General features: G+C 37.8%; 1 protein-coding gene across 4 annotated transcripts; it reads right to left on the bottom strand.

The window, feature by feature from the left end:
- Positions 1–8,835: 8,835 nt before the first annotated feature.
- On the bottom strand, positions 8,836–32,898 carry LOC115224364 (probable ethanolamine kinase). Of its 4 annotated transcripts, none has more exons than XM_029795241.2 (9): positions 32,340–32,896; positions 23,461–23,720; positions 18,372–18,539; positions 16,081–16,223; positions 12,449–12,532; positions 12,116–12,288; positions 11,060–11,133; positions 10,643–10,743; positions 8,836–8,877 (listed from the first exon to the last, which is right to left on the bottom strand). In XM_029795241.2, the coding sequence occupies exons 1-8, from the start codon at positions 32,454–32,456 to the stop codon at positions 10,659–10,661; spliced, it is 1,104 nt and encodes a 367-aa protein (XP_029651101.1). In that variant the 5' UTR covers positions 32,457–32,896; the 3' UTR covers positions 8,836–8,877; positions 10,643–10,658. The 4 variants fall into 4 exon arrangements, 2 of the variants coding, with proteins under 2 accessions (XP_029651101.1, XP_036369158.1); XM_036513265.1 differs by having other exon boundaries at positions 8,842–9,410; positions 32,340–32,895; XR_005003798.1 differs by lacking the exon at positions 11,060–11,133 and having other exon boundaries at positions 8,842–9,410; positions 32,340–32,897.
- Positions 32,899–50,910: the final 18,012 nt, after the last annotated feature.

Raw genomic sequence — 50,910 nt, forward strand, 5'->3', positions numbered from 1 at the left:
CGGGGGAGGGGGTGAAATTTCCGCGGGTTCCACCCCACTCCACCCCCTTTTCCTGACAAAAGTGTGTTTTGTGGCACATGAGGAGGTTGCCGTAATTCATTCAACGAAAAAATTCCAATAATTCTGTGGAGGGGGCGGTTGCCCACCACTCCCTATTTTCCGAAAAAAATAAGGGGTTTGCGGCACATTAGGCGGTCAGGGTAGTTGATTCCACGCGGAAAATCCGAGTTTTTTGGATTTTTTTTTTGTTTGTTTGTTTTTTTTTTCGTTTTTCATTGAAAAGCGTGGTGTGTTTGTAAAAATTTACCTCAAAATCAAACATTTAGATTAAGTGCCTGGCTCTTTCCACCTGATCAACTGTCATTGCATTTGTGCACGCTCATAAATTTAGAGGGCAGAAAAACTGCAAAATCGATTGAATCGACATGAAAATACATAACTAGCACTGATTTTATTGATCCCAGAAGGATAAAAATTTGAAGCTGAAACTTGCAGGATCTGAAATTAGAACACACACACACACTCAAAAAGATGGCCAAATAATGAAATATACTTTCTCCAAGATACTTTTTTTTTTTGCCATATCCCGGATCAGGCCCGTCACCAGATTTTGGTGCCTGGGGATGCTTCAGAATATTCTGGGTGGGCACTATTTTATAATAATGTTTCGAAATAAATGTATCACTGTAAATCTGTGGGTAGACCATTGAATAGCAAAGGGACAGTGCTGTCCAGTGCACCCCCTTAACAACGGGTATATCCCGGCTTCTTATATTTTAAAACTGCAAACCGTCTGTGGAACTCGAAGTGTATGCTCCGCTCGTCGATTGTGCTACGCTGGACTTTGCAAGGTCCCAGCTCAATAACGGTTTCTAACTTAGACACAAGGCCAGCAATTTTGAGACATGTTTATAGATACCATCGACCCTAGTACTTGATTGGTACTTTATTTTATCGACCACAAAAGGATGAAAGGCAAAGCTGATCTTGGCAGGATTTGAACTCAAATCATAAAGGGCCTTAAATTAAGATCGGAAGGCAGTATTTGTCTGACGTTCTAACAATTCTGTCAACAATTGTTTAGGCACAATGACAATAATTTTGACATCGATTTCAGTACTTGATTGATATTTCATTTAATCGACCTTGAACAGATGAGAGGCAAGTTAACCTCAATGGGAGTTGAACTCAGAATAAGAATGTAAAGAGCCGGAACAGATATCGCCAAGTATTTCCTTGACGTTCGAACAATTCTGCTAATAATAATAAGCGTTGAGGTATGACGTATTCTGCTGAATGATGTGCATTGAGAAATTCTCATTCAGTCAGGATTGTTGGTGGCAAATAAAATGAAATTATTATCATTATCATTATTATTATTATTATTATTATTATTATGATTATTATTATTATTATTGAGTGAATCAGTCAGATATCTTAAGAATCGGGGATTCAACAGGGAGGTTCATTAGTTCCGCACTTTTTACTTTAGCAATCAATTGTGCAGCTTAAAGAATGTCTAGTACGTTGACGATATTGATATTGGTGCTGATTCACTCCGGGTATAGAACTTTGTCGAACAACTTATTAAGGATCTGCGGCATTAACCATGATTTAGATGAGAAAGAAAAAAACCTAGCCGTCTATCAGCCGCCATCAATTCTCATCCTCACATTTGATTGCTCCTCAGAGTAACGTTTACTGATCCAGGCCTTCCAATGGCTACCTTGTCAAACATACAATGTTTCCATACTTTCCCAGACAATACTTATAATGTAGAATGATATGAAGCTTTTTTTTTATTCTTAAAAATTATATGTTGATATCAAAAATGATTTATCTGTAAAGAAGACGTCTTACTTTTAAATTTGTCAATCTTTTAACTGATTTCAATCTGGTCGTAAAACAAATGTTGATGATTGTTCTTATCTGAGTACAAACCTCTTTACTACTGAATGATGGTAGTTTTTTTGTATTCTTACAGCTGTAGAGATATTTATTTCATTACCTTGCTTCTAATCATCTTTCCATTCTTCTGTTTCACATGTAACAAAGAGCATCCTCTCCTGCATTAACAGAAATTCTCATTCCTTTAGAAAAGTGGAGATAGTTTTCACAAAGTAGACAAATCCGAACAAAGAGGCACCTTCAAATGGAACAAGCGTGGAACACTGTTTTGATATGATCAAAAGTTGATAGATGTATTAGACGTACATGGAAAACATTCGGGTGCGTGGATCATCGACCTTACTTACCCAGTGGCGGATGCAGAGGTGCTGCCTTAGTTGCCCGGGCAACACTCTTTCTAGCTGAACCGACACCAAAAAAAATCAAGACCAAAGATGTTCACATTACTTTTTCATACGTATATAGTCTGCTACAACAAGGTTAGAATACACAAAAGTGTCTCCATTTGTTAGGAATTGCGATTCCCACCTTATATAGTATATTTTAGGAAACTTTTGGGCACCCCCTCCAACAAAGTCATGGATCTCCCCTGCTTACCAATTATTAACACAGACGATTCATTAGCAACAATAGAAATACAAATCGCGACAACATTGAGAATGTTGCTATTATTTGTGTTCCAAGCAAATGTCATAGAGGAAAATGTATAAATTGCTTAGTATTTCCAGGGCTTCCCTGACCCTTAAACGCTGGCAGGTGGCATATCTGCAACAAGTGTCCCCCCCCCCACACACACACTCCGAATTTGTATCCTAATAACTTTCAGAAAAATGAATATCTTTCAATGAAATTTTTTACAAATACGCTTCAGATGGTGTAGATTTTGACTATAACGGAATTTGTTATAGGAAAATGGGAATTTTTTTCAATGAAATTCTGTACAAATGCCTTCCGGGGTGTGTAGATTACGATTTTATGAAGATTTAATATGGAAAAAAAAGTAATTGTTTGCCGTGCACACATACAAACTGATACACATAACATATATCTACAAAATGAAACTTGAAATTTCGATAAAAATTGTGATGTGTGTCAGTGTGTATGTGTGCGTGCCAACCATTTTTTTCTCCACATTAAATTCCAATATAATTGTAATCTACACACTCTGAAAGATAGTTGTAGAAAATCTCATTGAAAAATACCCATTTTCCCGAAAGCTATGAGGAGAAAAAGCCGACTCGTCTGAATTTTCTGAAACTCTTAACTTCGCAACAAATTTCGATTCTGAAGCGTATTTACAGATTAATTTCATAAACAAAACTCATTTTTCTGGAAGTTATAAAGAAACAAAGTCCGTGGGAAGGAGGACACTTGTGTAAGTATGTCCTCGTAGGTTTCCAAAAACTCAAAGATCAACAGGAATATGAAACAGCCATTTCCTTCAACTGGTATTCGGTCTCAAATTGATGGCAAAAAAAAAACCCCAAATGATGTGACTTTTATATCCATGGTGAATGGATGTAATACAAGGATTACATTATGATCTGTTGGAATACTACAATATATATGTAGTGAATACCATGTCTAGCAGACAGGTATTACCAGTACCGACGGAGGGTTATTCCCAGAAACCAGCTAGTCTCTTGGTTCCTATCAGCAGTAGATGGGAGTTGTTCAATCTTTTGTTTGCAATATAATGGACACAGATAGTGTGCCATTAACCAGCTGGAGGATATGTCTTCCTGGGGTTAAAAAGAGTAGTAACACTGTTCGGTATGGAACAATCTCGTTGAAGTGGTAACAACCATTACTTTTCCGTACAGTAACAACTTGCAGCTCGTACAGAGATTTTAGAACTAGCAACTTGACTGGATATATTAATACATGTATACAGGCACAGGTGTGTCTGTGTTGTAAGAGGCTTGACAGGAGCTGGCCAGGTAGAACCCTGCACCAGACTTCTGTCACTGTTTTGGCAGGGTTTCCATGGCTGGATGCCCTTCCTAACACCAACCATTCAGCAGAGTAGATTTAGTGCTTTTTTCGTGACTCTAGCACAAGTGAGGTCAGTTTTGGCCTGATTTTTACGGCTGGATACCCTTCCAAATGCCAACCACTTTACAGAGTGGACTGAGTGCTTTTTAAGTGGCACCTGCACTGACAGGGTCACCGAGTATCTTGCAAGACAAAGAACCTTTTGAGAGTGGAGGGAGCATTGGGGGAAGGAGATCTTGTGTCAGATGATGAAAGGTTAGAGTGAGACAGAGAGAGACAGAAACAGGTTTTCTTGCTGTAGAGGAGGTACAAGATTACCTGGCTGGGGAGAGATAGATCAAGAATGAAGACAGAAACAGGTGTGCTGCTGCAAAGAGATACATAGTTACTCTACCTGCAGTGATTCCTGATTGCCCAGGGGCTTTCCCAGTCTTCATGTCCTTAATTGCCTTATCTATTATGTTGCTATCAACTCTGATGGCTGCTCCTTCAATTGCTTTGATATTTGGTAGACTCTCCATCTCCCATTCATTTTCTACATGTAGTAACCTTTCATAGTGACCCTTCCATGCATCTTTCTTCTCTCAGTCACTAAATGCAAGCATACCATTATCCATTCACACACATTTCTCACCCACCACATCTCTATTCTCTTTGATACACTGCTTTGCAATCCTGAACACCTCACACCTCTGATCTTCATGCTGTAGAACATTTGCAAATCTCTTCCCTTCAGCTATTCCTTCTACTATGTAAACCTGATGCCAAGCTGCCCTTCTGGCTACCTGATATAATTCCCTGTTTCCACCATTTTCTCAGTCTTTCTAGGTCTGTCTTTTGGCTTTTATAGCACTGTCTACCTCCTTGTTCCACCACCATGTCACCCTTGGTCTAGCTGGGACTCGGCACCAACCACAGATTTCGTCTGTAGCTCTCAGTAGATTGTCCCACAGGAACTTCCAATTGTTCTCTATGCTTTATATCTCCAACTCTTCCTCTCTTTCGTCAGAAGCTTCCATTTGGAAATCTCTAAATTTTTGTGTTTCTTGGGTCTTGGAGCCTCCATAGTCTTCTTTTCCAGATTGGTTTATTTCTCCAATCTTTCTAGCTCTAAATACATACATATATATATATATATATATGTATATGTATGTATGGATATATATGTATATATATGAACATATACACATATATGTACATACATACATATATATATATATACATACACACTTAGCTACAATAGTGACAACATGGATATCTTCCATCTTCTTGCTCTGTTAAAGTATTTGAGAAAAAATATATATTAATGTGTCCAACTAGTTAAAATTCTATTCATTTGTGCAGCTGATGATAGCTCTGCATTTAAATTGATGTAAAAATTGCATTGTTCAGTTAAATAGAGCCACTTGAAACGGTTGTACTGCATCAATTCTTGATATCCTGTTGCTTATTTTGATTTTATACAAACATATATATATATATCTGTAAATATAATATGTGACAATTATTCGGTAGCCATGATAAAACTCCAAGTTTCGGATGTCAGGGCCATGGCTGGATAACTGAAGAGATGGCAGCATAGGTTTCTGCCCCAACATCCAAAACTCGGATTTTATCATGGCTACCGAATAATTGTCACATATTACATTTACAAATAAATTCCTCTATTTACATAATATCGAGGTCTCTTTCATTCTTTTGTTGTCTTATCATTTCTATCAATATATATGTATGTATATACACAAATTCACACACACAATGTGTGTGTGTGTTGCATATTTGCCACCAACTTAAAAAAAATATACTGTTGCCAAAACCAGTTGAATTTCCCATTAAAGTTGTGCCACACCATCAAAATTCATTGGTTTGATTCTCTGACACACTTGGCTTAATGGAAGAAAAAGTAAAACAATGTCAGAATGTGAACTGAATGTAAAAAAATAAAAAATCAGGTCAGAAGGGCAACAGCTTGTCAGCGAAGCTGGATTAAATTTAGGTTAAAACAACACCTGAGAACACACAGCTGTAATGTTATGGTTCACTTATTACATGGCATTCAAAATGCTTGCTGGTTACTTTCTAAACATTATTTTTTTAGTACATTAGAACCCTCATCAACCTTTTGTGTGTATTTAAAAATAAGACAATTTTTATTTGGTGAATTTTTCTTGAGCAAATGTGTTCTCAAGTTTTGTTTGCAGTAAACTTCTAAAGGTAATTGACACACCTGTGCAGCAGTTCCTCATCTACCTCACAGGTCTAGGAGCTTGGTTCTGATCTATGTATTTTGTGGCTTACCATCAATTGATCAATACTGTGCATTGAAATATCTTGGTGGGGGGGGGGGAGCTACCAATAATGTTGCTTAGACATTCCTGTCACCATCATCATCATCATCATCATTTAACATCTGCTACCCATGCTGCCATATGACGGACAGTTCTAAAGGTGATGAGGCAAAGGACTACACCAAGCTCCAGTGTTTGATTCAACATAGTTTCTACAGCTGGATGCCCTTCCTAACACCAACCACTTTACAGAGTGTGGACTAGGTTCTTTTTACGTGGCACCACCTCTAGTGGGGTTCCCAAGTAACTTGTGAGACAATATATGTATGTACATACATACATACACACACACACACAAAGCAGACTTCCATACTAAATAATTTACATATTACACACCGCAGGCTTCCACACAGTTTCCGTCTACGAAGGCATTGGTCAGCCAGAGGCTAAAGTAGATGACATTTGTCCAAGGTGCCACAAAGTGGGATTGAACCCAAAGCCATGTGACTGCAAAGTGAGCTTCTTAACCACACGGCCATGACTGCACATATCTTTATTCCAGCTGATATGGGGCCGTTCTTCAGAATATCCTGTGTTCAGCAAGAAATCTTCTCACTCTCTCATTCAGACTAATGGTCTGCCTGTTTCTTTAAGATTTCAATTCTTTGTTCCTGATTGAATGGAAATTGCCAACAAAGAATTTGGTCACATGTTGGAGCTAAGAATTATTTGACCCATTCATTACTTCTTCACATGGTTCCAATAAAGAATTTTGGTGACTGCTGCACAAACTACTGGGCTCTCAGCATAAGTTTACAGACAAGTCTCTGATTCCCAATCTCAATTATTTTCCATCATTGCTGAGCAGTGCTCAATTCCTTGCTGAGCCAAACAACATACTAAAAATGTTCACCACGGGGCCAGTGTCACAATAAAAGCACACAATACATTCTGCAAAGTTGTCAGAATTGGGAAGGGCATCCAGTTGTAGGAACCATGCCAAAGAAGGCATTGAAGCATGATGTAGTCCTGCAGCTCACTGAATCTTGCGAAGCCATCCGACTCAGGCCAGTCCGAAAGACAGGCATTAAATGGAGTTGACTAATCTTTTCTAACGAAATTAGAAGCCTTTAATACTTATAATGAAATCACGGCTTTGTTTCTCTGAAAGTTTCAGAAACAAGTTATACTGCTGCCTGACCAGCAATGTACCATGGCTTTTAAAGACCAGTGGAAAATCATACAATTTTAATTCCATTAAAGACACAATAACAAACATCCTAACAAATGAAGGAAAACCATATTTTGACACAATGGTTGTGTCAGTGAGATCCTGATATAATCAGCATCATCATCATCATCATTTAACGACCGTTCTCCATGCTAGCATGGGTTGGACAGTTCGGCCGGGGAAGCCAGAAGGCCGCACCAGGCTCCAGTCTGATCAGGCAGTGTTTCTACAGCTGGATGCCCTTCCTAATGCCAACCACTCCATGAGTGTAGTGGGTGCTTTTTATATGCCACCGGTACAGGTGCCAGGTGAGGGTGGCAACGGCCATGATCAGATTGGTGCTTTTTACGTGCCACTGGCATGGAAGCCAGTCAAGGCGGTGCTGGCATCGGCCACATTCGGATGGTGCTTTTCACGCACCACCAGCACAGGGATCACAACTACAATTTCCATTGATTTTTGATGTTGGTGTACTTGACTCAATAGGTCTCCTCAAGCACAGGGTCGAAACGATGTTACAATAAAATTACCATAAAAGTTTGTGCCTTGGGAGGGTCACTGCATCAATAATGATAATAAACACATGCACTGGTTCAATGTCACTTCCATATTGCTAGTCAGTTGGTTAGATATCTAACCAACTAACTAAATGATTGTTTAATTTGCTAAACAACGGATCAAGTTTGTCAAAGTCCTTTTGTTGCTGTTTGTGACCTCATCAACGACATTCCTTCTCTCTTCAATGTTTGCCTTGAGTTTGTTTATTATCATCAGCATAATGTTTCTCCCAAGACACAAGATTTCTTTCAAGGCACGAATTCACATCAAGAAGCTTGAAAACCAAATACAAAAATGAAATTACAATAAAAGAACTTTTACAGTTATAAAAAGTTAGAAAAATATTTATTTGCTAAATACAGTTTTGTTTTTATTATGTTTACAATGGACCATCTGTTTTTTTCAAAGCAATGGTTACAACTGTTTGTAAAGGTTAAAAAACAACATTCCAGTATATTTACAGATCGTTTGAAACAGTTTAATAGTTTTATAAGTCATACGTGTACAGAATGGTAGGGTTGACTTTTTTTTAAAAGCATTTATAAACCAATTTCACTGCAATTTATTCTCTTTTCATAAAATTCCTTTAAGATTAAAAAAAAATCCATCTGTTGATTTATTGATTTATATCTGACGTAAGCCAGGATATAAATCTAAGCACTTGAGACATTGGACTTGAAGAAGTACAACTGGATTAAGGACTATTTAAATGACTGTAAAAAGCTTTCAAAACATGGCAAGGTATACACACACACACACACAGAGACAAACACACACACACACACACACACAAACACACACACAAACATACACACACACACACACAAACACACACACACACACAAAAACATACACACACACACACACACACACGTAAGAAACAGTTCTCCAAGTAATCTGAAAGAAAAAAAAAGTAACGTGTGTAGAATGATTTTAAACATGTTATTTAAAAATGCATATTATATTTTATAAGAAATCTTTAATCATCAATAAATATATTATTTAGGATTATATAATTAATCTTTATCATGTGACTTGAGGTTGAGTAGCTCCCTGGATAGGTTGTCAACCTCTAGTAGCAAGTAGCTCCCCCTGAAGCAGGAATTAAAACTCAGCACTATAAACGTATAGAAAGATCAGGTGGAACGACCAAGACACCAACGATGAAGTTGTGGCTTGCATGCAAGCACCCAGTCTTGTCATCCTACTGCAATAACAACACCTCTGTTGGTTGGGTCATGAATGCCACCACATGCCAGGTGGGATGATACTAAAACACTTGTAATAAGATGAGCTGGCTTCTGTAAGAGGCTGCAAGTATGATTCCCATCTTTGTTTACAAAGACGTTTGAGTAAGATGAAGTTCGTTTATATGAATGCTGAAAGGTGAGACGACATTGTTGGTGATCAGCCCCTGCTGGAGTCTGGAACTAGACAAAAGTTGAAAAAGATGAGAGGTGAAACTGAGGATCACTGTGGAGGAACAGCAGGGCAAAACTAGTGGACAGGGCCTTCAAGTGTACTTATAACAGGTGAGGCTGCCACTCGACCCAACTTGCAGCCTCTTTCACTAACAGGTGCCTGCTACTGCTGCTGCCAACAATCAGAAGAAAATAAAATACAACACTCTGTGATCTTATAAGAGAAACACTGGCAACTTCCCGAACTGATATTATGAAATAATCAAGTCATTTCATTTACTTCACTTTATCTTACCTTTTATTTCAGGCTAACGAGACTGACTTTTCAAAGCGACTGAAACTGGTGGCTGTGTACATAGTTGAAAATGTACTTCCTTACTTTTGTCTATGATAAAATTCTCAAAGCATTTTCTTTTTCACATTTTCTCAATAGATGTATGCATTGGCGTTAGGAAGGGCATCCAGCTGTAGAAACTTTGCCAGATCAGATTGAGCCTGGTGCAGCCATCTGGCTCACCAGTCCTCTGTCAAACAGTCCAACACATGCCAGCATGGAAAGCGGATGTTAAACGACGATGATGATGATATGAAATATATGTCCCCATTATATAGCTTTAAATTGATAGCTGGAGATTGGCTGACAAAGGTCTTACTGAGTGACGCTAAGACACCCGCAGCCTTCTTGACAATCTTAGAGATGTGGTTCGTCCAACCCAGATTGCAGTTCACAATACTACCCAGGTCACATTCACTAGGAGACTTCATAAGATTGGTGTTGTTGAGGGAGTATGTAAAAGCTGGGTTTTGCCTCCCAAAGTGCCTGGGGATGCACTTGTCGTCCACAGCCAGCCTGAGTTGCCAGTCAGTAATCCATTGCTGCACTGTGTCCAGGTCTGATTGCAGGAAAGGTCTATAGTGTACAGAAGCTGTTATCTTTATTTCAAGGTACAACTTGGTGTCATCTGCGTATTTCAACACTGTCACATTATTTTCCATGTTGTCACTAATATATGCAACAAACAACAGGATCCCATCTCATAGGGTGAAGAATGCTGCCCTAGAACCTATGGTGTTGACGATGTAATTTTTTTAAAAAGTGGAGGGCATGATTATAGACTCAGTCAAATATTTTATATCGATTTATCCCTATAAAGGGCCAACTCTGAACCTCTGGCAGTCATACAGTCCTTCAGCTCATCCCAATGACGGCTTTCATTAGATAAGTTGTAAGAGTTACCTACCTTAGTCAATGTTTCGCTAAGAGGGATTGTTCGAATTAGGCAGCTGTACGTAGAGGAAGTGCTTACAGCGAAGATATTCATTGAGGCGGAGAATACCATAACTGAAACAAACAAAATACATTAGTATACCATTAGTATGTTCAGTGTCATTAGTTATCATTAATTGTATGACTAATCAATATTACTAATTAGTTAAAACCAAGGCAACAGATGGAGTGTTCTGCCACAAATACACTCCGAAATACTTGCAGCATAAAATGAATTTACAGCTGAAGGGTTGTTAATCTACGAAGCTATTTTGTATCTCTGAAGTTTCAACAACAAGGAACAAATGTTCAGATTTGGGTTGGATTTTAGGGTGGTGCAATTAAAAACAAGTTTGTAAATAATTGGTTGAGTGAACCAGGTGATACCGACCTGAGGAAATCGAATTCTATGACAGAATTATATGCTTGGATTAGAGACCAAATACCCCAGAAGAAATGGGAGGCCTGCAAAATAAATAGAAAAAATGAATACACACATACATATGTGTGTGTGTGTGTGTGTATACACACACATACATACATACATATATATACACACATATATATCACACACACATACACACTGAAAAAGAAAGAACCAGAGGAAGAGGAGAAGGAGTAGTTTGGGAAGAATTATATAAATGAGAAATTAGTTTTATTAAAATTTAAGGTAATAAATATTTTTTTGTTCCTAAAATTCATCGTTTTTGCTTCAACCCCAGAAAATTTGATAAAAGTTGAATTGTAATTTTTGTATGTCTGTCATTATAAACCCATTGTAATAAAAGTATATTTCCAAAGCTACCCATCATGTGATTAGCGACACCACAGTGTGTGTGTGTGTGTGTTGTGTGTGTGTGTGTAATTACTTTTACTCAGCATAAAATTACCAAAGTGAATCAAAGGCAAAAAGCTTATCACCCATGAACAGACATGTATAAATTACAAAAACTGTACAACACCCATGACTTTAGGCTACATTTCTTCATGCTTAGAATTGTTGAAACATAAGGTACCTGTGTTGGTTATTAGCTGTCCAGACACTGCATCCTTCAAAAATTCCAAACTTCTTCAAATTCACTGACACTACCCTTTTCTATCCATGACCCTTTTAACGTTCAGTTTTCTGTCTTCTATTTTATTCTGGGTGCTGCTCTTGTACTTCCTGCATTCATTATTCTCTTCCTTTACTGGACTTACACGTCTGCTTTCTGTCCCCTCTGTTCCCCTTTTTCTGGTGAGTTGTTGTACACCTGAGCACTGTTTACAATAAGTTCCTCATAATCATAATCAATATCTCAGACAAAAAAACCCTTTTTGGATTTGGGACCCATACCAGTAAAACATATAATCCAGCATAGCCTTATGGCCTTAATCTGGCTTCTTCACATTTGTCACTCACGCAGGATTTGATGAGATTAAGTCAGAAATAATGACGGATACTTACTGCAAAAAATTTGCTAACCCAGATATACATGTGTCTAACTTCTTCATCAGTGACAGCATGAGTTTTAGAACCTTGTGGAGAGGCCATTTTCTTGTAAAGTTCTAGATAGTTCTTTATCCATTTCAGTTGATATGCTTCATTGGGACAACGAGAGAAGTCAGCTTCATCAACTCCTACAAAATACAAGATGTTAATACTGATGATGCTGATGTAAAGAATAATGACAATATATGTTGATGACAGAACGTTAATTAAAATATACGTTGATGAGCATTAATTACAATATATGTTGATGAACGTTAATTACAATATATGTTGATGAGTGTTAATTACCAGCATATTCACAGAAATGGTTGGCAATGTCATAGGCAATGTAGTTCTCATAGGTATATTCAAAATCTATGAAGGAAATTGAATCTGAAAAATTAAAAGAAAATATAATGTAAGAATAACAACCAGAGACAGCTAATGAATAGGAACATCTCGTTAAGCAAAATCTGTATAATAAACACAGCTGTATAACTCTGTGTGTTTGTGTGTGTGTGTGTGTAGCGATTTATGTCTGTCATCATCATCATCATCATTTAACGTCCACTTTCCATGGGTTGGATTGTTTCACTGAAAACCAGTAAGCTGGAGGGCTGCACAAGGTTCCAGTCTGGCATGCCTTTCCTAATGCCAACCACTTTGAGAGTATAATGGGTGCATTTATGTGCCACCGGTGCCATTTGCATGACACCAGTACCGGCCATGACCACAACTACGATTTCAGTCTCCTCAGCACAGAATGGCACCAAGGGTCTCCCTTTCACTCGTCATCCCCTCCGTAAGGACCAACATTTGAAAAGTGGAGGCACATGGCCTAGTGGTTAGAGCAGCGGACTCGCGGTCGAGGGATCACAGGTTCGAATCTCAGACTGGGCGATGTGTGTGTTTATGAGCGAAACACCTAAGCTCCACGCAGCTCCGGCAGAAGGTAATGGCGAACTTCTGCTGATTCTTTCTCTCACTCTTTCCTCCTGCATCTTGCAGCTCACCTGCGACGGACCGGCGTCCCGTCCAGGTGGGGAACCTATACGTCAAGAAACCGGCCCTTATGAGCCAGTCGTGGCTCGAGAAGGAACAAACAATAACAACATTTGAAAGATCATGTGACCGGCAACGGCCAAAACTGTGATTTCACTCGACAAGTCTCCTCAAACACAGCATGGCACCAAAGGTCTTGGACTGTACTCTTACCAATATATGAGTATGTCTATAAAAGAGGATCTCTCAGGGTAAATACCACAGGAATATGGCATTCTAATAATACATCCATTTCAAGTAGGACAAGAAGATTGCCATATATATATATATATATATATATATTCTGTTGTGTCTGGGGAGAGTCATTCTCTTTTAGTGCCTTATAATATAACACACTCACTGGTAAAATTTCCACTTATTTCTTATTTTTATTTTCTAAAATTTTCGTTTTGTCTTGCAACCTTTTCAATAGTCTTGGAAAAATATCTGGGAAAAGGTGTGGCTGTGTAGTTAAGGAGCTTGCTTCCTAACCCCGTGGTTGAATCCCAGTGCATGGGACCTTGGGCAAGTGTTTTCTGCCATCGCCTCCAGTCAATAGGTCAATCAATGCCTTCTGATTGAATTTGGTGCACAGAAACTGAAAAACAGCCCATTGTGTGTGTGTGTGTGTGCACACATGTGTATACATATGTATGTACATAGATATACATATATACATACACATACATACAAACATATACACACACACACAAACTCATATATATATATATATATATATATATATATATATATATATATATATAAAATGAGGAAGTAATTTATTGAACCATGTGGCATCCACAGCACTATATTTATTTAACCATGTGGTATCCACAGTATTATGGCCATTTCACAATGTTCTCTCTGTTCTTGACGTATGGTTCTCAGAATCCGCATCTGATACAGCTGATATATATATATATATTTAAAAAAGGAGATGTGGAACACGAGTTGTGATATATAAAAAAGGAAATGAAGAAAATGCTGACAAAATAATTTAAATAATTTAATTAGGTGAAAGTTCTTTTTACCGGTTGCGCATTTGTTATGCTTATCAAAAGTTTTTCCTCTTATCAGATAAGAGGAAAAAACTTTTGATAAGCATAACAAATGCGCAACCGGTAAAAAGAACTTTCACCTAATTAAATTATTTAAATTATTTTGTCAGCATTTTCTTCATTTCCTTTTATATATATATATATATATATTATATATATATATATATATACACACCTATAAAAATGTTGTCAACTGTTTTGCAATTCTAGGTGCCCTTAGACCCACTACCAGTCTCTATGCATACAAACAGTAGAACCTCAGCTTTCAAGCAACTCTGATTACAAATAAATCGTGCTTTATCTCCCATCTTTCTCGTATTCATTTAATACAGTGGTACCTCGGTTTATGAACACCTCTGATCACGAATAAATTGTGCTTTATATATATATATATATATATATATACACACACATATATATATATATATATATATATATATATATATACATATATACCCATATCTATCTATATATATATCTATAATATAAATTGGACATGGGTGATCGTTGTATTCTTTCTTGTCTTGAGGGTCACAGTGAAAAGGCTGCGTGGATTCGCATGAAAAATGGCACCATGTGGAGACGGGTGCATAGATTGGGATGTGGTTTGTATTTTTTCCTAGCCACCCCCCACCCCCATAGTTACAGAGAAAATCGATTAAAACTTTTTCTAATGGAATTCCCTTGTTTGTTCCAGCATTAAAACAACCAGTTGCTCACACAGCCTGCATATACCTATTTCTTTATTACCCACAAGGGGCTAAACACAGAGGGGACAAACAAGGACAGACATAGGTATTAAGTTGATTACATCGACCCCAGTGCGTAACTGGTACTTAATTTATCGACCCCGAAAGGATGAAAGGCAAAGTCGACCTCGGCGGAATTTGAACTCACAACGTAACGCAGACGAAATACGGCTACGCATTTCGCCCGGCGTGCTAACGTTTCTGCCAGCTCCCCGCCTTGCATATACCATTTCGCTAGCAACAAGGGGAGGACAGGATGACAGTCAGCCAAAACTTTTCTATGCTGTCTCTCTTCTTTCACCTCTTTGTGGTGTTAATAATCTTAATCTTTACTTACAGTTTCTCATTCAAACTACATAATAGGCAGAATTGTCGGATTAAGACTAGGGTGTTTTGAGGGAGATTTGGCTGCTATTTCTACCAGGTATAGCTACTGTGTAGAGGTTTGAACTTAATTTTCATTCACATATTTGCATTTCAAAAATTTAACATAATCTTTTCCATAAATCAATTATTGTAACTCTATCTCACCCTCTTTCTCTCTCACATACACACACACAAGCAGGCACGCACACATGCACACACACACCACACACACACACACACACACAAAAACACACACACACACACACACAAACATCCATTTCGTATATTTTCTTTCTATTTCTACTCAGCAAATAAAATTTTTTACAGATACAACTGCTTACAAAAATATGTATTAATGTACAATTTCTTTTTATGTTCATAATTAAATCAATGATTAGACAGAGGTCCAAGAGAATAGCTCGCTGAAACAGTCTACATACAAATACGCCAATCATCACAACCACAACATCCAAATAGACCGGGTGAAACCGGGTTTAGCAGCTAGTATATATATATATATAAAGCACAATTTATTTGCGATCGGAGTTGTTTGAAAACAAAGGTACTACTGTATTTTTCTCTTTGGATACAACCAACCAACAATGTTATCCAGTATTTAGTTTCTGAGCTGATTTTCTCAAATCTAATGATTCATTAACACATATCAAACCACATCATAAACATAAAAACTAATTGCTTAATTAATTATGTCGGTGGCTGTACAAACCTGTTTTGGCATTGTAGATGATGTTGTTTAAGAGCAGATCATTATGGCAGATGGCTACGGGCACATCGCAATTCTCAAATACCTTGCAGAGGTCATTGAACTCATCCCACAGGTTTATTTTATCCAAAATCTCAGATGTGTACCTAAAAAAGGAGAATGCATAATATATGGTTTTATATAATTCATGGTAATCCCCCAAAAGCTTCCCTAGTTACAAACCACGTAGTAAACCGTTGAAAGGCTTGCTCTTCAGATCAACAGAATATCACAGTTACATCGATTTTTCAACCCTAGAAAACACACATCTGCATTTGTTATATATCTACATTGGTTTGTAAAATATACAATAGTACTGTAAGAAATATGAACGCACGTGGTCGCATTGTGTAGGGAATACGATCGCACGTGGTCATATTCTTAATGAATTATTACAAGCCATAAATACATGCAGTAACAATAGAACATAAGTGAATTGACGACAAGTCTTGCTGTTGAGATGGCTGTAACCTCAAACAAGATCATTTCTTGCCTTGCCTTTCAACAGTGACGATATTAGAAATCACTATAGTCATATTTCAAAATGGCTGAAACTGCCATGCTACAGTACTATGCAATTTATAGCATAAACACTAATAATTTATTACCCACTATAATAAATTACTTTTGCTTGATGTTGGCTGCAGAATGGCCATCATTTTATGGATATCAACTGGGGAAATAAATATATTCACCTCATACCTCCTCACTTTCTGTCTATGTATGTATATATGTGTGTGTGTGTGTGTGCGTATAAATATATATATATATATATTATATATATATATATACAGATCGCCATGTTGATTTGCTAGCTTCTGCAAGCATTTTTTTTCTCTCCTTGTTTCTTTTCTGTGTATCTTTCTGTCGAAGAGCGTAGGCTCGAAACGTAAAAGACTTGTTTTATTTATATTCTTGAGCGCCATACTAATACAATTGTTTGTTTGTATTCCACCTGCCTTCGTCTTTTGTTTATTTTCATAAAGCTTCCCGTTATATATATATACACATACATACATACCTATACACACACACATGTACATAATTCTTATACAAGAATGTTGTTGACAGTGACTTTGAAGCTTCAACTAGCTCAGCCATCATTGGACTGTGATGCCTTAGAGTTAGTCTTGCCTTTATATTGTCTCTGTCGAGTTAAAATCCTCTTTGGGTGTGTGGGGTTGAGTGGTGTGGTAATTAGGTTTTTATGGTTGGTTGTTATGGAAAGGTGTCTTGGAAAATTTTTTAATTGGTTAAATTTGGGGTTATGTCATTGTTTGGAATTCATTAATGCATGTAGAACTTTGTAAATAAGCCTGAAGGTGTTCTGCTTTTGTTGGGTAGGCAAGAGGTGTGAGGGTAATTTTGTTGCTTTTGGTATTATTGGATTAAATCTTTTTGCTTTGACAGTTTCAAGGTCAAAGGTACAAAGTCCTGTATTTAAACCCTTAGTAATTGGGTGTCAACTTTTTTCCACAAAAGAATGTAGATCAGAGGTAAGATTGAGCTGGTCATTTCTTTACTTCTTCTTCTTCTTCTTCATCTTATTTAAGGTACTTCTTCTTTCCATTTGTTATTAGTCAAGGCATGTCTTGGCTTTGTTAGTAAAGAAACTTGCTTCTTTTGTGTTTTGATGTTCACAAAAGTATTTGAGTAAAGGCTGTATCTTTATATGTTTCTCTCAGGGTGTTCATTGTTCTACTGCTTCTAAGGGTCCCTACCAGACATTTGAGGGAGTCTAACTTCTGTACATTCCTAGTGTTTCATGTACCTACACATCTGCCAACACACAGTGACTTGTCTATTTTCCTTCTAATGGGCCCTGCTAGCAGACCACATAGTAGTCAATACAGAGGAGAGTAATGCAGAGTCCCATGCAGCTGAAATTCAGAAGATCCCGGCAATGAAATCATTTCATGACAAGTATTTAAACTCTAAAATGTCAGGAGGTATGAGAAGTGAATATATCTTTTATTTAACCAATTGTTATCCTTAGGATTACGGCCATTTCACAGCCTTCGTCCCGTAATAATAATCTCAGCGTTAATAAATTATTCTACATCTCTGCACAAATGTGTGTGCCATGCATTGTACAAATACGTTTGTATATTTACACTTAATGGAATAAAGAAGTAAGGATGAAAGTAGGGAGTGACGAAGGAGGATGAAATATGGAAGAACTTGTTAAAGGGAAGCGGGGAAATTAATACTGGATAAAAGAGCATTTCTTAAAAGAATCTTTGAAAGTACCTTACCTTTGTTGTGTCTGGCTGTCTTCAAATTTATTTGGAATAATCTGTAGCATGCTCTTCATTTTCTTGAGCAGAATTGGTTCACCTTTGAAGAACACACTGTAAGTTTGCAAATCATCAACTTCACTAGCTTTGATGCTATGTAAGCGGACCATTTCTTGTGTAATCAGACTGATTATGAGAGAAGTCGATAAGAAATAAAATATTAGATAAATGCAAAATGATTAAAATGGTGGTGTAGGAATCTGGAAATAGATAAATATGGTGCATCCATTTAATACATATTTTTCCTATACACACACGTCTGGTAAAATCAGTACATTAATTATAAGTACACACACACACACACACATAGTACAATAGACTAAGAGGTGTGGTTCAATTAGTGACATAGGGACTTTATAATTAAATAGTTGGCAGCATGAGTGTTACTTACTTCTGCCATTTTCTACCTATGGCGCATCAACCACTTTTCTCTACAATTCTCAACTCTCTGTCATTCTCTGAAGGATGGTCTTCCTCTCCAAGCACTCCAAGTTTTTGTATTGTCATTGATGCTTCTGCAATTTTGTATTTTTCTAGCTAAGGGTGTTGGCCCTATGCAAACCCATTTTTACCTCTGGGAACAGGTGGTCCATATCTGTCTGACCTCCATCCTTTTCATTTGTCCAGCATGGGGAAGGGGGCTACCAGGAGCTTGTGCTCTGTTGGCATAGCTCTCAGGGTCATCAAGGCATACAAGTCACCACATCACAATAAGGACTGAAACATGTGATGGGGCAGAACGAGTGTAAAGTTAAACAAAAATGGGTAGTGAAGCCATATTATACAAAAGGATTCAATAAGGATTTGTTATTTTACCCAGCACCAGACATAGCAACAACCTACGTACATTTTTCTGTTTGGACAGACCAACCTCCACACAAAATCACTCAGTAAATGATTCCTTAAGAAAACCATTCCTCTCCTGCATCTATGCCCATCTGTGTTTATAATTTCACTTGTAAAAGAGCATTGAAATGCTCAATAGTCCACATCTGCAATGGAAATGTGTAGAATCTATTGAATTCCACAATATGGTTTCCTGTAAGTGTTCCAGCAGATATCTCCAATCCTCCATGAAGACAAACCAAAGGTGATGCTTCTGCTACATGTCATGCTTAACACGGTTGTTGCTGATGTTTGTTTGTTTGTTTTATTGTTTCAAGAAACAGGTGAAGAGGATTCTTTGATTTTATTGAGAGAGAAAAAATGGTGAGCCGACAGAACCATTAGCATGTGGGACAAAATGCTTAGCAGCATTTCTTGATGTTTTGAGTTCAAATTCTGCTGAGGTTCATTTTGCCTTTTATCCTTTCAGGGTCGATAAAATAAAAACCAGTTGAACAAAATTTCAGGTTGTGTACCTTTAGTGGAAAGAATTAGTAATGGGAGGAGGTAGAGGGGGAAGTTCATGAAGAATGCAGTTCCTCGCAACTTGTAAGATCAATGCGAACGGAATATTTCTTCTGTAGATGGATATCTGTCATTGAAACATGGCCTGGAAAGGTGGGCTACATGTTTGAAATTCTAAAAAGGACGAGCTACTTTCAACATGTCAGTACGTAAAAATGGGCTGAGTTTCAATATGTATTCATTTAATTTCAAGATGTGTCTTGTCCAAAGGTAGTTTTAGTCTAAAATACTATATCATTAACTGAAATTTAAAGTCAGCTGTCAAGAAAAGATGTTCAACTGAAAATAGATGAAACCCTTTCGTTTCTGTCTGTTTTATTCCTCACAAACCATTGCTACTTTTTATGTCAGTTTTATTGGTGGGGGAAAAGGTGAAAATCTATGAATAATGCAATGTTTTTATAGTAATTTAAAGCTAATGTTGGAACGATGCGCGTCTATCAGTATAAACCACTGATAAAACTGTATGTGCATAAATAAGTTGAGTAGAATGACACGAGTGAATTTATGGATAAGAGAAGGCTGTTGTATGGTGCCTGACCTAATAAGGTCAGAAGGGGGACAATATGGATACAATTTTGCCTATTCAGAAGAAAGTTTCGAGATTTCCAAAAAATTAACCCAAAATTACTAAAATCAATGACCAGTAGATCAATAGCTCATCAATTCAATAAAGAAATAGCAAAGAAAAGAATTTAAACTTATTTTTGGAAAAGTCAATAAGCTTATATTATAAAAGAGAAGAAGATCGCTGTCCGTCTGTCACAATATTTGATAAAAGGAGGGAAAGAAGGAGAGGAATCAAAACATGTCACGACATATTTTTAGAAGAAAGGGAGGAGAAAATGTTGTTGTTGAGAGAAAAATACAGTGAGAGAGAGTGTATGAAATAGATAGATAGATAGATAGATAGATAGATAGATAGATAGATAGATAGATAGATAGATAGATAGATAGATAGATAGATAGATAGATAGACAGACAGACAGACAGATAGACAGATAGACAGATAGACAGATAGATAGACAGATAGTGTTATCACCATAGTAACTAAATTTTGATTAAAAATACAGGAATTCTAAGTGCAAGTCTGTCAACACAATGCAATAGCTTCAAAAAAAGACTATATGTATATGTATATATTTTTTGTTGTTGTTTTTGTGTGTGTGTGCATGTATTTCTATGTCTTTCAACATATAGACAATGCAATACAGATTTCAAAAAAAGACTTTCACTTTGAACAATTTTTTGAAGCTATGTGCAGAATCAATAAATCATTTTTACCAGCAGTGTAATGACATCAATGACCTAGTTTATATAATTTCAACACCCATGAGATTCGAAAACATTTTTTTACGTTCAGATGTACTGAAGCTTCAGTAAAACACAAAAAAAAACAGAAAAGTTTCCTCTTTATGGCACTTTTCTACTTTTTTGTGTTTTATTCTGAATTTTGACCAAAACTATTTCAGTTGCAATCATACAATTAATGGAATTTTCTATGATTTTCCTGCCAAAATATGGTCATGAATATAGAAAGGTGAAACAATCAGTGCAGAGGATGGGAGAGGTTCCTGAAAATACAGACAAACACAGTATTCTTGGTTGCTGCTTGACCTTGGGTTAAAAGGATCATTTTATCTACAATGTATTGCTCCAAGAATAGGCACAGCACATTCTTAATTCTCACCTCTTGTCACACAAATTCATAACTAATGATTGGCAACCAGTGATACAATGTTTGGTAAGTGTTGTAGTCATCATAATGTTCATGTAAAAATACTCACATCAAAAATCCAAAAAGGATTTGGTTTTAATATGGGTAAAAACATGCAGCCAAAACCATCCAAATCAAATAACCAAAATATCGAGAGAATATCAAGCCAAGGTTCAACATGGTCGTTCCATACTTGACATATTCCTGCCTTCTGTCTTCTCTTTTACTCTTTTTCAACCAGTTGTAGTGCACCTAAGCACTACAGGTAATAGACATATCACTATTGGCAGAACCGTTAGCATGCTGGGCAAAATGCTTCGTGACATCTTGTCCATTTTTATGCTCAGAGTTCAAATACCACCAAGGTCAACTATTGTGGCAAGAGTCATTGACACCCCTAGGGGATTGGAAGAACGGACTTGCCAAACTCTTATAAAGAGTAACAACAAGAGGTGGGTAGAAGTTGTCATAAGAGTCAGTGTGTTAGTTCCGCATTGAACTCACACTGAACCCGTAAGTTGCCGTTAAGGGCAGTTGTTTGAATTACTGTGTGTTGGTCCCATCGCTAGAATGTGGTAAGGGTTTGATTCCCATGCTCACAATATATCAGATGCAGCTGTGTTAATCAGCAAGAGGAGATGTCTTCTTGGGGTTAAAAAATCGCAGTGAAGTCCTTTCGACTGAAAAACAAGAGAGCTAACAAGAGTGCTTAGTACAACAAGAAACAAGAATGCTGTGCGCAAAAAATGAACCATACTGCCTAAGAGTTGGGTAACAATTACATTACAACATCTGGCAATGAATTGGCAAGGATATAAAAGTGGCTACGACATATTTGAAGCTTGTGTTGGACGTTAAAATTTTTTTTGATACAAAATCAAAGAAAAAATCATTAACATGGAAGATTTATTGGCTTGCATGATGCAGCTGCAACAACAGCAGCAACAACAATACTAACAGTTACTGGAAGAAGTCTGAAAATACTTCAGGTTCATTCTTGTCAGACGGCGTAGCAAACTCAATTGGAGAATTTATTTATAACCCAGAAGAAAGTACTACTTTTTCTTCATATTTTAGAAGATACAAAGAAATCTTCAAAGAAGAATGTAAAAATTGGAATGACGTGAAGGTGCGACTACTTTTAAGAAAGTTATCCCCTGCCGAACACGAAAAATACTATAATTATATTCTGCTGAAAACCAGGTGAAATTTGTTTCAAAGAAACAATTAATTTGTTATCAAGAATTTTCAGGGAAAGAAGTTTGCTGTTCAATACTCGTTGGCAATGTTTAAATTTAATTAAAAAAGATGATGAAGATTTTGTCACCTATGCTGGGGTCGTTAACAGAGAGAGTGAAAAATTCAAATTAAATGAATTAATCCTGGATTTGTTCAGTACAAAATAAATAAGCATATTTTAGGGGAGGTCATAGGAAGATTGGACGTAGAGATTGGGAAGGGGGGAGAGGTGGAGGAGGAGAGACGTGTGTGATGGTGGTGGTGGTGGTGAGTGTGTGTGCGTGTGTGTGTGTATTTGCTTACATTTGTGCTTATCTGGAAATGGTTGAGCCACAAGCAGTGACTGTGCTGAAATTTCTTCAGACCCCAAATTGTCTGCTGGCTTTGCACCTTCAAAGACAGGTGAAATAAGAGATTGACTTACTTGAAAAACAAGAAAAGATCAGAGACAGGAAGGGCATACAGTTGCCTCGATAAATATGTCTAACCCATTCTGGTATGGAAAAACAGACGTAAAAACGACCAAACTGCATGAGGTGACAAGGGGAGGAGGGGGAAAAGCTTGCACTTGCACACACACACACACACCAATAGAGTGGAATGGTTGACCAATTCAAGAAGTAGGTTAAGAGACACTTTAAACTGATTTCTCACTTGATAAAAAGGGGTTTTTGTTCTTACCCGCTAATTTTTGGATCACACACTTCATGTACGTTGATGGGCCGTCCCTGTTGATAACCGTAACACATACCATTGCTGAAGCAGCAGTAAACGTCTGGAGCCATACCTTTTGAATTCAGGAGGGTCATGGATAAATACTCTAATTTGCGGTCAATAAGAAGCTCGGTGTTTTTCCCATAGAGGCGAACAAGGACCATGTCACTGTGTGAATCATTTTGGTAGCAACCCACCAACTGATTGGTAATTCCTTCACTGAAAACCTGCCAACACAACAAAAAAAAAAAATTAATTAATAATAATATACTAAAAACATACAATGCAATTCATAGATTAACATCACATGTGAGAGTCTGGTTAGGGAGTTTGCTTACCAACCACATGGTTTTGGGTTCAGTCCCATTGCATGGCACCTTGGGCAAATGTCTTCTACTACAGCTACAAGATGACCAAAGCTTAGTGAGTGGATTTGGTTGATGGAAACTGAAAGAAGCCTGTTGTATATGTGTGTGCATGCATGTGTGTGTGTGTGTGTGTGTGTATGTGTGTGTGTATGTGTGTGTGTATGTGTATTTGTGTTTCTTTGTCTTGACATTGCATGATTCTTGTAAACGAGTGTCATTAATGTCCAATCTTCCACAAAAACATGTCTGGCCATGAAGAAAACATAATGTGACAGGAAGGGGCATCGAGTCACAGAAAATCTGCCTAAGTAAGCTCCATCTAACCCATGCAAGCATGGAAAAGTGGATGTTAAAACAATGATGATGAAATGTCTAGCTGACATCAATGAGCAAGACCAAGGGTGAGCACATTTTTTGGCCGTGGACTGAATTGGAAATGCTTTTATGCCAGGCCGGGGTGAATAAAAATGAACAATAAACATGCACCAGCAGTTTATTTGGTTATTTATTTTTGTACTTTTTAACTGTCACCTGTTGTAATAAAGGAATCAATACAAATTTAGTGAGTTAACAAAAAACTAATGTCATATTTAACATGGCAAAGAGTTTATGGGTCAAGATGAATGATTGCAGTGATTGTGATATCAGACAGTGTGGGTTGCCTTCGTAGACATGTCGATATTTTCTGTCACCCTCTCCTTTCTTAGAATTGATTAAGCAATGCAAATCACATCACAACAACGTAAGAGACATACCTGGCGCTTTGTTGCTCTGTTTGTTTAGGAAGGTGAATGCGTTGACTACCTTATAAACATGAGAAAGTTTTACCAAGTCAAGGAACCTCATGCTTATATATTTTTGGTTTTTGCATAAAACATTGATTTATTTATAGACATTGCAAAAATAAAACTTGTTTGAATTTGTTTCATTGTTCACCGTTTCCTCTTTATAACTCTTTTATTGGTCACTTTTCTCTCTTTTCCAGTTTTGGTCTGTGAACTGCACATATATATATGCATATATATATAGGATCTTTTCGGTTTGAACGGCAGTTTTTAACATAATTTCTAGGTAACTAAAAAATTTTAAACTTCGTATACTGGTAGAAAGTGTTTATAAAACATCTTTTTCTCTTGGCTTTATTGAGAAAATTCTATAGTTTGTAAGATATTTGTTGTTTTTTGTCTTCATTTTCTGCAATTTCAACCAATCACTGACGTCTATTGAGGTAAAAAACATTCTGTGCCGTATGAATATGTCCCTCGTTTAAGAAACAGATTGGGTTTATTTACATTTGTGAAGAAAAAAAGATAACCCTTCCCCTAACCCTAACCCTAAAAGAGATTGAAATGCAATAGATCGATTCTAGGGTCATAATTATGGGTGACAATTTCATATGACACCGCTAGAAAAAACTGCTGTTCAAACCGAAAAGATCCAATATATATAATAATGAAGTTATTGTATACAGTGTTGAGGTGCAGCACAACTGATGAGCAAAAGTAACCAAAAGTGCATGAACAGAATAATTAGAATAATGCAGAGGAAGTGAGTCATTTAAGGAAATGACAAGAAAAGAAGCGGGCGGCAGGTGTTGGCAGATTTCAAGAAGCAAGGAAGTTTTGAAGGATGTAGTGTCTTGATGGCTAACAACTAATGCAGGTAGTTTGCTCCATGCTTCAGCAACTCTGAGTATCAAAGAATGTTTCTGAAAGTCATGGGTACTGTGTTGTTTTTGTTTTTTTTTGATTTTGTAAACATGTCTATGAGTGTTAAACATACAGAATATAAAAAAAGGGTCCAAGATTGTTGTTGGAAAGATGGTGGATAAAATAGTGGGTGTCATTAAAGTTCTGCCTAAATGGCAGAGCCTTAATGTGTCTCAGCCCAGGGAAGCAAGACATTTAAAGTATAGTTGATGGTGGATCTCCATTTGGTTGCATGTTTCTGAACAATTTGCAGGAGATTTGATATGCTGAGTAAGATAGGAGTTCCAGACTCTAAATGTAAACAGACTATCACCATATACAGCTTTAAATTAAAAATCTGGAAAGCAGCTGAGTGATGCCTTTTTGACAATCTTAGAGATGTGGTTTGTCCTATGTCCAGGTCACAAGATGTCATAAGAATGGTGTTGTTGAAGGTGTATGTAAAAGTAAGGTTTTCTCCCCTAAAAAATGCTTGGTGGTGCACTTGTCTCCAGCCAGCTTGAGTTGCCAGTCAGGAATCCATTGTGTCCAGGTGTGAGGAAAGGTATACAGCATATAGGATCAGTTCTTTTTATTTCAAGGTACAGTGTAATATCATCTGTGTATTTCAACACTGTAACATTCTTCTTCAAGTTGGCCTATATGGCATTAATATACGCAACAAACAACAGGAGTCTAAGAACAGATCCCTATCGTACACCAGATCTCATCTCATAGGGTGAAGAATGCCATCCTAGAACCTATCACATTAACAATGTAATTTTAAAAAAAGTGGAGGGCATGATTATAAAGTCAGAAAGTTAAATATTTTTTGCTGATTTATCCATATAAAGTTCTAACAAACTGTCATACTTTTGGGAGTCGATAAAATAAAAGACCAGCTGGGGACTAAAGTTGATGAAATTGACTACCCTGTCCCCTAAACAATTTCAGGCGTTGCACCTGTCACAGAAAGGATCATCATCATTATTTCAAGTCCCTTTTCCATGCTGGCAAAGGTTGAATAGGTTGACATGAACCAAGTCAGTTTCCGTTCAGATTTACTGCTCCCCCACACAAGTTACGACCATATTTGGTTTGTACGTTCCATTTTTAGTAGGTTTTTTTTATCACAGGATTTCCTTCTTATTCTTAAACATTTTACAGAATGTACTCAGTGCACACACAAAGATACACACACATGCATAAATATGATTACGATGATATATATATATATATCAAAATCAAAATCATTTCGATGACTGGCATCCGTGCAAGCAGGGTGCAGAAAGCACCATACGAGTGTGATCATAGACAGAGCGGCTATTCGAGTATGATCGTTACCAGTGTCGCCTTACTGGCACTTATGCCTGTGCTAGTAGGGTGCCAAGAGCAACATCCGAGTGTGATCATTGCCAGAGCAGCCAACTGGCTTCCGTACCCGTGGCATGTAAAAGAGCACCATTCAAACATGATTGTTACCAACGTCGCTTCACTGGCACCTGTGCCGGTGGCACGTTTAAAAAAATTCGAGCAAGGTCCATTGCCAGTACTGCCTGACTGGCCGCCGTGCAGGTGGCACGTAAAAAGCACCCACTACACTCTCGGAGTGGTTGGCGTTAGGAAGGGCATCCAGCTGTAGAAACTCTGCCAGATCAAGACTGGAGCCTGGTGCAGCCATCTGGTTTGCCAGCCCTCAGTCAAAATCGTCCAACCCATGCCAGCATGGAAAGCGGACGTTAAACGATGATGATGATGATGATGAGTGTTTGTGGAACCATACACACACACACACTCACGTAATACATACATACTCCCTCGGGCGTTCAAAATCTCCCCTTCTCACCAATGAACCCACCATGCATCGGGTTGTACTGACGTTCGTGTTACCTATAGCATTAACGAGCAACCTGACAACCTGTTAATGAGCAGATGGACTGAGGAGAGTCAATGACCCTCAAAGGTGTGACAGATGCATGTGCAAATATGCAGCCAAATGCATTTAAATGCACCGAGTTGAAGGTTTGCTCTTATTTCAAGACTTTGGTGTTTGGAGTTGCCAGCATTCTTGTTTTTCTTTATTATTTTTCTTTTGTGTCCGTTTCAGTCAACTGACTGTGGCCATGCTGGAGCATCACCTTTTAGTCAAAGAAATCGACCCCTGGACTTATTCTTTGTAAGCCTGGTGCTTATGCTATCAGTCTCTTCTGCCAAACTGCTAAGTTATGGAGACGTAAACACCAACATTGGTTGTCAAACAATGGCAAGGGGACAAACACATATATACACATAATTATATATATACGGCAGGCTTCTTTCAGTTTCCATCCACCAAATCCACTCACAAGGCTTTGGTTGGCCCAAAGCAATAGAAGATACTTGCCCAAGGTGCCACGCAGCAGGACTGAACTCAGAACCATGTGGTTGGGAAGCAAGCTTCTTACCACACAGCAACGCCTGTGCCTTGATTATTTTTCTTTTATTTTTTACTTGTTATCTGCTGCTTTTCAATTTAACGGTTCCAAACAGTCATGGACAAACTGCGGCCCATGGGACTCTCCGAATCGTACACCTAACAAAAAATGACCTTTTGTTAGTAATGTGGCTTGCCTGGTGAGGATCCATATCTCATGCAGCCTATGTCCGATGCAGAAAGTAGGACAGATTTCATCTGAATGTTTGATGCACCAGTAATTTTTGTGCAGCATAATTTTTCTTTCTCTTTCCGCTGTAAGTCAATACTTGAACTTCTTGGATTCCACTGTGACATTCGGAGCATCATGACCAAAGCAATATCCACCACTACCTTCGCAGTTTCCCTACTTGCAAGGACACACATAGACAGGAGCAGTCATGGTTCACCTGTCATCCTTCGTTGTCGTACAGTCACTGCATGGCATGCGCAGACTTGTTCTTGCTAAACTAGTGTCTTGTCTTCAGTGACATGATGACCCATGACAAGGGGGACTTCATGAAGAGGGAAAGAAGAAGGGAGATACGAAAGTGGTAATACTCCACAGTGAAACAACAGCCTCTGTACAGATGAGTGATGCATGCATTTATGCAGTCATACATGCATATCTATGCATAGGAGGGGGTGGGACTGAAAAGTTCCTGGCTTTGGGTAAAAGAAAATACAGGAGGGTCAGTTAATTATGATTTTATTCAACATGTTCCTCTCTCACTTATTGCAGCAGTCCTTCAGTTTTTCTAAGTCCTGTAAAAGAACTCAGAAGGTGGGGCCTCCAACCAGGCCTTTCGCGACACCCAGGAACTTTTCAGTACACCCTCATCTAAGTATGCATACACCTATGCTTATATGTATGTATGCAAGCATGAATACAAGTGTATGCGTGTTAAGGCCTCCCAGAGAAATTTTAGACTGGTTCCTAGCCTTTTGATACCAACCGGTCTGAGGTCGCACCTACTTCCATTAAACGAACATTCTGTTTTAAAGTAATTCAAATTTAAACCTTCCCTCAAACTTCACACTAACTTATGTTCCAAACGGCAGTTTAAGAACGACAAAGGTATTTTACTAAATAAATTCTTCAACATTTTAAGAATTAATTGAAACCAGGGTAGTATATATCAACAGCTGTTGTTTAACTCCAGGTCGCTGGCAGTATATCGAATGACACGATAGCTTCACAGTTAATAATGCTACATTAAACGCGTCACCACGGACATGTGCAACCAAGCACAAAATCATTAAAAAATTCTACACACGTCGAGCCTATGAGGAAGCTTCTAGGCAGTTAATCAATTTGCTAGAAATAGCAGTCGAATGTCCTTCAAATCACACGCTCTGCTATCTGTAAGAAACGCCATTCACACGAAAAATACAATTCACGTTTAATGTAGCAGCATAAGAACAATAATTATACAATTAAGAAATAAATGAAGGCACTCATTAATATAAGTCGTTGATTACTTTTGATTTCGAGTGACTGCCTGATTATTTCTCAACATGTGACATTTAAACGTTCATTGTGAATTGGGTCGCTGGCTGCAACCACGAGATGGTGGTGAAGGCCGTCAAAGGCCTCAAATTCGCCATCAATAGCCGTAATTTGGGTTGCCTCTGAAACTTTCTGAGGACGAAACACCAGTGTTCCCTGGTGCGATGTGTAAGAGAGGGGGTGATGCAGATTTATTACTCTAACTACTTGGCGGCGAGCTGTCAGAATCGTTAGTGCGTCGGACAAAAGGCTAAGCAGCTCTTTACGTTCTGTTGTTCAAAAGCTGCTGAGGTCAGCTTTGCCTGTCATCTTCTCGGGGTTAATAAAATAAAATACCAGTAATTGTTAGGGTCAATCTAGCGAAGATTCGGATCAGGACACCGGCAAAAGTTGGATTTTGACAGGGCCGTTTCCAACAGCTAAAAATCTACCTTAAATCACACGCCTTTTCATCTGAAAATATTTTCGCTTTTATTTTATTTTATTTATTTTTACCGAAAAAGCTTCTCCCATCCTTTTTATTAAATACATATTGCAAAAAAAAAAAAATAATAATATTGGCCAAAATCAGTAGGTTATGAATTTTCAAAAATTGTTTTTCATAAGGAGCTTCCCCCATTCATTCGAGGTGAAGAAAAAAATTTGGAAAATCCTCGTCAGATCGGAAGGAATCCAACTTCTGTTGATGTCCTGATCCTCCGCCCAATTATCTTACCTACTCCGTTATTTGTTTTTGCTCATTTTATGGTAAAGTTTTCGAATATGTACAACACAGAAGGAGCCCACATAGAAAGCACACGCTGGACTCCCAGAATCTCTACAAAAACAACAAAGTATGGTGTTTGATTGTTCATAAGACGGTAATTAAATCTGTTCAATTAGCGTTGTTAATTACATGTTCACTCGTTGATTCATCAATTATTTACACACCTGTGAATCCCAAAACATCTGCGAAAATTCTTAAGTTAGCTATTTTCATAAATATATAATATACAATAAAACGCTAATTAATTCAGTTTAATTAACCATTGTAGTAATTTATGTGAGATGGTGATTTATTTTTATAAACTAAATGAATGTAGCATGTCGTTACGATGTGACCCCTTCCGTTTTGTACCCCAAAAAAGGGATACGTTATTATGTACAGATTCGACAACTTTATCCTATACTTTATTAGCGTTTTTATTTTCTTAAATTATGATCAATAAATATTTACAATCCGCCAAGAAACAAATTCTAGTTAGCTTTTTACCATCTGTTCATCTAATTAAAATTTGGTGAGGTTTATTCTGCCTATTTGCATTTCTGTTAGTTTAGAATAGAAAAGAAAACGAGAGAAAAACTTCAACATATTTGATAGAGAAAAATATACTCTTAGCGATTGTTTTTCATGGAGATGGTGTCCCTGAGTAAATTATTTTAATCTCTTAGGCTAAACGCCGCGAATGAGATTTAGTGACAATCATGCCTTTCTCTACGACAACAGTGGCAGAAGTGAAGACTTGCTGAAGCAGATTTTCAACGAGGGCGAGAAAACATCTAATAAATCGTAGGAGGTGCTAGAAATAGCAGGTCAATGACCCTCATGTAAAGGAGGGATACATTACATAGTGACATCCTAGTGTCGGGGGGGGGGGCAGAAATGGGATGATCACGGCTGGGATACGGATATAGAATACTTTTGATCAATGTTTGCAGGATATGAAGGACTGCATTATTTAAATGTCTTTTCTTTAGTAGGAAATTAAACAGTAAATTGAGGGCGATATGACTGCTATATCTAGCAGGTCGAGCGATGGACGTTTAGGTATCCTGGTCCGTTCTGAGAACCTAAATCCCTCCGACCCGAAAGAAAGACTCGGCTTAAAAAAATAATAATAAACGTATAAATTATGATATGAAAGGATTAAGGTTTTTAAACAATAATCGGATTTACGAAACAAAACGAAGCGAAAAGATAACCAGCTTTTCATGGTGGGAAACTATAAATGTGGAACCGCAGAGATCGAACCCTCACCCGGCCAATCGACCTGCTAGCAATAGCAGCTAACTCCCCCTCAAATCGCAAACACTCGATTTAGAAAAAGAAAACCGCACGGACTGTGTAGTCATAGATTTACAAGCAGGTGAGGTAGTCGAAGATTGAGCACTTGCTTTTATCAATTATCTTCCTCGACGAAGGTAGGACCCAGGGTGGGGCCTTAAATACTATAAACGAGAACCTTCTGGGAGAAGGATGTCCTGTGTCGGCGAGAAGAACATTAAAAAAGCTCCGAGTTAAGTGGAATCATGTATTGTGTTTCTGTTTACACATATTTCATTTATAGATTTATAAATCATTCACATTGGAATTTACTTTGATTATTAAAAAAAAAGAAACGACCAAAACAGGCGCATTTTCTGTTGGTTGAGATTTAATTTCTTATACTCAATGTTGGATGTTTTGTGTGTGTCAACCCTCAAAAGAAAAAATTATTTACTTGAAAATATGAAAAGATGGCGAAGGGCAGAGATGTTGCTCGTGATGAAGATGTTTAGGCATAAATTATGGTTCAGTGCTGGGTTTATTACTCGAAAATAGCAGCTCGAGTCGCTGGAAGACGAGAAAACAAGCATTATTGAGTGGGAAAGAGAGACGTGCAAGTGACATGTGCGAAATCTCCCACAAATCGATACATTCAATAAGATGGGGCCAGATATATGCACCGTGGCTAAAGATAAAAAAAAAGACCAGAACCTTCTGAGATCGTATGTCTTCTGATTAATCAGGGCTGACCCGGCTTTAAAAAACAACAACGAAATGTTACATTATTTTATCACCGACTTACTTTGAAGAATATGGAATCCTGCTGCCAGGAGGGCCGCACCAGTTTTAAAATATCGTAAATACCATCTTTGTAATCGTTTGGGTTGATTGATATCTGCACGACGGCCTGCGGCGACATTTCTGATCAAGTGCCGGAGATAACAACACCTATTTCCAAATGTGACCCAGCTTGTTCTGTGATGTGTTGTCACGATAGACGGGTTTTATGTTGCTGACGGTTTCACATTTACTCGACAAATAGACAGAAACACGGGAGGCAGTCAGAGTGATAAGACACCTCAAATTACATTGATACGCGGCATCCAACTATACTACACACATAAACACTTGATGTTAGAAACTTCGAACATCAAAACAAGTGTTTGCTTATTTTTTTAATTACAAAGCTCAGTGCAGGTTAGCACATATAAGTAATAACAAACACAATGTGACAAGAGGCACATATATATATATATATATATATATACACACATCTATATATGAGACTACGCCCGTGTCAGAGGCGTAACTAGAGGAAAAGGTAGTGTTGCAGATTTTAACTCTAGGCTGTGATGCTAACCTCCTCGTTACAGTCAAAGCATATATACATATGTGTATATGAGTGTGTTTCGGATATTGTAATAATCTTTCTAATGTAATTAAGATATGAATGGAAATTATAATAATCCTTCCTGCTATAGACAGAAGGCCTGAGATTTTGAGAAGTCTAATCGATTACATCGAACTCGTTGTTCGACCGGTTCTTATTTTAATCGACTCCAGAAAGGATGAAAGGCAAAGTCGGTCACGGAGGAATTTGAAAGAAATAGTAATAATAACCATGCACTAATGCCGTTTTATTTCATTATTTTGTGGCTGTGTAGTCAGAAGCTTGCTTCCCAACCACATGGTTCCGGGTTCAGTCCCACTGCGTAGCACCTTGGGCAAGTGTCTTCTACTATAGCCTCGGGCCGACCGAAGCTTTGTCAGTGGATTTGGTAGACGGAAACTGAAAGAAGCCTGTCGTATATACACAAACATGACAGAAGTAAATGAACACCCTTATAATCATTAAAATTTCGGTTAATATAGGGCGTTAACCGAAATTTCTTTAAATCTGAAATTATACATTCAGATTATGTATTAATTGTTATAATGTGAATATTTAATATTCAGTAGACAGGCCCCTTTGCATTTTTGAATGCAACGACCCTATTAGGCTTGTTACTGAGGAATTTCTTGCGTGGCACCTTGAGCAAGTGTTTTCTTCTATAGCCTCGGGCTGACCAAAGCCTTATTAGTGGATTTGGTAGATGGAAACTGAAAGAAGCCTGTTGTGAATGTATGTGTATATACATATATATATGTTTGTGTGTCTGTGTTTGTCCTCCCGGCATCACTTGACAACCGATGCTGGTGTGTTTATGTCCCTGCAACTTTGCAGTTCAGCAACAGAGACTGATAGAATAAGTATTAGGCTTACAAAGACTAAGTCCTGGGGTCAGTTTTCTCAACTAAAGGCAGTGCTCCAGTATGGCTGCAGTCAAATGAAATGAGTAAAAGAATAAATAATAATATGTCAGTATTCTATAAAGGTTAGAGGTCAAACGTTAAAGTTTCAGTAGAGTGGGGGGGTGGAAGGTCAATCTCGGTGAGGTTATAAGGATAATAGTTTAGTTCTGATATTTAGTTTTAAATATCTGCACTAAACTATTATTCTTATAATCTTGTAATCCAAGTACTTGATTTGTGCTCTATTTTATCAACCCCAGAGGGATAAAAGGCAAAGTCGACCTTGGGGGAATTTGAACTCAGAATGTAAAGTGACAGATTGATTGTTGTAAAGCATTGTTGTCCAACACTCCATCGATTCTCCTAATCCACCATTCTGGAGCACTATCATAGGGTTAAAACTTTCAGATATCCCTGCTGCATAAATTTTGAAGGTTTATGATGTCTGGCCACAAATGTTTATATCGTGTATTTTCAGTGGTTCTCAAAGTGGGCGATATTGACCCCTGGAGAGGTGTGGGGGTGGAAAGTTTCAGTGGGGTGAAGATGGGTTAGTGATTCATGTAAAAATTGGGGCCATAATGGGTGGGGGGAGGGGCAATTCATGTAAAAACAACAAAATAATGGGTTTGTTAGGTTCAGTTTTATTTGTGAAAAAGAGTTGCTTTGAATTTGCTTCAGAAAGGGGTCTATGTTTGTGAGGGTTAGTTGGGGTGGGGGTGGTAGGAATGTGGCCTGGGTATCAAGGGGGTGGCAGCCTGAAAAATTTTGAGAACCACTGATTTAAACCAATCTGTATAATAAATGAACCCATCTTGTGTCATAACAGTAAAACGATGACAAAAGTTTGTATTTCTGAACGGGTCATCATCTTATTTCTTTTAAGGAATTTTGGATGGTATTTGGAGAAGAATGAAACTTAAGGATTGCTTACCTTTGGTGGTGAAATAGGATGGAATCTAATTTCTACTTCCAAAACTAGTAACATCCTATCCGTAAGGGTTTTAATTTGATAAATATTGTGGAATGGAAGAAGCCAACAGAAAATAAAGCACAATGTAACCTAGCAGTGATGGTGACTATAAGAAACGTTTACTTTAATTCCATTCTTTTTGGCAGTAAAACGGAAATACAAGTACGACGCCTGATCTTTGGAAACATGTCGCAATGAGTCTCATCCCAAAGATAGACTTCACCTATAGCCCTGCTGACCACTAACCTCAATGAGGTAGTGTGGATTTTGGCCTAAATATAACATACCCATGACTACAGCAATTGCCCTCTCTCCTCCCATCATCTCCCAAATTGGCTGCCCTCTGTGGACTGCATACTCCATACAATGTCATTTTGTCAATTCCTCTATGTCATTCACCTTTTGAAGGCAAAAGTAATTTTGTTATGCTGATGGAACTTGTCTCCCTGCGTCCCTCAGCTTCTTGTAAGGTCACACAATCGAGTGTTGATTGGGTTTCCCTCGACTCCGACCCATGCGTTGGTTTAGCACCCAACCACATACTGATTATCCCCAACATTAACATCATAAACTACTTTACACTAATACTGGCTCCAAATTTGGGCACAAAGCCAGCAGTTTTTGAGGGGGAGGGTATCTGGTCGATTACATCAGCCCCATTGCTCAGTTGGTACTTATTTTATCGAACCCGAAAGGATGAAAGGCAGAGTCGACCTTGGCGGAATTTGACCTCAGAACATAAGGATGGACGAAATGCTGCTAAGCATTTGGCCTCAGGTGCTAACGATTCTGCTATTTCGCTGTTGTCCTCACTTTTAATAATGGTTTCAAATTTTGCCACACAGGCAGCCATTTTGGGGGGAGGGATGAGTCGATTACATCGACCCCAGTATTTCACTGGTACTTAGTTTATTGACTCTGAAAGGATGAAAGGCAAAGTCAACCTCAGCGGAATTTGAACTCAGAGTGTACCAGCAGGCGTAATACCACTAAGCATTCCGCCCGGTGTGCTAACGAGTCTGCCAGCTCGCTGCCGCCTTCACCTCTAATAATGATCACGGTTATGTCGATGATGGATCACTTCATTCCCCGCTCTTTAATCTTTTGCGCTCAGGTGCCATACAACTCAGGCACCTAACATTACTTGCACTGCAGCCATGAATGGAGATCTCAAAAACAACCCCCTCCCCACCCAAAAAACACTACCTCCAATGGAGATCTTGACAATTTTATCTCTTTCAAAAAAGGTACCAAAATACAATTTCTACACATCGAGGAAACTATCTCAAAGACATCACAATATCTAACAAGTTCTCCTGGAGATTTTACATCCATAACAACAAAAACTGCCAAAAATACCATTTCTACACAAATTAATGTCCTGCATTGCATCCATAAAGAAAGCCATCCCACTGATTAGCAATAATTCACTCACATCAACTGTTGCCTCCTCTATCACTTCCACCACAGTCTACTCCACACATCTCTCTCTCTCTCTCTCTCTCTCTCTCTTCCCTTTCTCTCCCACCACATAATTACGTTAAACACTATTCCAACTTATTTCTCCCCACATCACTCCCCTGAAATGCCTTTCCCACCAACATCTTTCTTGTTCACTTGTAGATATTTAAACTAGATAACATTCTGAATAACAGACCTGAAAAGGTCACCACACAGCTTCTTCTTCCAACAATCTATAGAGTAAAAAAAAAAATTTAATTAAATAAAGCCATTTAATTAGTAATCGACTATAAATTTGTTTTTATAAAATTATTCAGTAAAAAAAATAATTTTTTTAATTAACATTGTTATATAATAACGAATGAAGAATAACACCCACCTCAATCATAGTCAAGCTAAAATGAAACCACCCCCTTCTTATATTAATGATAACAACACAATAACTACACCCTGGCTGAATTTATTAACATTTTTAACGTTAAACCTTTCTCTCATTGAAGCTTCTCTGAGTTTTCCACATTGCTAATTGAATAAAATTTTAAAAATTATAATTTTTTTGACCATGACTTTTAAATTTCATTAAATTGAACATTTTTTGGAATTTGAGGCTGTCTGACACAAAATCAAGTTGCTGACTTTACATGAAATCCTGTGTGACAACCTAGTTTACTGGTTCCATGCTGACAACTCTTGTGGTTCTCTTTTCAAGAATCTCTGGCAAGTTTCTTGCTCTTTCCTCTTAACCAAATACAAAGATTGTTTCAATTAACGAAGAATGTTGAAGAGTTTCACCTGAATGCCAACAGCAATAGAGATAAGAAAATCAACAGCTTTGAACAGTTAAGTTTATCAAAACGATTAGTTGACAAAAACTCCCTCTAAGATGATTAAAATCTTAAAAAGAAGAAATAGAGAAAACGTCAAAGGTACTCCTGAGGTATAGGATTTTCCTGAAAATACAAACGATGCAGATGAGAATGCACCTGGGTTTTAAAAACTAATTATGGAAAGCCATGAACATGGCTCTATCTTATTGCCTTTTCCATGAAGTGTCCGAGTTGGCAAAACCTAGAGATAATGTATGTAGTGTTGCTCTAATTGCTGAGTCACTATCAGAACTGGAGGAGAAGTTTCAGGTGTGGAAGCATGGATTAGAATCGAAGGGCCTTAGAGTCAACCTAGCTAAAACCAAAGTCCTAATAAGTAGGAAGGTAGACAAATCACAAACGCCTTCAGGTAGATGGCCCTGCTTGGTCTGTAGAAAAGGCGTAAGTAGAAACTCTATAAGATGCACCAAGTGCAAGCTATGGACACATAAGAGGTGCAGCAATGTTAAAGGAAGGCTAACTAGGAAAATAGTTTTTGTCTGTGGCAGATGCTCAGGAGCAATAAACACTGAAAATGCGCAGAGACCAACTTCTACCACGTTCCAGGGAGAAAAACTAGAAGTAGTTGATAGCTTCCATTACCTAGGTAACCTAGTCAGCAGCGGGGGCGGGTGTGCTGAAAGTGTAACTGCTAGAGTAAGAATAGCTTGGGCAAAGTTCAGAGAGCTCTTACCCCTGCTGGTGGCAAAGGGCCTCTCCTTCAGAGTAAAAGGTAGACTGTATGATGCTTGTGTACGAACAGCCATGCTACATGGCAGTGAAACATGGGCCGTGACTGCTGAGGACATGCGTAAGCTCGCAAGGAATGAAGCCAGTATGATCCGATGGATGTGTAATGTCAGTGTGCATACTCGACAGAGTGTAAGTATCTTGAGAGAAAAGCTGGACCTAAGAAGCATCAGATGTGGTGTGCAAGAGAGACGTTTGCGCTGGTATGGACATGCGGCGAGAATGAATGAAGATAGTTGTGTGAAAAAGTGCCACACCCTAGCGGTTGAGGGAACCTGTGGAAGAGGCAGACCCAGGAAAACCTGGGACGAGGTGGTGAAGCACGACCTTCGAACTTTAGGTCTCACCAACGAAATGACCAGAGACCAAGACCTCTGGAAATATGCTGTGCGTGAGAAGACCCGGCAGGACAAGTGAGACCATAACCCGTGGCCTTCTACACGGGATGTAGCCAGTCCACTTAGGCATACCTTCCCTTCTTGGGACACGAAACTCTACTTGTGAAGACCTGTTGAGGCAAGTGAGAATCAGAATCGAAATCGATCAATGGAAATTGCAGCTGAGTTACCAGTGCCGGTAGCACGTAAGAGAACCATCCGAACGTGGCCGTTGCCAGCGCTGCCTCGACTGGCCTCGTGCCGGTGGCACGTAAAAAGCACCATCCATTCGTGGCCATTGCCAGCCTCGCCTGGCCCCCGTGCTGGTGGCACATAAAAAGCACCATCCAATCGTGGCCGTTTGCCAGACTCGTCTGGCACCTGTGCCGGTGGCACGTAAAAAGCACCCACTACACTCATGGAGTGGTTGGCGTTAGGAAGGGCATCCAGCTGTAGAAACACTGCCAGATCAGACTGGGCCTGGTGCAGCCTTCTGGCTTCCCAGACCCCAGTTGAACCGTCCAACCCATGCCAGCATGGAAAGCGGACGCTAAACGATGATGATGATGATATATATATATATATATATATATGTATGTATATACATATATATATATATATATATATATATTATATATATATATATATATGTATATATATATATATATATATATTATATATATATATATATATGTATATATATATATATATATGTATATATATGTATGTATATATATATAATTAGAGGATATGTTAACCCCGTGAATGGATGGTTACATCAAAAGAAATACTGGTTCAGTACCAAGTATTTTGGGGGAATGAAATTCCCTTAAAACAATAGTTATATATTAAGCATATAGTTTATATCCAGTTGAATGGAGACAAGGAGGTTGACAATGATTTATTATTAACAAATTGGTTATCTTCGCTTCTTACAGCCGTTTCAATTAATTCTCAATAATTTAATTACAAATTAAATTACATTAAATTTACGTTTATGTGACACGAATATAATTTCATCAGAGGAAAAAAAAGATGTACCTTTGGATGTTGTATCTGGGCCTATCAATTCATTTCAGCAGACTCGTTTCAGGTCCGCATACAACATCCAAAGGTACATCTTTTTTTTCCTCTGATGAAATTATATTCGTGTCACATAAACGTAAATTTAATGTAATTTAATTTGTAATTAAATTATTGAGTATTAATTAAAACGGCTGTAAGAAGCGAAGATAACCAATTTGTTAATAATAAATCATTGTCAACATCCTTGTCTCCATTTCCTTTTCTTTTAACTGGACACACGGACACACACACACGGGGGAGGGAGAGTCTCATACCAAATATTATGAGTTGAAATTTCATCCTTTCCATTAGAGGAGCAGAACTTCCTTTCAGATTGTCCAACATTGAAATACCAATTGGCTTTAAGCTGGATCCACTTCTTACTGTTGGCTCAAAGTCGCAGAGCTACACTTAGTATTTTAAGGATAAATTATTTCAGACAACTTTTGACTGCTACACAAAAAAGAACCAACAATCTAAGCTCCCTTGCTAGCTATCAATTTCACATTAGTTTTAAATTGTCATAAAAGCTTAAGGTAACATGCAGTAAAACCGATTTGTCAGCCGATCACCAAAATGGCCACATTTACCGATTGCATCTCCAGTCTGGAAACTCCATCTTGCTCACTACCTCCAATGGAGATCTTGACAATTTTATCTCTTTCAAAAAAAGCACAAAAGTACAATTTCTACACGTCAAGGAAGCTATCTCAAAGACATCACAATATCTAATTAGTTCTCTGGGAGATTTCACATCCATAACAACAAAAACTGCAAACCAAAAATACCATTTCTACACAAATTAATTTCCTGCATTGCATCCATAAGAAAGCCAGACAAATACCTTCTCTCGGTTATTTATCTTAAAAGGTTTTGATTTCTTTGGACATTGATTCACCAAAGTTCTAATGTCTTGCAGACGACTCGATAGAATCCCACAACATTATTCACAACTTTGGACACCGTTTTTTAATTCAAAAGCTCAACCACTTGTAAAAACGTTTATAAAATAAAATTAAAAAACAGCGCAGCACCCAAGGCTTTCAGAACCATTTTATTTTTCTTGCACAGAATTGTTGAAGCACGAAATAAACAACTTTTGTCAGTTGTTAGTTGTCCAAACACTGCCTCCTTCAACAATTCCATGCTTTCTGAAATCCACCCACACAACTCTTGACATACCAATTCCACCCTTTTCTCTTTATGGTGGGTTTTACTAATCATCTGTTTTCAGGTATTTTATTCAGTGTACAACATTTCTCGCTTTCAATGCTGTCTTTCTTTACTTAGTTTGACTTTCTTTTACTCTTTTCCGATGAATTGTAATGTATTTGAATGCTGCTTACAACAAAAATGGGCAAACTTCTTCATGAATTGGGTCACAGTACAAAAAAAAAATTTTCAAGGTAATTTTTTATCAGGCGTGCTACTCAGCAAGTCCCACAGGCTGCAGTGTATCCGTAATCGATATACAATAAGCTCGCTGTTAGAGGACTGGTTTGAATATAAAAACTGCCGTTGTCTAGCCCCGGGTCTACTTTGATTGAGCAGGTTTAGGATCAAAGAGGTGTCCATCCCTATTTCTATTTATATCAGAGATTACATTATCCAATGTGTCCTTAGCTTTTTTGAAAGATAGTTAAGTGTGATTTCAGGGAATTGGCATGCACGCGTATCAATGTGTGTGTGTATTATATCAAACATGACTGTGTTTAGTCTAATTAAAATTTTTTTCCGTTTTCTCATTATTTGTTAATGTTAACTTTGGCCAAGTTTATTAAAGCTTCTTGATTTTCTCCGTCCCACCTTCAGGGCAATTATCATGCTTTTTCTTACACTCCGTTATTCATTTCACACACTAGGAGAGTTTTTTTTTTCGTTTGAAGTTCGTTAAGAGCGTAGCTGCTCATTGCTTTTACCCATTTCTGAACCCACCAACTCCAAGAGGTTTTATGACGTAGGTCACAGAGATCTCAAGCAGCAAATGTCATGATGATGCAATCCATCTGAAAGCATTCAATCAAGGAAATTCCATACACAGCCTCCTCCTTATTCTCATCTCCATAATCATCATCTGTTATCTATGAGTATTTTGTGTCTTCTCTGTGTCTCTGTTCAATACAGATGACCTTAAACAAGTCTTAATCTTAAACTTTACTTAATCTCTCTCTCTCATGGCCACTGTTCATAGATTTTGCATCAATACAACCCCAACAACTAGCATGGTGTCCTCTAATTTATTATGCTTGATGAAGTATTTATAAGGAGTTTGATACTTTCAGCACCACTATTTCCATCGAGGGCAGATGGTGCAACATTTGGCCCAGTGAAGAGCACCTTGACCTTCAACCTCAATGTTTTCTTGTTGCTTTATCTTCCAATCCTTGACATGTTTATCCCAGAAGATTTTTTATCTGGAAAAGTCTTTTTATGTTATCTAAAAGTTCTTCTGTTTGTTGTTATTGAAACTTTGAGGCTTCAAACCCCCGATAACAAATCAACAGACATGTCAAGTATTAAGTGAAGCATAGTTAAATTATTTCAGGACAATTGACGAGTTTGAACCCTCATCAATGCAATCATTCACACAACCCCTTTTTTTCTTTTCTTTATTTCATTTTTTACAACTTTTAAAAAATAGAATCAACATCAAATTCCATTGTTACACATGGTGACAGCACTAAGCAATGATGCATATGAATACCAGCTGTGACCCCATGTTTTATTTACAGCAATCCACGGAACAGTGCTAGCAGTCATTGAATGATGACGAGAACATCATAAGAGGGACCTGGTGCTGAAGAGGAGATAACCACTCTGAAATGCATGCATCCCAAACTCTAACTGGAGAACAGTGGTTTGACTTGGTGTATTTACATCTGTGTACAGCGAGAAATTTTGTGTGTGTCAACATTCAATGAATGGCTTTCTTCTAGGTTTGAACATGCCTCAAGCATATTTGAACTGGTAACAAGGTTGTAATTCTATTGTTCTTTTGCCAATGATAAATGCTAGTTCGGAGTTTCTGGGATCAACTTTGCCTTCCTTCCGCATTTTGCTGTGGAATTTTATTCTTCATCATTTTGCTCTCCATCCGAGGAAGCCATTTCTCTCTTCTAATGCAAAACACCTTTCTGTCCCTCGTTACTACTCCCCACCAGTTGAGATGGGGGTGGGGTCTTGCCTTGTAACTTATTCAGTGACCTCACTGCTGCCACATATAAAGCACCTGGCACACTCTGTCAAGTGATTGCTGTGAGGAAGAGCATCCAGCCGCAGAAACCGAGCCAAAACAGAGAGCAGAGCTTAATGCAGACTTCTGACTTTGCAACTCATGTCAACCCATCCAATCTCTACCAGCAAGGAAAACAGATGATGATGTTGCACTGCATTTTCCTTAAAATAAGGCAGTCCAAGCATTTGCAGGAAGCAAATTAGACCCTACAGAAATAGAAAATATCTTCTTAATAGGTCTTCATTTAAACATTTGTGAAATGTTGCTCATGGCATCTGATGCGGGGTTTAGCACTGCCAAACCGTTTGGAGAAAGTTTCAGGAGTTGTTTAATAAGAACAATGGTTTCAAATTTTGGCAGAGGGCCAGCAGCTTTTTGAGGGGAGGGGCAAGTAGATAACATTGACCCCAGTTCTTGACTGGTTCTTCATTTTATCAACCTCAAAAAAGATGAAAGGCAAAGTCAACCTCGGTGGAATTGGAACCCAGAACATAAAAGAGATGGAATGAACACTGCAAAGCATTTATGCCAAATCACTAATAATTCTTTCTGATTTTGGCACAAGGCCAGCAATTTTAAGGGGAGGAGGAAATTCATTACATTGACCTCCCCCTGCCCCAGTACTTGACTGGTACTTTATTTTATTGATGAAGAAAGGGTGGAAAGGCAGCATTTGAAGCCAGAATACAAAGAACCTGAAGAAATGCTGCTAGGCATTTTGTCTGACACATTAATGGGTCTGCCAGCTTGGCATCTTAATTCTCCCAGGGGTGGGGTCAGCTCAATTACATTGGCTCCAATGCTAAACTGGTACTTCTTTCATTGAACCCAAAAGGAAGCAAGGAAGAAACCTTAGCAGCATTTAGTCCGACATGCTAACAATTCTGCCTTCAATAATCAGAAAATATAATGGCAACAGTAATAATTGTATTATTAAAGAATAACTCACAGAACCACAACTTGATAATATAAAATTTTAATCAAATAAAGTCAACAAAACCACATTTTGTTTATTATTTCATTTAACATAACAGATACATAATCTCTAGTCACGTCATTTTCCATATACATATATATATATATATATATATATATATGTATATATAAAAAAGTTGAGTTGTGGGGTATCGCACGAGTGGGATTATATATGAAAAAAGGTTTGAAAATGCAATTTAAACGATGTTTATTTACTTAACCGGTTTCACTCTTTGGTAAAAGATTGTCAAAAGTAACTTTGAATATTATGGGTTCAAAAAAAGTTTTTTACATAATTGTCACATTGAATATTATGAATTCAAAAATGTTTTTTTATACATAATTGTCACATTACATGTATAAATATAGTATAAAAAAGTTCAATAGTATGATGAGAATATTTGGAAAAATTGGCAGAAAAGAATAAAACAAATATATTATTGGAAATTTGGTTGCGTTAATTATTGGTTGTCGCCAATTGTCACATTACATGTATATATATACAGTCTTTGGTAGAAAGGACATGTTAAAGACATAAGGAAGTGTAATAGTTTGGTGAGAAAGCTTGTAATATTGACAGAGAAAATTAAAATGGATATTTTAGACATCTCAGAATATTTTGAATCGAAGGCGAGAATTTGTTTTTTACTGACCTGTTTGTTTTAGCAGAAAAGTTGGATTGAGAGAAAAAAAGATATGTACCCAGTTTGGTTTATACTTCCCCTTCAAGCATCAGTGATTTTGGGGTTATTGGGAGGTGAGTATGCGGGTGTGAATAGATATGTCCGTGTGCCTGCTGGTCAGACAGCGTCTGTTTGTCACACACATATATACACACACACACAACAACAATACACACACACCACATACACACAACACACACACACAGAACACACACACACACAACGCACCCACATATATAATATATACACACAGCACACAAATATAACATGTATTTATATATAATATACACACATATATAACACATACACACACAACACACACACACACACACACACCACACACACAACACAACACACGCACACATATATACATAATATAAATATCACACAAATACACCTAGCATATATATACACATACAATACACATACACAGCATGTATATAATACACATACACAATATATGCATGCAATATACATACGCAATACATACATATAATATATATATATATAGACAATGCATATACATATATACATATATACATATAAATAGTGTTTACATACACATACATAGATATACCACATATACACACAATATACATACATACAATGCATACACATACACGTACGCATACATATAATATATATAGACACACACACACATAACATACATACACAATGCATACATATATATACACGCAACGTATATACATGTATTCATGTATATATAGCACACTTACAATATACATATATACAATGCACACATACACACATATATACACTTAATTGTACACATACATATACAGTACACATACATACAATATACATATACACAATGCGCATGCAAATAATGCACATGTTTATACACACATATACATGAAAATATATATACACACACACACATACACACACACATATATATATATACACATATATATATATATACACATATACATACATGCACATACATATATTTTTTCACACACATACACACACATATATATATAAAATTCACACACACACCCACACACACAAAATACAAACCTATAGCGTACACACTCAAATATATCTACATACCGCACACACACACAAACAATGTACTCACATATACACACATACCATGCATATACACACATACCATGCATATACACACATATATATATATATAAAAACAAATACACATGTAAATACATACACACGTACACAATGCTCACACACACACACACATACACACACACACGCACACAGTGCACACACACACACACACATATATACACACGTGCACACACACACACAACGCGCGCACACACACACACATACATATACACACGCGCACACACACAACGTGCACACTCACACACACACACACAACACCCACACACATACATAACCTACATATATATAATGCATGCGTGTGCGTGCCACGTATGTGTGCGGTCAATGCCCGCTAGTGTGTCCTATGCGTGCCGATGCGCACATGTGCCCGCCCGCACGATATGCTGTGAGTGTGCGCGTGCCCCTGTGTGCCTGCTCTGGATGTGTGCCCAGGGGGTATGTTAGAGTATGTTTAGTTGTGGTCTGTATTTTTGAATAAGATTACATTCCTTATTTATTCGTGTTTGGTCTGTGGTGTTGTCCGAGCATTGGTATAGTGGGAAGACTAAGAATTTGGGGGACTTATTGTGTGCACAAAGGTCTAAGTGTCCACTTAGTGGTATCTGTCTTGTGGAGGGGTCCCTCAGTTGTTGTCGGTGAACTGTCATTCTTTCTCTGAGGGTAAGGCTCGTTTGCCCTATGTAGTCTTCGTGGCATCCTTCACACCTTATGACGTAGAGTAAATTTTTTGATGCGCACGTGAAATTATTTTTTATGATGAATGTGTGTCCCGAGTGGAACTTGTACGACGATCCCTCAATGAGGTGGATGCAGGTCTTGCAATTGGGGCGACCACATTTTTTGATGGTGGGCGGGGGTTTGTGTTGTGTAATTTTGCGTTGGTGAGGAGGTTTTTTAGGGATTTAGGTTGTCTCTTACTTTTTATTATTTTATGAGCTGCCAGTATTTTTTTCAGGCGTGGGTCTTGATTTAGTTGTGGAATGTTGTTGTATATAATAGTGTAAGCTTCTGCATTCCTTGGGTTGTGTGTTGAGAGATAGGGGAGGCTATTTACTGTACTGTGGATGTGTTTGGGTTTTCGTAGGTCTTGAATGTTGATTGATTTGGCCCGTTCTATTCCGTTGTCTACTAGTGATGCCGGGTAATGTCTTTCGAGAAGAATTGCCCTTAGTTCCCGGAGTCTTCTATTTCGTGTTGTGTCATTTGAGACAATAGTGCAGATTCTTCTCGATAGGTTGAAGGGGATATTTGTCTTTGTGTGTTTTGGGTGATTGGAGGTGAATAGAAGGTATTGTTTAGAGTCAGTGGGTTTGTAATGGATGTCAGTTTCAATGTTGACGCCTTTTTTAATGATTAGGATGTCAAGAAAAGGGAGTTGGTCCTGACTATATTCCATTGTGAATTGAATGTTGTTATTAACACTGTTGATAAGGTTTTTGAAGTCTTTAAGTTGGTCGAGTGTGTGGGACCATAGGATGAGGCAATCATCTAAGTAGCGTTTCCAGTTCTCCAACAGGTATTTGTGGAAAGACTGGCCGTACTTATATTTGGATTTTTCATAGATATGTGATTCCAGGTAGGCCATCACCAGGTTTGCATAGGTAGGTGCAACTTTCGTACCCATTGCAGTTCCTGAGACCTGTCTGTAAGCGTTGTTGTGGAAATACATGAAGTTGTTTTGCAGAATAAATTTGAGGCCCTCAATTATGAATTCTTTTTTAATTCTTTCCGGGATCTCATTGGGATATTTATCCAGCCAGAATTTAATGGCTTCCAGTCCATATTCATGTGGGATTGTGGTGTAAAGATTAATAACATCAAAAGAAACGATTAAGGTGTCTTTATCGGCATGTTTGGGGAGATGATTTAATAGGTCCAGGTCATCTCTTACAATACTTGGAATGTGTTTCAGTATTGGCTTTAAGATGATATCTATAAAGTTGCTAAGTCTGTGTGTTTCACAACTTGGGCCTGCCACTATTGGTCTCAGTTTGAGATCAGTGGGATGTGGTATAGTGATGCAGGTTGAAGTGGACTTTTTGCAAGCTTCTGTGATAATTTGACTCTTGTGTATTTTTGGAAGCCCATAGAGTGTGCTGGTTTTGCAATTAAATTTAGTAATGTAGTCGCATTCCTTTGCTGTCAAGTCATTCCGGTGTTGGTAAATGAGTGCCTTCAGTTTGGTCATTGTTTTGGATTGCTGGTAGTCGACTACTCTCTCATAGTATGTGGTATCCTCTAAAAGGAGAGATACAGAGTTTTTATATTGCTCAGTATTCATAACAACGACCGTACTACCCTTATCAGCTTCCTTTATTGTGACGTTATGATTGTCTCGTAGCGTATGGATGATTTCCCATTCTCTTTTACTGGTGTTGGGTTTGAGTTTAGGTTGTGGGAGTTCACCATAAGGGAAGTTTGAGATGTAATCGCAAAATTTGTCTAAGGTTTTGTTTTGCCTTTTATGGGATTATAGTTGCTTTTGTTACGGACCATTGATTCGTCATTATTATTAGTTTTCCTGTCAAAAAATTCCTCTGTGAGGCGTAATTTTCTGCAAAAGTGTGAGATGTCATCCTGTATTTCCCTCAGGTTAGGGTATTGCGGAGTTGGGGTGAATTTTAGTCCTCTTGAAAGGATTTTTATTTGTGGTGTCGACAGGTTTAGGTTAGAGAGATTCACTATTTTTGGTTTTTCGGGGTTGGTATCTACCATCTGGTGTCGTGGAAACTGATGCCCTTGCCTAAAAAAAGAATCCTGGGGGTTCTTCTATCTGCGGTATTTTGCTGTATGTGATTCTGTCCCCCGTTGATATGTTGTCTGTTGAAGAGGTTTTGGTTGTTGTGATTCTGTCCCCCGTTGATATATTGTCTGTTGAAGAGGTTTTGGTTGTTCCAGGGTCTGGGTTGTTGGTGTGGCCTCCTGGAAGAGTTTGGTTATTCCAGGGTCTGGGTTGTTTGTCCTGGGTGTAATGTTGGTTCCTTAGAGTGGGTTGGAAATTACATTCATGGTTTAGAAGTGAATTCCTATATGTTGGGGGAGAACTCTGAGTTAGGAGCGGTTTGGGTTGGAATCTACAATCATAGTTCAGAGATGGTTTCTATGTGATGGGTAGGATCTCCGAATCTGGAACGGTTCTTGTGTGGGTTGGGGTCTACGTTGTCTGGTAAAGTTTTGTCTTGTGATGATGGGTGTCTCGGTTCTTTTGATGGGATTGTAGTGCTGTCTGTAAGTTCTGTTGTTGTTGTTGTCGATGTTAGGGGTGGTGTGTGTTCGGTGTTTTGTGGTTGGTTTTCTTTGTTTTTGGCGAGGGGTGTGAGTTGAGGTAGATATTTTAAAATATGGGTTGCTTGAAAGGTGTTCCTTTGTGAACTCTGTTTCATAATTGGCGAACCAGCTGTTTTTTTCCATTCGCTGGAGGGATGTTAGTTCTTCATCCTCGCAGTTTTTTCTCCACAGTTTGGTGGTTTCATCAAGGAGTGCTCCTTCACAGTGTTTTGAGATTTCAATCTGCATTTCATTGTCAAGGGTCTTGAATTTTTCTTCACTGGCGTTGGCTCTGAGCCGCAAGAGTTCTACTTCCGTTTTGAATTTTTCAAAAGCTAGTTTCTCCCTGAGGTTTTTTTGGTTTTCTGGTTCATTTTGGATGGGTTTTATTTGTAGTTTTCTGGGTAGGATGATAGGGGTGGAGTTGAGCCACTTTTCATAAATGTCAGCTTTGTTGCTATTTTTTATGAAATTCCAGAAGGCAAACTTACGCGCTTTGAGATTTTTACTCCAGGTGTTGTTAAGAGAGCTTTTAACTGAGAAGCAGTCTTTAGTTTGCTCCTGCTTTGGGAGCACTGCCGTCTCTATGGATTTCATTAGGTTTTGCAGTTGGGTTGGGTGATGTAGGGATTGATTGGTTGTTTTGGCCTCCATGAGTCCATTTAGGTATAAGTGCGATTGTTCGACTTTGTTTATTATGGTTGAAAGTTTCGAGGAGATTTCTTGTAATTCTTTTAGGATATTTTGGTTCATTAAAGATTCTGCTTGTTGTGATTTGGGTGGCATTTTCGGGACTCGTGTGATGTTTATATATATATAAAAAAATATCCATTTTAATTTTCTCTGTCAATATTACAAGCTTTCTCACCAAACTATTACACTTCCTTATGTCTTTAACATGTCCTTTCTACCAAAGACTGTATATATATACATGTAATGTGACAATTGGCGACAACCAATAATTAACGCAACCAAATTTCCAATAATATATTTGTTTTATTCTTTTCTGCCAATTTTTCCAAATATTCTCATCATACTATTGAACTTTTTTATACTATATTTATACATGTAATGTGACAATTATGTATAAAAAAACATTTTTGAATTCATAATATTCAATGTGACAATTATGTAAAAAACTTTTTTTGAACCCATAATATTCAAAGTTACTTTTGACAATCTTTTACCAAAGAGTGAAACCGGTTAAGTAAATAAACATCGTTTAAATTGCATTTTCAAACCTTTTTTCATATATATATATGTATATATATTTCTCTTTGCACAAGCAGTCTTCTTATTGTTTTCTTTTCACACATGCAAACCTTTCTAACTCTAAAGCAGGAGCAAAAATGTAGCCCTGTTTAGCAACACTGAATTTCAAATATCCCCTATTTTAAAGAAGGAAATAATACAAAATAAAGCAGGGTATTATATGAGCAGATTCCACATTAAAAGATCCCCTGAATCAATTAAACAAGCTGAGATTGGCCAAAGTGTGGGAGACCGAGTTTTCGAATATGGTTACATCTACATTAGAGACTTGATCTTCTGGAAGGAATAGTTCAGTCCTGGACCACTATTTAATCATTACAAGATTGAAATATAATCTGGTACAAAATATTGCTCATTTCTAAACTGGCATCGTTTCTTCAAACATCTTATTTATAATCACTGAACCAAATCTATTTCAACATACACCATAACACCTTTAACTCTTTTATTGCCATATTTCTGTGGAAATACAGAACCTTTGTTTCAATTAATTTTGAAAATAATTAAGAATTTAGTAAAATAATTGCCATCATTAAGCTGGTGTCCGGAACAAAAATAGATTGCGGGATTCTGACGGAAGGTTTCCATTTTGATCTTTTTAAAACATGAAGTTTGTTATCAAAGAACCAGGGATGGTCACGGGTGGGTTGGTATGAAAAGGGTTAAAGTGTTAACTACGTTTCGTGTCTTATATTTTTGGATAGACTATGGCACAATGAACTCATTATCACCTGTCACCTGACTGGGCACTCAGTAAACACCTGGAGGCAAGGTTTCCTGGAGCTTACATTAGTACGTTACTTGTTTGAATAACTCAAACAAAAAAACATCTGAGCAAATACTGTTTGGCTGCCTTATTGCAATCACTGAGAGAGAGAGAGAGAGAGAAGCGGATGCATTTGGAAGGAGATTGCTGGAGATTTGAAGTTGGAATCTCTTAGTGATAGTCTCCTATGGACATTCGGTATGGATGTACATGGGTCAGCTATCCAGCAAAGACTTCTATCAATTATCTCTGAACAGAGACAGAGTGTTGCTCTACTG

Source organism: Octopus sinensis, linkage group LG25 (assembly GCF_006345805.1).
Source record: "Octopus sinensis linkage group LG25, ASM634580v1, whole genome shotgun sequence".
In the NCBI taxonomy this organism is placed as follows: Eukaryota; Metazoa; Mollusca; class Cephalopoda; order Octopoda; family Octopodidae; genus Octopus; species Octopus sinensis.

What these genes read in the sequence shown, in the direction of transcription:
- LOC115224364 (XM_029795241.2), bottom strand. Translation starts at nt 32,456, where the DNA reads ATGTCGCCGCAGGCCGTCGTGCAGATATCAATCAACCCAAACGATTAC. An exon ending in AGGATTCCATATTCTTCAAA is followed by an intron (nt 23,721 to 32,339) that starts GTAAGTCGGTGA and finishes TTGTGTTGGCAG; the next exon opens with GTTTTCAGTGAAGGAATTAC. An exon ending in GACAGCCAGACACAACAAAG is followed by an intron (nt 16,224 to 18,371) that starts GTAAGGTACTTT and finishes CTCCTTTTTTAG; the next exon opens with GTACACATCTGAGATTTTGG.